A 72,089-nucleotide genomic window follows, 5' to 3' on the forward strand; every position below is an offset into this window, starting at 1 on the left:
TTAGCAGAGCTGTATATGTGGTGGGTCAGCATCAATGCTGGTGGAAGAGAGAAATAGATGTAGCAGAGCTGAATATGAAGCTTTTCAGACACAGTGCTAGTTGGGCAGTAGAATAAAGATGTAGCAGAGCTGTATAGGAAGCCATTCAGCCAAAGTGATGTTAGGGGACTGGAGAAGACACATGTAGCTGAGCTGCAAAGATACATAGTGTAAGATTTATACACAACTGGAGTACAGCTGTAATGGAAACAAATCTGCATCAGTGCTGGTGGGTGGTGGATGGTCAAGCTTTTGAGCTAATGTATAATATGGAATTATAGTTTTTGATGCACAGAATGGGTTAATAAAAGATCAGACAGAGATTTTGTGTATAAAACTGCATGACAGCCACGTGTTACTGTACACTGAGCTCACTTCCCATGGCTCTCTGATAATTCCCCAGCAGGGGGAGGGGCATCACAGACACTGCAGGCTGCCAGACTGAGGAGTCATTCTCTTGACATGAACTAGCATGCAAGGACTGAGCTCTCAGAGTGATGTCATAAGGAGGCGTGGCCGGCCTTCACTCAAACTGCCTAAGCCCACCCAGCCTTAGCAGCAGGAAACCAGGAAGTGAACAGCTAGCTGGCAGCAATTGAGGATGAAGTATTAAGATGGGAATACCCCTTCAAAGGGTTTTTCCAAGACCATAGATCACACATTTTAATATAGCTAAGCAATTATACTTATATTTATACAAATATACATCTAAGGCTACTTTCACACTAGCGTTTCTATTTTCCGATATTGAGATCCGTCATAAGGTCTCAATACCGGAAATCAACGCTTCTGTTTTGTCCCCATTCATTGTCAATAGGGACAAAACGTAACCGAGCAGAACGTAATGCTCCACAATTCATTTCTTCCGTCCTCATACTGGTGAGCAAACTGCAGCATGCTGTGGTTTGCTTTCCGTCCCAGGATGCGGAGCAAAATGGATCCATCATGACCCACAATGCAAGTCAATGGGGACAGATCCGGTTTGCCTGATACAATAGAAAACTGATCCGTCCCTCATTGACTTTCAATGTAGTTCATGATGGATCCGTCTTAGCTAGGTTAAAGATAATACAACCGGATCCGTTCATAACGGATGCAGATGGCTGTATTATCAGTAACGGAATAGATTTTGCTGAACCCTGCCGGATCCAGCAAAAACGCTAGTGTAAAAGTAGCCCACCTTAATTTTTTTCACTGTTCTGCATATCCAATAGTATGAACATTTTCTTCCACCCTCTTATTTTAGCCATGCCGCACTTCCGTTTCCACTTTCTAATGGAAATACTACTCTTTCACTAGAGGATCAGCCAGATCTGCTAAGACCTACCTATCATCTTATTGAGCAAAATGCCCACTATACCATTCTGATTTTCCACAATGCGTGTTCTATCGGAGCTGGTCTGAATCACTGGTGTCTGTTCCCACCATCTCTCCTAGTAATAATCTGAAATGGGTAATAAACAGCCGTTTCTATCCCTCTCATGTCATCTCTCTGACATTTTCATGTGTACGAGGCTGCAGTGGCCGGGTGGGCCAGGACCTCATTGTCCGGCCTTGTTGTCCACAGCAGCAGGCTTGATGCAGTAACATCATCAGCCTGCTGCTGGGAAGAGTGGTATGTTCGGAGGAATGTGTCTAGCTGAGCATAATGTTTTTTTTAAATTTTATTTACACCACAAGGCCTTCAGTAATCTAAGAGGGCACTAAGGGGGAGTATTGTTGTCTGGGGACACTAATGGGGGAGCATTACTGTGTACAGCTTCTAATGGGGGGCAATTACTGTGTGGGAGCGCTAATGGAGGAGCATTACTGTGTGGGGCCACTACGAGGGAGCATTACTGTAGTGGGTCACTAAGAGGGGAGTATTACTGTGTGGGTTTACTAATGAGGAACACTACTGTATGTGGGCACTAATAGGGGCGCATTACTGTGTGGGAACACTAATGCATTCCCGTGTGAAGCCACTAATGCAGGCAACACAGTTACAGACAACACACTTGCAATTTTGCTATAACTGTTCCATACTTTATGTAACTGTGTACTACCTTTAGAAAAATTGTGAGTTTACATTAGGTTTTTCATAATAAAATGTCTGAAATATGGAAAGGTTCAAAATCAATACGAGGACCCAGGCCTTATCTTCTGAGAGGCCTTATCCTCATAGCATTCCTCCTGCTCCGTGGTGTCCTCTCTGTCTTCACTGCCCCCTCCTAGTGGGGCACCTTCTATTTTCACTACACCCTCTGGCAGATAAGAGAGTCTCCCTGTTGATGACTTGATTGAGAGCAGTCAGTGGTTGGACTGCACTGAGAAGGAGGAGGGGGACCCCATGCATAGCTGTATTAGTGGTGGTGGGGCTAATAATGGCAGCTGTAGTCACAGTATTGGGGACAGTGGTAGCAACAGTGGCAGTCCAGGCAGGCAATACAGAGCAGGGAATCAAGGAGCCCACTATGACATATCACTACTCCTCGCTGCAAATCCTCTACTGGCACCACTAGTATCGCTACACAGCCACCACTACTACCACTATCCCTAAGCAGCCAATCTACTGACTTCCATGCTATGTGTGTACTGCTGCTGCTACTGTTTCAGCCATATGCCCGATTACACTACCCATTCTACATCCACAGTATACATCCACATCTGTTACTCCCAATTAATAGGGAGGATTTTTCTAGGCTCATTCAGAATGAACTACTCTTTCTTCTGACAATTATCCGCACCGATAATGCAAATGCTTGTATCTGTTCAGAATGGATCCGTTTGCATTATTCTTTAAAAAAAAAAAGTCGGATCCGTCCTGACTTACATTGAAAGTCAATGGGGGATGGATCAGTTTTCAATTGCACCATATTGTGTCAGTGAAAACGGATCTGTCCCCATTGACTTACAGTACATTGTAAGTCAGGGCGGATCCGTTTGGCTCCGCATCGCCAGTAAAGCTGTTTTCAACTTCACCACAAGGTCTGCACTCAATTTAATCTTCATCCCACAATTCAACTACCCCCCTTTGTCTGCTTCGGATCCAACGCCTGGGGTTCTAGTGTATCCAGGTAGGAGCACCGTGACACATGCACAACACTGCAAGCAGCGTTTTGGTGTCCACATCCAGAGCGGAATGGAGGCGGAACGGAACCAAACTGATGCATTCTGAACGGATCCTTATCCATTCAGAATGCATTGGGGCTGAACTGATCCATTTTCAACCGTTTCTGAGATCCCTGAAACGGATCTCACAAATGGAATTCAAAACGCCAGTGTGAAAGTAGCCTTACTTCAACTAGAACTCCACCCTCCCTGCAGCAAGCGGGACACGTCCACCACACCACAGAGGGGGGTTAGAATGGAAAGAAAAGCTAAATTTTATGTACCAGTAGCTCTGCTATTCATGCTGCCACCTGCTGTTGAACCAGGCACATTACATGTTAACAGTTACATAACAGGATTATGAATACACATTTAGCAGGATCTGGAAATAAATACATGGAATGACATTAAGTTAACCATAGGAGATAGTAGCGGGGTGCAAAGGTGGTAATGCCTCTCTGGGGCTTTACATAAGCAGAATTAGCTATTCATATCCTGTAGGTCTCTTTACATTGTTCAGATCATGATTTACAATGCTGCAGGCATGATCCCCAAACACTGTCAAACGCTTAGGACATAACAGGGTTTCAGATCAGATGCCAGCTCTCATTTGCCCGACAGTGATCTCTTCTCACTCCTTTGTGCATTGGCTTGCTTGGCTCGGCTGAACTTGCATGTGACCTCAACAGGAAGAGAGTAGAAAGCTGCTGTTAGAAGGCCCTCACACGAGACAGACTTTGCAAATATTTGTAACTGAAAATCATTCATCTGAATAGGGTTGGGGATTTCTGCAACCCTCCTTCCGGTGAATGGAACTGATTTTCATTTTTATCTGCCGCATGTGAAGACGCCCTCAGCTGAAATCCAACATGCCTGATCTTTATGTCCCTCGACACTTGCCATTAGTGGAAAGTTGGGATTTCTCTTATACACAAGATGGTTGGTAGAGTTGAGCGAAGCGAGCTTCGGATGTTTATGCCGAAGTTGCTATGTTCAAATCTTCGGAATAATACTGTACGGAGATCCGTCTCCATACAGTATTAGAATGTATGGGCTCCGATTAGCCAGAGTTAGTTATTCACAAAGTCGCGAGTGACTTCGTTGAAAAACTTCGGTAGTTGATTTTACAGTGGAAAACCACTTTACAACTTTAAAGCAAACTCTGCATTGGTTCTGAGGTACTAGTCGGAACCAAAGCCGAGTTCAGTCTCAAGTTTTAAAGTGGTTTTCCACTTAAAAAATCAACTACCGAAGTTATTCGACGAAGTCCCGCTGCGACTGCGTGAATAACTAACTTCGGCTAATCGGAGCCCATACATTCTAATACTGTACGGAGATTAATCTCTGTACAGTATTATTCCGAAAGTTTGAACGAAGCGACTTCGGATTAAACATCCCAAGCTCTGCTTCGCTCAAATCTAACGGTCGGGTAGTGACGCCCAAATTGTCAAGGCTCGGACATCATTCATCTAATGTGTATGGCCAGATTTAGAGCATGTCCTTTGCTATTTGTATTCATAATCAAATGCGACCATCCTGTTTCTTGTAGATATTTTTTCTTATATAATGTTTTTCTGTCCAAACGTTTTACTTCAGCGCTACATTTTATAATCACCAGGCATTTCTCGCTTGACAAATCTGTTTCCTGTTTGAACTGTCATGCTTCAGTAACTAAGCTGTACATTTAACAAAAGTGACGGTATCATCGGGGAAACAGAAAAGAACAAAGATTAGGAGCGACCTGCACGGCACTGCGGTTAAAGGAACAGAACTGCAGTATAATTGCTGGGAAATCTTACATAATGTAGAGCCATAGAAATTTACAGCATTATTTCTTTTATTATGTCATAATTATGGTAAGGAGATAAGTATCGTGGATCAATGTATTATGAAACAATTAGCAATTTACAGAGTACAGCTAACCTTCATCCCACAGAAAATGTCAGTTCACTGGATGGGTAAAGGTAATGGGGCCATGGAGTAATTGCAAAGCTTTGATCTTCCCTAGCCTAGGTGGAAGCACCAAGCAAGTGTCAGATATTCAGCAAAACCCAGATTTCTACACAAATTCAGAAAAGTAAACTAAATGTACAGTAAAGCTTGAACTGTTATGGGATTAATCTCACACTGTGTCTGAATCTGATATGGCGGCACTCTGTGTTATTCTGCTATAAGGTGCTACATCTGGCTGTGTTATGCAAGGCTAGTTGGCACTGTTATGAGGGCACTGTCACAATAACCATTATAAAAGCACTGTAGTGATAACACACCCAGGAAACCATAAAAAAAGATTTGTTCTACTTACACTCAGGTTCAAAAAATAATGACTCAAATGGGTTATGCCATGATTGATTGAATAGAATTAAAATCATATAGTACATGACCTTTCTAACAAATCTCTGGTAGATGGGTCTGACACAATTGTGATAAAAACTGTGTGCAAAGAGCCTCTCATTTTCATATAGAAGGTATAGCAGTAAAATATTATTTGCATTTCCAGTGTTTGCATATGTCTTTGCGCATGGCAGTGTGCTTCTACCTGTAGTCTTTGTTTGCTTATTCTATGGATATTATTCTGATATATTTTAAATAATAAGCTATCCGCAATATTAGATCGGCGGGGGTTCTACACCTGGCACCCCCACCAATCAGCTGGTTGAAGAGAAGGCTGTGCGCCATGCCAGCGCAGTCTTTCTTTCATTGTTTACCTGCCCGCCATTGACATCACAGTGGTGAGCAGGTGTAACTACAAGAAGCCTTCCCAATCACTTAAATGGTTCAATGGGACAAATGGTTCCTATACACTTGTATAGCAACAAGTCATCCCATTGAATGTGAATGTGTAATTACACCTGCTCACCGATGTGATGCCGATGGCGATCAGGTAAACAATGAAAGGAAGGCTGCGCTGGCATGGTGCGTGGCTTTCTCTTCAGCCAGCTGATCGACAGGGGTGCCAGGTGTCGGACCGCTGACGATTTGATATTGATAACCTATCCTGAGGATAGGTCATCAATAAAAATATATTGGAAAACCACTTTAAGTCCTGGAAAACCTCTTTAATAGAATGTGTATGGTCACCTTTAAACTAGAATATAAAGTACACAAGGAAATAAATAGAGTTCTTGTAAAGTTTATTTATTCACTAACTGGAAATGAACATATATTGACATGAAATGTCATATTTGCCGTCATACCGGTATGTTTTAAAACCAGCATGTCTTCATGTACTGTATAAACATATCAACATATATATCACTGCGGGCATCAGTGGCAAGCACTAAGCAACTAGTCACCTTGGAAAGGAAAAAATAAATCATATCACTTTCATATAATGTAAATGTATTAGTTTTCAAATTGCCATTTTGCTGTGGACCATGTTCTTCCCAGCTCTCACGATCCCAAAATTTGTGATAACTTATTTGTCTGTAAGGTTAAATTATTGATTACCTCTGTATGTTGATATAATTTCTATTTTATCTGTGTGCTGAGTGTATGTATGTATGTACGCTAAAGGAATCTGCACCGTCACATTCACAATCACGAAATTTAGCACACAGGTACATCAGGTGTCCGGGAAGGTTTTAGATTGGGTCTCAGCTCTCTAGCATGTACCGTTCCTGAGATATTCCTAAAAAATGCAAACATGGCACATCACATGACCTACATTAGCCAATAGAAGCCTGAAGGTCTTTTTTCTCATAGCCCAACTGCCATACACATGGTCACATGACCCTTATCAGCCAATAGAAGCTCGCAGGTCCTTCAGTTTCGACATGCCAGTGATTTTTCTTCACTGCTGTACGTCAGTTATAAGGGGCAGGGCATTGTGGATGACACTGTTAAGAGATTGTAGTGCTGTGAAGGTCACAGTTAAGGGGGCAGCTAGTGTGACCATTCAGGCCACCCTAAAAAGACAGACTCAAAAACCCCGCCCCTAGGTCCCACAAAGCCACGCAATGACTCAGTTAGGCAACTCTTTCTCCCACTTCGCAGCCGACAGGTATTGAAAAAATGAAGGTAAAAATAAACTTCTGGCAGCTGCAGAGGTGGGATGGAGGGTGACTTTCTCTCTGCAGTTCACGCTCAGACAGCACAGTGCTACTATCTGAGAGTGAGCTGTTTAAATGGACATCCCTGTGTCCATCCAGGCCCTGCACTGGACGGAGGACAGGGAGTCTGAAAGCCGGACTGTACAGCCTAAAACCAGACCTCTGGCCACCCTAGGGGCAGGCTGCTGTGGAGGTCACAGATAAGGGGGACAGTCCGCTATGGAGGTCAGTGTTAAGGGGCAGATTGCTGTAGAGGCCACTGTTAAGGGGGCAGTGTGTTGTGGAAATCACTGTTTAGGAGATGGGGTACTGTGTAAGTCAATAATAAAGGGGCAGACACTGTGGAGGTCACTGTTAAAGGGGCGGGATGCTGTGGAAGTCACTGTTAAAGGGTTGGGCACTGTGGAGGACTCTGTTAAGGGGGCAGGGAACTGTGGAGGTCAGAGTTAAGGGGATGGTCCGCTATGAAGGTCAGTGTTAAGGGGCTGAGTGCTGTAGAGGTCACTGCTAAGGGGGATGTTGTCAAGGTCCCATTTTAAGGAAGAGCTCTGTGGAGGTCACTGTTAGGGGGGCGGGTTATTGTGAAAATGACTATTAACAAGACCGAGTACTGTGGAGATCACTAATAAAGGGGTGGCATCTGTGGAGGTTACCTAAAGGGGCGGGCACTGTGAAGGTCACTGTTAAGGGAGTAGGGGACTGTGGAGGCCACTATTAAAGCGGCAGCGGGATACAGTGAGGTCACTTTTAAGGCAGCAGGGTCAGGGCAGTTTCTAGGAAAATTTCCCAACAGGGTGAACATTAAAAAAACAACTACCCCCCCCCCCCCCAGATTGTGGCCAGATCTCTAGCATACCCCATTGTAGTTAACGGGGGCAGTGGGCATTCAGTCTGCATCCAGCAGTGCCGGATCCAGAAAATTCCAGCAGGCTGTTCTCTGCTGGATCAGCCTGCAGAATCACAACGAAGTAGCCTAATACAGTGCCACATACCTCTTACATCAGTGACGTCGATGTTCTCTTTCTTTATCTTCTTCATTCAGACCAGACCGCCATGATGATTTCTTTCAGCCATCTATTCTTTCTGCAGAATTTGACAAACATCTTAGTTTCCTACTTTTCCATCATCCTCCCACCTTCTCAACATCCCATCATGCACCCCCAAAACTATACTGCAGAAACAGATAAACCCCCTGAAAATACTAGTTACACACAGATAGCACCCCCTTCAATAATTATTGGAACACAATGCTCTAAAAAATGACTGCACCCAGCAAATAATGTCCCTGACACTAATAGTGTAACCATAATGTCCCCCAAAATTTACTGTGCTAAGCTGATACTGTGCCAGGGTGCCCCCACAGTAATAGTGCTCCCCAAAATCCCAACAATAGTAATAATTATGTGCCAGAATGCACTTAGTAGTAATAGTACTCCTACAGTGCCCCAACAGTAATTGTGTCCCAGAAGTACGGTAATTATGCTCCCAAAGTGCCCCAGTTGTAATAAAGCCCACCATAATGCCCTGGTAGTAATAATTCTCTTTATAATGTGTGACAGTAGGAAAAAAAAAATTATAATGTGCGCCAGTACAAAAAATGCCCCGTTGTGTGTCAGTAAAAAACTAAAAGAAATATCTCTTAGTGCCCCCAGTAGATCCAATTTCCCCAGAATTCCCTCATGTGTTCCAATGACCCGTACTGTGTGCCACTAGAAAAAAACACTTAATGCCCCCAGTTGAGCTTAGGTGCCCATAGTGCCCCTATAATTTGTGAAAGTATAAAATACTCCTATATAGTGCCCCCAGAAGATGCCTCATAGTGCTCCTCCCCCATCCCCATTGTGTCCTTCATAATGTGCCAGTATAAAATGCCCATATAAACTGCCCCACATAGATACCCCCATAATACTCCTCTCCTCCCCTTCCCCATAGTGGCACCGAAATGGGTGCCAGTAATAAATGCCCCTATATAATGCCCCCATAGTGCTCTTCTCTCCCACTTCTCCATAGTGCCCCCCCATAAGGCGTGCCAGTAAATAGGGCCCCCAGTAAATTCCCCCATAGTGCTCCTTTACCCCCACTTCTCCATCGAGCACCCCATAATGAGTGCCAGTATATAGTTCCCCAGAGTAGATGCCCCATAGTGCTCCTTACCCCCCACTTCTCCATAGAGCCCCCCAATAATGCGTGTCAGTACATAGGGCCACCAGTAGATGCTCCCATAGTGATCCTTCCCCTCTTCTCCATAGTGCCCCCCATAATATGCCAGTATATAGGGCCTCCATAGTGCTTCCCCCTCTTCTCCATAGTGCCCTCCCATATTTTGGCAGTTTATAGGACCCCCATAGTGCTTCCTCTCTTCTCCATAGTGCCCCCCATATTGTGCCAGTATATAGGGCCTCCATAGTGCTTCCCTTCTCTTCCCCACTTCTCCATAGTGGCCCCCATAGTGCTTCCGCCTCTTCTGCATAGTGCCCCACATATTTTGGGAGTATATAGGGCCCCCATAGTGCTTCCCCTCTTCTCTATAGTGCCCCCCATATTGTGGCAGTATATAGGGCCCCCATAGTGCTTCCGCTTTTCTCCATAGAGGCCCACATAGTGCTTCCCCTCTTCTCCATAGTACCCTTCCATATTGTGCCAGTATATAGGACCTCCATCTCCCTTCTTGCCACAGTTTACTATAAATAATAAAAACAATAAACACATATACTTACCTTATGCTGCTGTCAGTGATGCGACTTGTGTCCCACGCTGTACGATTTAGGCGGCGTGATGACGTCATCACGCTGCCTCCATCGGCCTCTCATAGGCTGCAGGCACTAGGCCTGTAGCCTATCAGAGGAACGGGCAAGGAAGACGCCTCTCACAGTTCATCTGTAGATAACGGCCAAGAGGATAGAGAAGGTGCTCATAGGGTAAGTAAATTCAGCAAATCAGATTTCTAATGAAAGAAATGGTTTGCTCACCTATTGTGGTTGCATCAATTGGATGCAACTGCAATGGAGAACGAGTGTAGATAAATGACGGTTGGTGCAGCCTAGATTCGTCTGATCGCCTTGGGCAGGAGCCACCCTGCCACTTGGGTAACGGTATGAAGAAGAGTACGCTAGACCTTAGGTAGAGCGTGTGGACCACAGAGGGCGCACGAAACAACCGGTCAAAGACAATATTTTGGTTTCAGCAATATTCCATTTTATTCGTAAGACAACGTGTTTTGGGGTGCTAGGGTCCCCTTTATCAAATCTAAAATAAAGATTAGGTGAAAAACGGAGAAAACAAGTTTTGGGAAAACACTAAATTTGTGCTCCCCTATATAACAAACAAATAGATTATGAGGATAAATATATAAATAAATAGATAAATAAAATACGCATGAATCTAATTACCAAGGCATACAAAAATAATAAATATTCACCTGTATAAAGGGAGGGTGTATCTTATGTATATATATATATATATATATATATATAAAACATGGCATCAAATTGATGGTATAAAAAAAAATATATATATATATATACACATAGGAAAAATACATAGAGGATAAAAAAATGTATATAAAAATAAATAAATTGATAATAGTCATAATAAATGAGATAAGTACCAGAACAAAAACCATAGCAATAATGTTTCTACCATGAGAGTGATCTATATGTCATATATAAATAATTAGCACCAATGTGAGCCACTAGCATAAAAGTCCATATAGTCAGTCTATTTGATGTGGTTGCTGGTAAACCATAGTAGAAGAGCTAGGCTGATATTTCCATACATTTGAAAATATAATGTAATGTGTCCACTGGCGAACAGGGGATCTTGTATCCACTGACAGGCAGGGGGTATTTATGTCCCTGAGGGGATCATAACCTATTGATGTCTATTGTATATATAACGCCGTGTCCTGGCAGCTCAGACCAAAGATAATAGTAATAATTGTTAAAGCCCCGCATAATGTAGTGAAGAGAATATATATATATATTCTAATAGCGCTTTAATATGGATCATATTACCTGAGCCGGAAGGCTGGAGGGGTGTCGCGGCTCGTCTACAGAGGCACGTGTACAACGCTGACCTCTTCGGTAACCGCGCTGCAGAAGAAGAAGAGGAGTGAGTGGGAGGGCTTGCCGAGGTCCATGGGAGGGGCGTCCGTGGGGGGGCGTGGTTAGGGAGAACGCACGGTGGCCTGAAGGGGCGGTGAATCGGAGGGTATGTCCGAATTGGTAGGCGGGGATCCGTACGGGGCATGGTTGTTGGGAGCGCATAGAGAGCAGAGTGGGGACGGCTAAATGAGTTGAAAGCAGAATTGCATCGCAAGGTGGAGAGGCGGGGCTAAGGCCGGCATGTAGGGGATGGATTAGGAGTGAAAGAGATGTGTATATATATATATATATATATGTAAATAGAAATAACCCATAAAAGTGTGATTTAAATGGTTATGAGTGGTGATGTGGTAAAATGAACATAAAATGATTACACCAGGGGAATGGATTGCCCCCGGGAATAAAGCATTGAGGTGTAATTGAAAAGCTTATTTCATTTTGTGCTTAGCGGAGGGGTGGTCAAAAGCACTTGCTCTCCAAGGATTCATTGAGTCCATAGGGTTCGAGGGTTTGTAATTTGAATATCCAAAACATCTCTCTCTTCTGTAGAGTCCTAAATCTATCCAAAATTGTTTCTATAATGGTTTCGATGGGTGTGATTGTCAATCCGGATGGGTCTTTATTGTGGGAGGTCAGGAAATGACGGGACACACTATGTTTGAGGTAGCCCCGTGAGATGTTCCAGCAGTGTTTATTTAGTCTTTCTCTTAGTGACTGGATGGTGCGGCCTACGTACTGTAGCCCACACTCGCACTCCATCACATATATAACATAGGAAGAAAAGCAATTTAGAAGACTTTTAATTGGGTATTCCTCCCCCGTCACATTGCTCTTAAATGACTGTCTACGATTTGTAATATTGCTACAACATTTGCATAGTTTGTGATTGCATTTGTAAGTGCCTGTAAGTTTCAAATGGCTCGTTGCACCAACTGAGGTTGTGGTAGGACTCTTCTTCTTCAGTTTACTCGGTTTGACCTCTCTGCAGCACCGATGTCAGTCCTCCAGAGGGGCTTATCGTTCTGTCCTGCAGAAAAGTACAATGAATTTGACCTTTTTGTGGACCTCAATGCATTCATCAGGAAGGTCACACTCCAAAGGCACTTTGCCATTAAATCCAAATTACCTGTGACAAACAGGGATAAGGAAACTGCGGCAAGTAAAGATGAAGAAAAAGAAGAAATAAACACTCCCCATACTGACCTGAAACCAAAATCGACATTTAATCCTACATACCATAGAGGAAATCACATTAACACCTTTTACTCTTTGGTTTCCAAAGAAGCAAGAGAAATTAATAAAGCTATTAAGGTCAAGAGCAACCTATCGAAAGGAGAAAAAGACGCACTAATAGAATTAAACAATAATGACCTTCTTGTCATTAGGAGCGCGGATAAGGGAGGTGGAATAATTTTACAAAACAAGGAGGATTACATAATGGAAGCCAACAGGATACTGGATGACGCCCTATATTACGAACGACTTACATCCAATCCACTTATAGAGGATCAAAAGACATTGAACATTATGCTGAAGCAGGCCGAAGAGTGCAAAGTTATCACTAAGAAAGAAAGTGAGTACATAGTGGTTGAACATCCAAATATGGCATTATTTTATCACCTGCCAAAAATCCATAAAAACCCTTTGAATCCACCAGGTAGACCGATTATCGCGGGAATTAACTCTCTTACCAGTAATCTCTCTCATTATGTCGATATATTCCTCCAAAGCCATGTCAGAAACCTTCGATCCTATCTGAGAGACTCTACGCAACTAATTAGTCTACTAACAGATATTGAATGGGAACCCCACTTCTGTTGGCTGACATTGGATGTTGCAGCCCTTTATTCCAACATCCCACATACAGCGGGCATTGAAACTACAAAACGCTTTTTAGAAACAGATGACCATCTTTCTGGCAAACATAGGGATTTTATATTGGATGCAATTCACTTTATTTTAATGCATAACGTTTTTACATTTGAGGACAAGATCTACAGGCAACGAAACGGGACCAGCAATGGGGACGCGTTTCGCGCCGAGCTTTGCCAATTTATATATGGGCTGCTTTGAAGAAGAGTTTATTCACTTGAGTCAATATTGGAAGAAAAACATCATATTCTATAAGCGTTATATAGATGACCTTATAGTGATCTGGAATGGCCCCAAGGAAGAAGTCGAATCATTTGTTAGCTACCTCAATAAAAATACGTGAAATCTCTTGTTTACATCCAACCTAACTACCTCATCTATCGAATATCTAGACCTACTACTCTATTCAGAGAATAAGACCATCATGTCCAAGACACATTTCAAAACAGTCGATGGTAATAGTTACCTTGACTATAGGAGTGCCCACCACAAAAAGTGGAAAAATAACATACCGTACAGTCAATTCAAACGGATCAGGAGGAATTGTACTGATGATGGCGACTTCCTCACTCAGAGTGAGTTACTACGATCTAGATTCATGAAGAAGAGATACCCGAAAAGAATTGTAGATAACGCGTTCGTGCGGGCAAAAAATCAGAGCCAAGAAGAATGCCTGAACATAAAAAAGAATGAGCCGGACGAAACATCAAAAACCATGGACTATAAGACCTCTTTTATTACAACTTTTAACCCTAACCATGAAGTTTTAAGAACCATTTTATCTAAACACTGGCACATACTCAAATGTGATCCATATCTAAAAGGGGCCATACCGCAAAACCGCACATTATCTTCAGGAAGGCTAAATCTCTGAAGAATGTACTTGCACCGAGTAAACTGAAGAAGAAGAGTCCTACCACAACCTCAGCTGGTGGCAACGAGCCATTTGAAACTTACAGGCACTTACAAATGCAATCACAAACTATGCAAATGTTGTAGCAATATTGCAAATCGTAGACAGTCATTTAAGAGCAATGTGACGGGGGAGGAATACCCAATTAAAAGTCTTCTAAATTGCTCTTCTTCCTATGTTATATATGTGATGGAGTGCGAGTGTGGGCTACAGTATGTAGGCCGCACCATTCAGTCACTAAGAGAAAGACTAAATAAACACTGCTGGAACATCTCACGGGGCTACCTCAAACATAGTGTGTCCCGTCATTTCCTGACCTCCCACAATAAAGACCCATCCGGATTGACAATCACACCCATCGAAACCATTATAGAAACAATTTCGGATAGATTTAGGACTCTACAGAAGAGAGAGATGTTTTGGATATTCAAATTACAAACCCTCGAACCCTATGGACTCAATGAATCCTTGGAGAGCAAGTGCTTTTGACCACCCCTCCGCTAAGCACAAAATGAAATAAGCTTTTCAGTTACACCTCAATGCTTTATTCCCGGGGGCAATCCATTCCCCTGGTGTAATCATTTTATGTTCATTTTACCACATCACCACTCATACCCATTTAAATCACACTTTTATGGGTTATTTCAATTTACATATATATATATATATACACATCTCTTTCACTCCTAATCCATCCCCTACATGCCGGCCTTAGCCCCGCCTCTCCACCTTGCGATGCAATTCTGCTTTCAACTCATTTAGCCGTCCCCACTCTGCTCTCTATGCGCTCCCAACAACCATGCCCCCGTACGGATCCCCGCCTACCAATTCGGACATACCCTCCGATTCACCGCCCCTTCAGGCCACCGTGCGTTCTCCCTAACCACGCCCCCCCCACGGACGCCCCTCCCATGGACCTCGGCAAGCCCTCCCACTCACTCCTCTTCTTCTTCTGCAGCGCGGTTACCGAAGAGGTCAGCGTTCTACACGTGCCTCTGTAGACGAGCCGCAACACCCCTCCAGCCTTCCGGCTCAGGTAATATGATCCATATTAAAGCGCTATTAGAATATATATATATATTCTCTTCACTACATCATGTGGGGCTTTAACAATTATTACTATTATCTTTGGTCTGAGCTGCCAGGACACAGCGTTATATATACAATAGACATCAATAGGTTATGATCCCCTCAGGGACATAAATACCCCCTGCCTGTCAGTGGATACAAGATCCCCTGTTCGCCAGTGGACACATTACATTATATTTGCCATAGCTACCTTTCATATTTTATACTGTTTTTTCAAATGTATGGAAATATCAGCCTAGCTCTTCTACTATGGTTTACCAGCAACCACATCAAATAGACTGACTATATGGACTTTTATGCTAGTGGCTCACATTGGTGCTAATTATTTATATATGACATATAGATCACTCTCATGGTAGAAACATTATTGCTATGGTTTTTGTTCTGGTACTTATCTCATTTATTATGATTATTATCAATTTATTTATTTTTATATACATTTTTTATCCTCTATGTATTTTTTCTATGTGTATATATATATATATTTTTTTTATGCTATCAATTTGATGCCATGTTTTTTACATACATATATATATATATATATAAATATATATATACATAAGATACACCCTCCCTTTATACAGGTGAATATTTATTATTTTTGTATGCCTTGGTAATTAGATTCACGCGTATTTTATTTATCTATTTATTTATATATTTATCCTCATAATCTATTTGTTTGTTATATAGGGGAGCACAAATTTAGTGTTTTCCCAAAACATGTTTTCTCTGTTTTTCACCTAATCTTTATTTTAGACTTGATAAAGGGGACCCTAGCACCCCGAAACGCGTTGTCTTACGAATAAAATGGAATATTGCTGAAACCAAAATATTGTCTTTGACCGGTTGTTTCGTGCGCCCTCTGTGGTCCACACGCTCTACCTAAGGTCTAGCGTACTCTTCTTCATACAGTTCATCTGTGGAAGTGCTCATCTCCACTCCTGCTGACTCCGGACAGAAAGGGCCCCCCTCCGGTGCTAGGCCCTGCTGACGGCGCCCCCCTCTTCTGTCTTGAGTGATGCGCCCTGTGTGGTCGCATCTCTCGCCTGGCTGTAGAAACGGCCCTGAGCAGGGTACTGTGAGGTCACTGTTAAGGGAGCGGGGTACTGTGGCAGTTACAGTTAAAGGGGCAGTCTCTGTGGAGGTCTCTGTTAAGGGGGCCGGGAATGGTGGAGGTCAGTTAAGGGGACTATAATGTATGCTCAGTGTTAAGGGGTGGGTGATGTACAAGCCCCTATGGAGGTCACTGTCAAGGGAGTGGGGTGCTGTGGAACTTACTGTTAAAGGGTCAGGCTGCTGTGAAGGTCAAAGTTAAGGGGGTAGGCTGCTGTGGAGGTTCCTTTTTAAGGAGACTTGGCACTGTGGGGGGGGGGGGTCAGTGTTAAGGAGGAGGGGCTGTGGAGGTCACTGTTAAGGGGCGGGGTTCTGTAGGAGTCACCGTTATAGTGGATACTGTTGATATCTTTTAACGAACACACACAAACATTAAATTAAATAGATGAAATATACTCGTGGTCCTTCTGCTAATAAATAATAAATGATAATTATTTCTAAAAAGTGTAAGGGAGGCATTGCTTTTGTCACCGAGCCACAGTACTTGCACATAGTTTATGGTGTTCTTGTAAAGCCTTGATTGAAGAGGACCACAAAGAAAATTAATAAAAAGAACTTATATGAATATAAATTGAATGGTGTTTTCCAGGAGTAGGATAGGTCATCAATATCTCTTTGGTTGGCGTCCAACTCCCAGCATTCCTGCCAATCAGCTGTTTTGAAGAGGCTCTCCGGTTAGTGCTACCTCTTCCTAAACCAGTGATGTCACGGTCATCGGTCACATGGCCTATCTGCTGCCCAGTTCCATTCAACTATATATGGGCTTGGGCTGTTATACAATGTACAACCATACTCTTGGTATGCTGTGAGGAGGCCATGGCAATGCTCTTCAAACAATTGACTGGTGGCGATGCCGAGAGTCAGACCCCCTCCAATCAGATATTGATGGCCTATCCTGAGGATAGGTCATCAATATTGTACTCCAGGAAAACCCATTTAAAGGGGTTGTCCAGCTGTTAATATTGATGACCTATCGTCCAGATAGGTCATCATTATGCGATCGGCGGGGGTCCGACACATGGAACTACTGTTTGACAAGGAGGCAGCACTCCATGCTAGCACCGCTTGCTCGTCTTTACACTACATGTTGTCTTCTGTGGAGTCGTGGCATAGTGTGATTACAAGTACTTGCTCCATTCTTTTGAATGGAATGGGTACCTGTATCACACTGCACTTCTGAGAAGAAGTACAGTGTAATGAAGAGGAAACGGCACTCGTGTGGAGCGCCTCCTCCTCTTTAAACAGCTGATCGGTGGGGGTGCCGGATGTTGGACCCCTCCTGATCAGAAATTAACGATCTATCCTGACAATAGGTCATCAATATTAACGGCAGGACAACCCCCTTAGGGCTCTTTCACATCTGCGTTATTGTCTTCCGGCATAGAGTTCCGTCGTCGGGGCTCTATGCCGGAAGAATACTGATCAGGATTATCCTAATGCATTCTGAATGGACAGTCCGTCCTTCAGGATGCATCAGGATGTCTTCAGTTCCGGAACGGAACGTTTTTTGGCCGCAGCAAATAGCGCAGCATGCTGCGCTTTTTGCTCCGGCCAAAAATCCGGAACACTTGCCGCAAGGCCGGATCCGGAATGAATGCCCATTGAAAGGCATTGATCCGGATCCGACCTTAAGCTAAACGTCGTTTCGGCGCATTGCCGGATGCAACGTTTAGCTTTTTCTCAATGGTTACCATGGCTGCCGGGATGCTAAGGTCCTGGCAGCCATGGTAAAGTGTAGTGGGGAGCGGGGAGCAGCATACTTACCATCCGTGCAGCTCCCGGGGCGCTCCAGAGTGACGTCAGGGCGCCCCAGGTGCATGGATGACGTGATCGCATGGATCACATGATCCATGCGCATGGGGCGCTCTGACGTCATTCTGGAGCGCCCCGGGAGCCGCGCGGACTGTAAGTATACCGCTCGCCCGCTCCCCACTACTACTATGGCAACCAGGACTTTAATAGCGTCCTGGCTGCCATAGTAACACTGAAAGCATTTTGAAGACGGATCCGTCTTCAAATGCTTTCAGTACACTTGTGTTTTTCCGGATCCAGCGTGTAATTCCGGCAAGTGGAGTACACGCCGGATCCGGACAACGCAAGTGTGAAAGAGGCCTTAATGAAAAATGTTGTAACTTCTTAATATACTTGATGTATCACTTCATCACCAAACTCTCTGGTTGATACAATGAATGGAAACATTCTACAAACTTGTAACCTAATGCTTCTCCCAGCCAAGAGTTTGCTACATTTGTGTGTACTGTAGGCACTCCTCTGTGTGCTAAATACATCGGCAGCACAAATCTTTCCGTCTGCATAGTATACTAGTGTATCAGTGTAGGTTAACTGTATTGTCCTGGAGTCCAATCCTGAGACTGTGATAAATCTGGACATCTATAACATCCCCAAAAGGGTTCAAACAGAGCTTAGGGTTCTGTTCTCTGCTCCCCCTGTGGGCAGCACTTTAGGAGGGGAGCCATGCCACACAGTGGCTCTCCCGCCATCCATATTGTAAAGCAGTTTAGCATCAACACTGATTCCAGAAGATCTGATGACAATTAGGACTGAAGCACTACCCATACATTCATTTCAAAAGGAAGAGCACACCCCAAAAAGATTCGGGATGTCCATTATTTAAATGCCATTATTGAAAGGGCATCTGTCAGCAAATTTGCAGCTATGAAACCTGCTTACCTCTGGTAGTTGAAGGCATCTGTGTTGGCCTCATGTATATATATGCCTGCATTGCTGTGAAAAATGTTTTCTTATATGCAATTGAGCCTGTGGGAGCAACAGGGGCGTTGTCATTACTCCTAGATTCTCTGCTCTCTCTGCAATTGATGCGCCCTCTGCACTTTGACAGGCGGTTAAAACGTGATCACACCCGCCTGGCCCTGTCAGTCAAAGTGCAGAGGGTGTATCAGTTGCAGAGAGAGCAGAGCCTCTCTGTGTAATGGCAATGTCCCCATTGTTTCTGGAGGCTTATTTGCATGTATTATTTCTCAGCAATGCGGGCACATATGAACATGGGACCAGCACAGATGCCTTCAGCTGCCAAGAGCATATGTAACAGGTCAGCCAGTGTCATAGGTACAAATCTGCTGACAAATGCCCGTTAAAGAGAACGATTCCGTTCTCCTGATATGTCTGTTTTAGTACATACTGTAATTGTATTACATATGATATAATTCCAGAGCATTTTTTTCTTATCTTTCACTGTTGTGCTATTTCTCTATTATTCCTGGTAATGCAATTAGTAAATTGACAACTGGGTATTACCAGCTGGGGGGGTTCCCCTACACACTTTGTTCCTGTAATTATAAAACAGCAGTGACCTAACATTACCTTCTGGAAGACCAACCGAACATGCTGTACCTGCTAAAGCTGTTTGCAGTACTAATATGGGCTATGAGGAGGATATGATCTACAGTACACTGGAGATATTATCAGTGCATCGTTTTAAAGGTAAACTAAACGCCTGGAATGAATAGACAAAATAGGCAAAATGACTTCCTTGTAGGAACAAAGCACTACTATTATAGCATTGAGCTATTGATCAAACACATGATGGCTGCTGTTTACTTTTCAAATATAGATTGACATCAAGAAAAACTGATATGTTAAAAGATAGGTATTTAATAAAAATGCAACCTTCATCCAACGTCATGGCTACGAAAGAAAAACACCTGAAAATACATCAGCAGCATGTGTCATTTATCACATTATATAATAGGCATGTTGATACAGACAAGCAGGTGGTAGAAAGATACCGGTAGCTTAAACTATCTGAAGACAGGGAAGGGCAGCTGAATAAAAATATCACTCTATTGCTGATACTTAAATATTACTTTATTATAAATATATTCCCAAATATTTCATTACTTTCATTAGTTATAATTAGGGATGGGCGATTCGACTTCGGATGAAACATACAACTTAGTTCTTATTGAAACAAAGTTTTATGCGAATCGACTTCGGATGTTTCATCCGAAGTCGATTTGCTTATCCCTAGTTATAATGCCTTGTTTTATCTGGGGAGCAATCATTAGAGGAAATAAAATGTCCGTTGTCCTATTGGTGCACACAAAACCTGTCCTAATCACACAGCAGGACAAGTTACTTTACAACATTGAGGTAAAGAGCTGCCTCATCCTCCTCTCTGCTCTGCTTGTCAGGGATTATGATCCTGAAAACTGTTTAATAAGATCTTCAGCTGAATCTATGTGGGAATGGAGTTCATGAGGAGACATGAAGTACAGAGAGAAAGTAGGGGTATAGGTAAGCAGCACTTGTCTTCAGTCTCCAATACCACAGTTCCATATTACCACAGTCTGCCCTGTCCGTCCTTTTTGTATTTCATGTCTCCTCATGAACTTTATTCCTACAGAGATTCAGCTAAAGATCATATTAAACTGTATTAAGGATCATAATCTCTGACAAGCAGAGCAGAGAGGAGGATGAGGCAGCTCTATAGCTCAGTGTCGTGAAGTAACTTGTCCTCTTGTGTGATTAGTAGTGTTGAGCGGAAATATTCGAATCACAAATTTTAATCAGGAATATCGCCACTTCGAGAATTCACAAATATTTATCATATAGCACTATATATTCGTAATTTTGAATTTTTTTTTTTTTTTTACACAGTACACATGATTCCTCCCTGCTTTTAACTTGTATGCCAATTGCCAATGAGAAGGCAGCAATGAGCTTAGCAACATCACTAGCAACCAATAGGAATGTTGCCTACCCCTTACTATATAAGAAACTCCCCAGCAGCCATTTTGTGCTGTTTCATGCAGTTGTGAGAGAGAGAGAGAGAGAGAGAGAGAGAGGAGTGTGATTATTGTGCTTTGCTGAATTACTGTGTCATATTACATCTGATACCTCATATATATAATCCAGATAGTTAGTGGTAGATAGTGTAGGTTAGTTAGTGATTAGGTTAGCTTATAGGTTCCAGTGTAGAGTGTTAGGTACATTAGTTAGTTAGCTCAGTCATATATATAATCCAGATAGTTAGTGTGAGATAGTGTAGGTTAGTGAGTGAATATTGTAGCTGATAGGTTCCAGTGTAGGGTGTTAGGGACATTATATAGTTAGCTCATATATATAATCCAGATAGTTAGTGGTAGATAGTGTAGGTTAGTTAGTGATTAGGTTAGCTTATAGGTTCCAGTGTAGGGTGTTAGGTACATTAGTTAGGTAGCTCAGTCACATATATAATCCAGATAGTTAGTGTGAGATAGTGTAGGTTAGTTAGTGATTAGGTTAGCTTATAGGTTCCAGTGTAGGGTGTTAGGTACATTAGTTAGGTAGCTCAGTCACATATATAATCCAGATAGTTAGTGTGAGATAATGTAGGTTAGTTAGTGATTAGGTTAGCTTATAGGTTCCAGTGTAGGGTGTTAGGTACATTAGTTATTTAGCTCAGTCATATATATAATCCAGATAGTTAGTGTGAGATAGTGTAGGTTAGTGAGTGAATATTGTAGCTGATAGGTTCCAGTGTAGGGTGTTAGGGACATTATATAGTTAGCTCATATATATAATCCAGATAGTTAAATAGTCAGTGTAGGTTAGTGAGTGAATATTGTAGCTGATAGGTTCCAGTGTAGGGTGTTAGGGACATTATATAGTTAGCTCATATATATAATCCAGATAGTTAAATAGTCAGTGTAGGTTAGTGAGTGAATATTGTAGCTGATAGGTTCCAGTGTAGAGTGTTAGGTACATTAGTTAGGTAGCTCATATATATAATCCAGATAGTTAGTGTTAGATAGTCAGTGTAGGTTAGTGAGTGAATAGTGTAGCTGATAGGTTCCAGTGTAGGGTGTTAGGTACATTAGTTAGGTAGCTCATATATATAATCCAGATAGTTAGTGTTAGATAGTCAGTGTAGGTTAGTGAGTGAATAGTGTAGCTGATAGGGTCCAGTGCAGGGTGTAGTGTAGGTTAGATAGAGATATAGTATAGTGCAGCCTTTTGCTGTCTGTTTAGTCTGTGAAAAAAAGTATTTTGCTATGTTTTAGGGTTTTGTGTGCTAGGATTATTGTCAGCGTCTTTTGTCTGTTTAAACAAAAAAGTCTTTTGACGTGTTTTACTGTTTTAGGATTTCGTGTGCTAAGAAGGGATTATTGTCACCGTCTTTTGTCTGTGAAAAAAAAAAAACAACAAAAAAAAGTATTTGCTGTGCTTTAGTGTTATTGTTTTAGCATTTTGTGTCTTTTATATTTTATTTTTGCCTCATTGTCCCCAACCCAATAAAGTTTGCCCAAACTCCCTTATTATGAGAGGACGTGGTCGTGCCGGCAGCCGTGGTAGGGGAGTTGGTTCCAGTGCTGGACTGCTGCCAGCATGGGGGCCGCTCCTCTACCCATGTACCCATGAAGGGGTGGGCATAGGTGGCAGGGGCGTCCGCCTCATCCGTGATTTTTTTGGGCATGGCATCTGTGGATGCCAAGGCAGTTGTGTCATTTGTGACACAAGCCAGTGGCACGGAGTCCTCCGCCTCCTGCAGGACCAGCCCCTAGCCCCCGAGATTCGTCCCTGATGCTGTTTGACAGAGACAGTGAGAGGGTCATCTTGGGGGTGGTAATGCAGGAGTGTAAGCTAGAGCTTGGTCCGGATGCTCAGGACCTTTTGGAAGGGATGGAGGAGGAGGAGGGGGTACCGCCCAATAGTACCTCAGTGACATCCATACCTACTGATGCGGGTGGTTTCAGCCACAGAACCACCTCACCTAGTCAGACCCAGGCGTCAGCGAGAGGGCAGCGGAGCCAGGTCAGGGGCTCCACGTCTGCTATCCACTGTTCGACTTTGGGTCTGACATTACAGGGGAGGAAGAGGAGGGTGACTTAGAATGGGTGCCAACTCCCCTGTCAGGTGACAGCAGCACTGATGAGGAAGGTAGGCACCCAAGGCAAACGGTGCGCCAGGTCACCAGGGAGCCCAGTGGCAGGTGATCCACTGGTAATGGCGGCAGGAGGCGGCAGCAGCAGCAGGTGCCTTCTCCACCTATGTGCACCGAGCCCAAACAGGCGCAAGCCAGCACCACCTCATCTGACTGGAGGTCAGTGCGTAAGTCACCTGTTTGAACTTACCCTGGCAGCAGACGATCAGGCAATTGCCATCTGTTAGTTGTGCCATGCCAGGGTGAGGAGAGGGAGGTGTGTAGCTTGGCTGGGTACCACTGCCCTTACCCAGCACCTTAAAGTCAACCACTGGCGGGAGTGGGACCAGATGCAGGGTGGTCACAGCAGCACCAGCATCAGTGCGCAGGGGACAGCAGCTCCTACCACTGTCCTGCAGCCACCCACCCCCTTCCAAGAATAAATTCCTACTCCCCCACTCCCTCTCCTAGAGGTACTGGTACCGGCAGCTAGACCTCTGCCTCCTCTGCACCCTCCTCTGTCAGCCTCCATTGCCGTCCCGGTGCCAGCCGTTGGTCGCCAACGCATTTGAATGCACCGCGGCCTACGCCCCGGGTACCGACGGGTGCATTCAATCAATGGGTTCCTGGAATGGGTTATCGCTCAACATCTGCTGCCCTTCAATATTGTAGACTGCAATCCATTCCAGCAGATGTTGAAGCAGGCTCAATCCAGATGTCCCAGACGCCATTTCTTTGCCAGGACCGGCGTCTCTGCCCTACACCAGCACATTGTGCAGAATGTATCCCAGTCGCTGGATCATGCTGTCAGTGACAGGGTGCATCTGACAATGGATGTTTGGACCAGCAGACATGGGCAAGGATGATACATCAGCTTTACAGCCCATTGGGTGTCCCTCCAAAGTGCTCAGTTTGGGGTGCCGCCCTGGGGTGTCCAGGGGAGAACTGATGCTCTCCCTCAAGCCACTGTCTCCACCGCTGCTGAGCCCCCCAGCAAGCGTCCCCATAGCTACACAAGTGTGGGGCATGTCTGTTGCCAGGCCGTGCTGCAGCTTGTGAGCTTAGGGGAACGTAGACCTGATGTTCTGGCTACCCTTCAGGCTCAGGTTCACAAGTGGCTGTGGTATTGTTGTCTGTGAAAACGGCAGCAACATCCTAGCTGGTATCCATGCTGGCAGTCTAACACATGTGCCCTGCATGGCACATGTTCTCAACCTTGTGGGACAGAAGTTCCTATGCACATACCCAAGGTTAAGCGACATTGTGCAAAGGGTACGGAGGATTGCCAGCCACTTGTGACGCTTCCCAACTGTCACCGCGTCCCTGTCCAAACTGCAGCAGGACAACAGCCTGTCACCTCACAGGCTGATTGTGGATAGTGTGACACGGTGGAACTCCACCCTCCACGTGCTGGAGAGGTTGTTGGAGCAGCGACAGGCGTTGAAGGAATACCTGCTGGACCAAGGCACTTCCGGGCCATCACACCCACTCCCCTACATCACCAATGTGGAGTGGGGGCCGATACACCAGGTCTGCCATGTGTTGGCCCCATTTGAGCAGGCAACCAAGATGGTCAACGGGGAGCATGTTGGCCTCAATGACGTGCTTCCCATAGTGTTCATGCTGGACAGGACAATAGAATACCTGCTCGATGTTGGGGAGAGTGCATTGGTGGAGCAAGAAGAGGCAAAACTGCTCCTCCAAGACCAGGCCCAGGACGAGGAGGAGGAGGAGGAGGAGGAGAAATATTTTTGGGAGGAGGATGTGGACGTCCAAGAGTCTGGGCCTGGTCAGGAGGGAGAGCCGGTGCTGGGGCACCATTAGTCCGGGGGTGGGACGACTCCCACAGGGAGCAGCAGCAGCAGGAGGACCAAGATGTCATGATCCCGGGCAGCCAAGAAGAGTCACAGCGTGCTGTACTCTTCCCCATAACTGCCCATATGCTGCGATACCTCCGGAGGGACCCCCGGATCAGGAAAATTAAGGAGAGGGATGAGTTTTGGTTCGCCACCCTTTTAGACCCTCGTTGCAAGGGGAAACTGGAGCAGTTCATCCCAGCCAGCCGGAGGGATAACCGTATACAAAACCTGCGGGACATTCTTCTCCGGCTGGAGCAGGCAAACCCTAAGCCTCACGCTCCAGTTCTCCCTGCTTATCTCACCTAGCAGAGGCTGGCACCTGCATTTATAATGACAGCGGGGCCCGTGCAGTGACTGTATTCTACTACATGGGCCCCGCTCACTGTATAATCGTATCTGTATTCTGTAATAGTTAATTGTGTATATACCGGTAATTGCATAATCAGCACTACTTACAACTACAAGCGCTCGGTATTTAGCAGAGAGGAGGGAGGAGGCAGGCCGGAAGGACGGGCGGGCGGCGCGTCACTCACTACGTCACGCGCCTGTGCCGCCCACTTTATGAATGAAGCAGGCGGCGTGGGCGCATGACGTAGTGACTCATGCTGCCAGGCCCATCCTCCCGGCCTGCCTCCTCCCTCCTCTCTGCTACCTACCGAGCGCTTGTAGTTGTAAGTAGCGCTGATTATGCGATTACCGGTATATACACAATTAACTATTACAGAATAAAGATATGATTATACAGTGAGCGGGGCCCGTGTAGTAGAATACAGTCACTGCACGGGCCCCGCTGTCATTATAAATGCAGATGCCGGCCCCCAGCCCTTGTATTGAGGGTCATTCACTACAGGGACACTGTTATGGAGGGGATCTGTGGATGACACATAGCATAAGATGCTATATATGTGTCATCCACAGTTCCCCCCCATAACAGTGTCATACACAGATCCCCATAACAGTGCCATCCAGAGACCCCAATAAGAGCCACCCAGAGATCCCCCATAAGTGTCACCCAGAGATGCCCCATAAGTGTCACCCACAGATCCCCCATAAGTGTCACCCACAGATCCCCCATAACAGTGCATCACCCACAGATCCCCCATAACAGTGAGCCATCCACAGACTACAATTAGTTCAAAACCCACCAAAAGCACACCTATTCAAAATATTTTTTTTCTTATTTTCCTCCTCAAAAACCTCCGTCGGTTCAGGGCGCTGAAGGGTCCCTTGTCAATCCCTCTCCTTCGCTCTCCCTCCCAAACATCATTGTTTTTTAACTTCTGTATATATTTCTGGATTAATTAATTAATTTATTTATTTAGGAATGAATATTTTTATATATTTATTTATTTATGTATCACTTTTAAAATATATTTCTGTATTTATGAATTAATTTATTTAGGGATGAATTTATTTATGAGTTCATTTAATCATGACTTTATTTATATATTTTTGTATTGTTGAATTTCTTTGTGTATTTATTTGCCGAATAATTTATTTTATTTTGATTAATCAATGAGTTTATCAATTTATTCATTAATTGATTAAACCTCTTATTTATTTATTCATGCAATTAACTAATTAAAGAAATATATATATATATATATATATATATATATATATACACACTACACATTAAGCCCGTTAACAACGGCCGCTAGAACAGTAGTGCATAAACATTAGTAGGACCAGTCGATCTTAAATGGCAAGGGAACTTGACCACATTGGCTGTTTGCGTCGAATTACTCTATTCAATTGATTAATCATTTCAGTCATAGTATAGTGTAACCCATAGTCCTCTGTGTGATCTCTGGACACTGCCCTCCATACACAAACCATACTGGAAAATAGACCTCTCAGATACCAATTGGCACACAGCACTCCACACGCTGCCCACACAGGTCTGCTCTCAGTTTCCATATCAGGCACACCGAGTCTAGAGAAGAACAGTGCAGTAATGCAGCCCTGCTACGCCGTGTGCTGATTCCTCCAAGCTGGAGGGCAGAAAGCTGTTGAGGTTTAGCAGCAGCTCTCTCATTCTCCTTTTGTCTGTGAGGGGGCATGGTTACCAGCGCTCGCATGACCCATACATTATCCAGCCATCGGCCGCACCCAGCCGTCCTCTGCCCATCTGAGCACAGAAGCCAGTGAGGAGCCAGCTTGCCTCCACCTGGGTCTGGAAGTGTCCCTGGCTCTGCTGCCAGGATCAGTTCCCCTTCCCTCGGTGATGATTCGGTCATGGTCCCTGCCTGCTGGCGGTGTCCTCATTGGCTGCCTCCAGTGCGCAGCACGGATCATCGATCGCAGGTCAGGTTGCTGAATAAGCCTTTAGCTGTGAGGCTTGGCTACACACGGGGGGTAGAGTCACACAGCCCGGGGCAGACTTCACCAGGAAGAGGCTGACAGGCACCAGGGAGCACCCACACTGTCATTCAGAAGAGCGGAGTTTGTAGTCTGTTTTGAAGGCACCATGTGTTCTCGAGTTACATAGACCTGCAGGTAAACTAACCCCAGAAAACGAATGCAGCTGTGCTTCAACTTTGTGGACCTGACAAAGAAAATTAGATCCTGTATGTTCAAGAAAAAACGTTCTGTAATCTGGTCCTATACAATGCAGATGTCTGGAGGGGGAGCAGATTTCAGTTCTTCCTAGGAGAGATGGGGTTGATAGATAGATTATAGCATGATGGACTACATGTATATATCTATTTACCCCATATCTCCCTGGAAGCCCTGCATTATTCTCCAGTCCAGACATCTGCATTGTATAGGACCAGATTACTGTACGTTTTTCATGAACCGAAAGGATATGAATTTCTATGTCAAGTCCACAAAGACGAAGCACAGCTGCATTCGTTTTCTGGGGTTTGTTTACCTGCAGTTCTATATAACTTGAGAACACATGGTGCCTTCAAAACAGACTACAAAATCCGATTTGCTGGATGACAGTGTTGGTGCTCCCTGGTGCCTGTCAGCCCCTTCCTGGTGAAGTCTGCCCAGGGCTGTGTGACACTACCTCCTGTGTGTAGCTAAGCCTTGCAGCTAAAGGCTTATTCAGCATCCTGACCTGCGATCGATGATCGGGGCTGCGCACTGAAGGCAGCCGTCGTGGACCCCACCAGCAGCCAGGGACCATGACTTAGTCATCACCGAGGGAGGGGAACTGATCCTGGCGGCAGAGCCAGGGACACTTCCAGACCCTGGCCAAGGCAAATTAGCTCCTTACTGGCTTCCTTGCTCAGACGGCCAAAGGACGTCTGGGTGCTGCCAATGGCCAGAGCCCAGCATGTGTGTGGCGCTGATCATGTATGGGTTGTGCGATTGGCAGTAACAATGCCTCTTCATAGTTAAAAGGAGAATAAGAGAGCTTCTGCTAAACCCCGACAGTCCTGCTGCCCTCCAGTTTGGAGAAATCAGCACACGGCGCGGCAGGCTGCGTTACTGCAGTGTTCTTCTCCAGACTCGATGTGCCTGATATGGAACCTGGGAGAAGACCAGTGCGGGCAGCATGTGGAGCTAATATTGTACTTATTAAAATACATTCGAAAAACAATTTTCTCAAAGGAAAATATTGCTGTTTGTATGCATGGGAGCACATTCCTGCTCTAGACAAAGAACCTGCTGTTGTCAGAGGTGTCTATGTTTATTTTTGGTGTTGCCCTGGTCTGGTTGGGGCCCATTCTTGCAAACACATTCCTGCTGCAAACAAAGAACCTGCTGCTGTCAGAGGTGTCTACGTTTACAGTATTTTTGTTGTTGCCCTGGTCTGGTAGTTGCCCAATCCTGGGAACACATTCCTGCTGCAACCAAAAAACCTGCTGCTGTCAGAGGTGTCTACATTTATTTTTGGTGTTTCCCTGGTCTGGTGGGGGCCTATTCCTGGGAACATATTCCTGCTGCAAACAAAGAACCTGCTGCTGTCAGAGGTGTCTATGTTTATTTTTGGTGTTGCCCTGGTCTGGTGGGGGCCCATTTCTGGGAACACATTCCTGCTGCAAACAAAGAACTTGTTGCTGTCAGAGGTGTCTACGTTTATTTTTGATGTTGCCCTGGTCTGGTGGAGGCCCATTCCTGGGAACACATTCCTGCTGCAAACAAATAACCTGCTGCTGTCTGTTCCTGCTGAGTTAGGCCGAGCTATGTGTACACTTGACCATTACCATGTACCTGCTGCTGCTGTCTGTCCTGATTATGCTGAGTTATGTGTAGGCCTTATACTCCACCGTTACCTTTACCTGCTGCTGCTGTCTGTCCTGATCTTGATGAGTTATGTGTTGGCCATATACAACATTATCATTTTCCTGCTGCTTTCTGTTCTGTTCCTGCTGAGTTAGGCCCAGCTATGTGTAGGCCTTATACTATACCCTTAACAATTACCTGCTGCTGCTGTCTGTCCTGATTCTACTGAGGACAACTAGTATGGACCACTTATTTGCCCTTGAACTTTATCAACTATCAAGTATTATAATTCTCTTAAACTTGTGTGCATGCTTCATTTTTGCGCATGTGTTCTGTTCATCATATATTATATTTAATCATGCTGTGTTATGCTTTATTCACCCAAAAACATTTTTTTTTACTTTACTTTATTTCATTTCATATGTTATAATTTTGCTTTACTTGGGTTTTGGGTGGCCCTGGTTTGGTTCATACTAGAACTAGGTGGGGACCGTATGTGGGCTTCCCTTGTGAAAAGGTCTTGTGCAGTTAACATTGTACAAGACTGATTGCAGCACCTAATAAAATATTATTTTATTATTTTCCTGTTTGTTTTAATAAGATTTTAGGTTAGAAAATGGTGTTGTCTGTCGTCCTGAACAGGATGCATGACTTTCATGTTGACCTCTTCAGGTCAACAGGCGTTATACTTATCCGTGTGGTAATCCGGTTTTGGGAATGGAGCGTTATTGCCACATGTATATTATATACATTTACATTTTATATGACTTCTTGACAACTATGTAATGATAATTTGCACATGTGATTTTTATGTAATCACAGCTTTTCCCTTTGCAATATAAACTGTGGCATATATAATATTCTTGAAGCCATGTCACAATTTTTGGGAGTTATTCTTCACATTTCCATGGTTGGTAACATGTGACAGGATGTGTTTGTGGCTAGCTTGCATTAATTTCAGTACAGGTGAGAACAGGTGATTTGTTATCATTTGTTAAAATTATGTCCAGAACCAATTGTGTCATTGCAATATCAGGTGTTCCGATTAAAAACATAATGGAGGGGGCCAAGAACTAACCAGCATGGATCCAATATAGCGTCCCGTTTCTTTAACAGCCTTCAGCATTAAGGGAGTCTGTGGACACTCGCGGCCTGTGTGTGTGTTCCTCCTTCGATACGATCACATGTTTCTTTATTTAATGCTGAAGTAATGCGCCGACATGGGCTGTTAAAGAAACGGGACGCTATATTGGATCCATGCTGGTTAGTTCTTGGCCCCCTCCATTATGTTTTTAATCGGAACACCTGATATTGCAATGACACAATTGGTTCTGGACATAATTTTTTTTAAATGTCATTGTGATGAATTAAGCACATATTATGAATTCACATAGTTTAATTTAAGTTATTAATCTCTTCATAGTATGTATACTTGTATATTATGTCCATTTTCTTTTTTAAATGGGATTTTTTAATTTTTAGACACAATGCTAATCAAACACATAAATTGTAATTCAATTATTAATAGTTTTCATTAAATAATCAATTGAGTTTGTATTTGTATTTGGCACCATTCAATTTTGACTCTACTTGAGAAAGGTCCATTGTGTGGACCAATACGTTGCGTTGGGGTGAATAAACACACATTTTATGGAGTCTGTGCCATGGCATGTGTTCCATAATAAAAAAATTATAATAATAATTGTGGCCTTTACAATGTTAAAAATCCTTTTAATATAAATTGTCAAATGAATATATTGCAATTTGTGTGCATGGTAACACATCCCTTCTGTAGACAAAGAACCTGCTGCTGTCAGAGCTGTATAACTTGATTTTTGGTGTTGCCCCGGTCTGGTGGGGGCCCATTCCTGTGAACATATTGCTGCTACAAACAAATAACCGACTCCAGTCTGTTCTGACTGAGTTTGGCCCAGCTATTTGTAGGCCTTATACTACTGCGTTACCATTCACATGCTGCTGCTGTTGGTCCTGCTAATTTTGGCCCAGCTATGTGTAATCCTTTTACTACCCCATTACCATTTACATGCTGCTGCTGTCTGTCCTGATGCTTTAGGCCAAGCTATGTGTAGGCATTATACTACCTCGTCACCATATACATACTGCTGCTGCTGCTGTCTGTCCTGATGAGTTTGGCTGAGCTATGTGTATGCCTTATACTACCCCTTTACCATTTACATGCTGCTGCTGCTGTCTGTCCTGGTGAGTTTGGCTGAGCTATGTGTAGGCATTATACTACCCCATTACCATTTACAGTGGATATAAAAAGTCTACACACCCCTGTTAAAATGTCAAGTTTCTGTGCTGTAAAAAAATGAGACAAAGATAATTCATTTTGGAACCCTTTCCACCTTTAATGTAACCTATAAACTGTACCACTCAATTGAAAAACAAACTGAAATTTTTTAGGTGGAGGGAAGAAAATAATAATAATAATAATAATGTGGTTGCATAAGTGTGCACAACCTCTTATAACTGGGGATGTAGCTGTGTTCAGAATTAAGCAATCATGTTCAAAATCATGTTAAATAGGTGTCAGCATACACCTGCCATCATTTAAAGTGCCTCTGATTAACCCCAAATAAAGTTCAACTGCCCTAGTTGGTCTTTCCTGAAACTTTCTTAGTCGCACCCCACAGCAAAAGCCATGGTCTACAGAGAGCTTCCAAAGTATCTGAGGGATCTCATTGTTAAAAGGTATCAGTCAGGAGAAGGGTACAAAAGAATTTCCAAGGCATTAGATATACTATGGAACACAGTGAAGACAGTCATCATCAAGTGGAGAAAATATGGCACAACAGTGACATTACCAAGAACTGATACAAAAAAAGTATTGTGGAGTCGCACTCACCAGAACTTGTGGTCATCCAGAATGCAACAGCCTGCCTGGAGTCCTAGATCCATCAGGGCTCCTGAACGTACAGTCCAATGAATAAAGATGGAGGCAGCGTGTCCGATACAAAAAATCCCTTTATTGGGAGCCGCTACCTTCTGCATGTTTTGTTCACTTAAGCGGCTCCCAATAAAGGGATTTTTTGTACCAGACATGCTGCCTCCATCTTTATTCATTGGACATTACCAAGAACTGGACGTCCCTCCAAAATTGATAAAAAGACGTGATGAAAACTGGTCTGGGAGGCTACCAAGAAGCCTACAGCAACATTAACCCCTTCCCGACAAATGACGTACTATTGCGTCATGGAAACCACTGCGTTCCCGCAATTTGAAAAAATAGTACATCATGGTGATTGGGCGGGCGCCAGAGTGTTGCACGTGCGATCACTGCAGGGGTCTGGCAGTCCCTGGTAGCTGGGCCCCTGCTCTATCTGCCGGCATCGCTGTAAAAGTCATTGCTGGCGGATTAAACCCTTCTATGCCACGGTCCACGTTGACCGTGACATAGAACGGGGTTGTGTTTGGTTAGGGAGCGGATTGAGTCCCTGCGCTGCTGTGGCAGGGACTCAATGCGTCAGAATGCAGCCAGATGCCATGGAGAGGCTTCCCAATGCCTTGCACGGTGCAGAGGAGATCCAGCCTCCAGCCTCAGACCCCCAAAAGTGAACAACAGAAATAAAGTAAAGAAAAAAAAGTTTTTAAAAAGTGTTTTTAATAAAATTAATAAAGTAATAAAATGTATAAAGTAAAAAAATGAAAAAAAGCCCCTTTCCCCTTATTTTATAATAAAAAAATGAAAAAAAAAACCACGAATTAGGTAAAAACGACAACTCTTCCTGCAAAAATCGAACCCCTGCACAAGACGATCATCAGAAAAAGAAGAAAAATAGGGCGTTCAGAAAGTAGAGATACAAAAACCTAATTTTTGTTTTCAAAAATGCTTTATTTAACAAACATAGAAAGTAGACTAATTTGATATCATTGTGTCCGTAACAACCTGCTCTATAAAAATAGCGCATAATATAACTGGTTAGATGAATGTTGTTAGAAAAATTCAAACAATGGTGCCAAAACATCAATTTCTTTGGTTACCTTGCCTCACCAAAAAAATCATATGTAACCCAAAATAGTACCAATAAAACTGGCACCTTATCCCGTAGTTTCCAAAATGTGGTCACTTTTTTGAGTTTCTACTGTAAGGGTGCATCAGGGGGGCTTCAAATAGGACATGGCATCTAAAAACCAGTTCAGCTAAATCTGCCTTCCAAAAAACATATGGCGTTCCTTTCCTACTGCGCCCTGCCGTGTGGCCATACAGAAGTTTACGAACACATGTGGGGTGATTCTGTAAACCGCAGAATCAGGGTAATAAATATTGAGTTTTATTTGGCTGTTAACCCTTGTTTTGCACTGGAGAAAATTGATTAAAATGTAAAATCTGCCAAAAAAGTGAAATTCTGAAATTGAATCTCCATTTTCCATGAATTCTTGTGGAACACCTAAAGGGTTAACAAAGTTTGTAAAATCAGTTTTGAATACCTTGAGGGGTGTGGTTTCTATTATGTAAGCCTCACAAAATGACTTTAGACCTGAACTGGTCTTTAAAAAGTGGGTTTTGAAAATTTGGGGAAAATTTCAAGATTTGCTTCCAAACTTCTAAGCCTTCTAATGTCCCCAAAAAATAAAACTTAATTTTCTAAATGATCCAAACATGAAGTAGAAATGTAAAGTAATAACTGTTATCTGAGGTATTATTATCTATTATAAAAGTAGAGAAATTGAAATTTTAAAATTTGGGATTTTTTCACAAATAAAGGTGAAATATATTGACTCAAATTTATGACTATCATGATGTACGATATGTCATGAGAAAACAATCTCATAATGGCTTGGATAAGTAAAAAGTGTTCCAAAGCTATTACCATGTCACATTAGCAAGAAAAGGCCTGGGCAGAAGGGTGAAGACTGGCCCGGGTAGAAGGGGTTAAAGGAGCTGCAGGAATATCTGGCAAGTACTCGCTGTGTGGTACATGTGATAACAATATCCCGTATTCTTCATATGTCTGGGCTATGGGGAAGAGTAGCAAGACAAAAGCCTTTTCTTACCAAGAAAAACATCCAAGCCAGGCTACATTTTGTAAAAACACATCTGAAGTTTCCCAAAAGCATTTTGGAAAATGTGTTATGATCTGATGAGACCAAGGTTGAACTTTTTGGCCATAATTCAAAAAGATATGTTTTGCCCAAAAACAACACTGAACATCACCAAAAGAACACCATACCCACAGTGAAGCATGGTGGTGGCAACATCTTGCTTTGGGGCTGTTTTTCTTCAGCTGGAACTGGGGCCTTAGTTAAGCTAGAGGGAATTATGATGAACTTCATGTTTCATCATGACAACCACCCAAAGCATCCAAATCAACAAAGGAATGGCTTCACCAGAAGAAGATGAAAGTTTTGGAATGGCCCAGCCAGAGCCCAGACCTAAATCCGATTTAAAATCTGTGTGGTGATCTGAAGAGGGCCGTGCACAGGAGATGCCCTCGTAATCTGACAGATTTGGAGTGTTTTTGCAAAGAAGAGTGGGGAAATATAGACTCATACCCAAAAAGACTGAGTGCTGTAATAAAACCAAAAGGTGCTTGAACAAAGTGTTAGTTTAAGGGTGTGCACACTTTAACAGGGGTGTGTAGACTTTTTATATCCACTGTACGAGCTGCGTCTGTCTGTCCTCAGTGATTTTGGCTAAGCTATGTGTATGCCTTATACTACCCGTTAGCATTTACATGCTGCTGCTGCTGCTGTCTGTCCTGATGATTTTGGCCCGGCTATGTGTAGGCCTTATACTACACTGTTACCATTAACCTGCAGCTGTTACTGTCTGTCCTGATCCTGATGACTTTGACCTTCGACTAAAGGGGATTTACTGCAACCTTATCGTCCTAAATTGCGCGAAAACAAAACAATATAAAAAAACGGAAGCACACGTTACAACAGAAAAACAAATATTTATTTACAAACATGTCTCTATGGCAACTGTCACAGTCACATCCACACACCAAGAGGGGAAGGATAGTGACCACTGTGCTCCACCCTCACCCCTGGCCCTGCCTACTTGCCTCGCAAGTCCTAATGACAGGGAACTATTGGACTGGCAGTCCCTAGCTTAGAGTACATGCTGGGAGGACAGACAAGACAAAAAACGGATAGTGAACGGACCAAGTCTATACCAAGAGGGCGACGAAGTACAAATAGAGAAGGCAGAGAATAGTTAGGAGAAGCCGGGGTCAAATACCAGGAGAGCAATTAAGTACCACAGGAAGGAACAATAACAGGTCAGGTCACAAGCCGAAGGTCAAGCTAAGAGGTCACATCAGGAACTTAGGAGCAAGCAGTAGTGTGTAAAAAAAAAATGTCACGGGTCAAATCCAGATAGCACGAGGAACTTAGTAACAAATAGCCTTGGACAATTAATCACAGGCAACCTGTGGTTAGCAGATTGCCTGTTTCTATACTGAAGAGCAGAGGTCATGTGACGTGGCCGGCGTCACATGACCTCCCACCCTTGTCTGTAGCCGAGCGCCGAGTGGCCAGCTCGGCGCTCAGCCCCTTAAAAGTAGCTATGGGAACGCACAGAGAGGAAGTGCCCCCCCCATTACCCCGGCAACCAAGACGCCGAGAGGGGAGCCGTCTTGTCATCCCAGGGCACCAGCGGCACAGGAGAGGAGAAGCACGCCGCCGGCGCCCTTTGACAGAAACGTTGTCGTTGATCATGATGTTCCAACATCTCCTTGATCCGTTTGAGGTGCAGCGCCTTCATCTTCCGGATCTTCTGGAACATCATCCTCGGCATCTTTTGCATGCCGGATTCATGCTCCTGCTGCATCAGCCTAATTTTTTTTTTAATTAATCAGTACTGTTACGATTAAGTGCCATGGATACAGAATTATATTGCTATGCGCACATATTTGCCCTCCTGGCGGGGCCTGGTGACATCCTCCTCCTCTTCATCATCATCAGGACCGGGAGGGGTAATTTGTCTGATGAGAGGGTCCAGACTCTTCCACTTCTACCTCTTCGCCAACATCAGATGGGGCTGGCGCCTTATGCTGCTGCTGCAGGGAGGGTCCAGCGTGCTCTCCCTTCTCGGTGGATAACACCAACACCTCCAGTTCCTCTGTCGAAGGCCTGCGGCGGACGGAGGGAACGGGAACCCCTGTAATCACAAAAGGTTCAGAATTTAGACAAACAACTCATTCATAACAAATGCAAATTAAGAGTGGGATGTTTCTAATCTAATGATGGACAGGGCCTTTTAATGGAATACAGAATGATTATTGCAGTTTATCTATACACACACACATACATATATATATATATATATATATATATATCCATAGAAAGGTTCAGGCAGCACTCCCTTAAGTGCAGATATAGCTGTATGGGTGCCCGCGGTGGTCCCTCGATATGGGACAAATTCAGTAGAAGAAGAAAGTCCACAGCACTCCTTCAAGTAAAAAAGTGTAATTTATTCACACATGTCAGACAACGTTTCGGTCCTCTCACAGGACCTTTTTCAAGTCAAAATTATATAAAATATTTTAAAAAAAAGGCAGAACTCCATGTAAAACACACAAAATCAGCTTGTTCCATCATATATCTGTACCTCGCTATATGTATAAGTATATATATATATATATATATATATACTCATGGCGAGGTAGAGATGTATGGTGTAACCTGATAATTTGCTACGTGTCACACAAGGTACTAAGTAATCATTTGTAAAGGGATTAAATACTTATTTTCATAACTGTATATATACATTACAGAGTGTTGGAGAGAGATACAAAAGTAATGTAAGCATTGCACCTGGGTATTTTCTATCACGGATCTCTCTGATCAGTTCCGAATTCCTTCTCTTCAAATCCGACCATTTTTTTTAATATGGCCATCCTATGGTACATGCCATTAAACTTTCTTATGAGCTTGAAATGGATCTCCCGGACAATCCACTGTCGCTCTGCCTGGACGCGGGTCCTATCATAGTACCGCTCCAACATGTGCTGCAGGATAAAGACAGAAGCATATAATCCCAATTTTTTTCATACAAGTATTGAAAATAATGTCCTCAACAAAACATCAAAACGTATTTTAGTCTTTGAATCGGCAATATTACAGGGAGTGCAGAATTATTAGGCAAGTTGTATTTTTGAGGATTAATTTTATTATTGAACAACAACCATGTTCTCAATGAACCCAAAAAACTCATTAATATCAAAGCTGAATATTTTTGGAAGTAGTTTTTAGTTTGTTTTTAGTTTTAGCTATTTTAGGGGGATATCTGTGTGTGCAGGTGACTATTACTGTACATAGTTATTAGGCAACTTAACAAAAAACAAATATATACCCATTTCAATTTTTTATTTTTACCAGTGAAACCAATATAACATCTCAACATTCACAAATATACATTTCTGACATTCAAAAACAAAACAAAAACAAATAATTGACCAATATAGCCACCTTTCTTTGCAAGGACACTCAAAAGCCTGCCATCCATGGATTCTGTCAGTGTTTTGATCTGTTCACCATCAACATTGCGTGCAGCAGCAACCACAGCCTCCCAGACACTGTTCAGAGAGGTGTACTGTTTTCCCTCCTTGTAAATCTCACATTTGATGATGGACCACAGGTTCTCAATGGGGTTCAGATCAGGTGAACAAGGAGGCCATGTCATTAGATTTTCTTCTTTTATACCCTTTCTTGCCAGCCACGTTGTGGAGTACTTGGACGCGTGTGATGGAGCATTGTCCTGCATGAAAATCATGTTTTTCTTACCTTGCAGACTTCTTCCTGTATCACTGCTTGAAGAAGGTGTCTTCCAGAAACTGGCAGTAGGACTGGGAGTTGAGCTTGACTCCATCCTCAACCCAAAAAGGCCCCACAAGCTCATCTTTGATGATACCAGCCCAAACCAGTACTCCACCTCCACCTTGCTGGCGTCTGAGTCGGACTGGAGCTCTCTGCCCTTTACCAATCCAGCCATCTGGCCCATCAAGACTCACTCTCATTTCATCAGTCCATAAAACCTTAGAAAAATCAGTCTTGAGATATTTCTTGGCCCAGTCTTGACGTTTCAGCTTGTGTGTCTTGTTCAGTGGTGGTCGTCTTTCAGCCTTTCTTACCTTGGCCATGTCTCTGAGTATTGCACAGCTTGTGCTTTTGGGCACTCCAGTGATGTTGCAGCTCTGAAATATGGCCAAACTGGTGGCAAGTGGCATCTTGGCAGCTGCACGCTTGACTTTTCTCAGTTCATGGGCAGTTATTTTGCGCCTTGGTTTTTCCACACGCTTCTTGCGACCCTGTTGACTATTTTTTTGAATGAAATGCTTGATTGTTCGATGATCACGCTTCAGAAGCTTTGCAATTTTAAGAGTGCTGCATCCCTCTGCAAGATATCTCACTATTTTTGACTTTTCTGAGCCTGTCAAGTCCTTCTTTTGACCCATTTTGCCAAAGGAAAGGAAGTTGCCTAATAATTATGCACACCTGATATAGGGTGTTGATGTCATTAGACCACACCCTTTCTCATTACAGAGATGCACATCACCTAATATGCTTAATTGGTAGTAGGCTTTCGAGCCTATACAGCTTGGAGTAAGACAACATGCATAAAGAGGATGATGTGGTCAAAATACTCATTTGCCTAATAATTCTGCACGTAGTGTAGAGTTGATGTTACCGTTATAAGATCGGATTATATTGCGATTGTATGTGTGTGGGGTCTGAACAATCGGATATTGGCCAGCTGAGTAGTGTTGAGCGTGAATATTCGAATTACGAATATTTATCTCGAACATTGCAACTTCGAGAATTTGTGAATATTTCGAATACAGTGCTATATAATCACTATATTGAATATTCATCATTTTTTAACATCAGAAAACATGATTCCTCCCTGCCTCTTGCTTGTGGGCCAATGAGTAACTGGCCCACAAGCAACTTAAGCAGGGAGGAATCATGACTTTAGATGGGAAAAATGACGAATATTCTAAAAAACTAATATATAGCACTATATTGAATATATTGGTTTTTTCGAATATACGTAATATTAAAAAAGAATATATAGCAATATAGAGAATATTCAAAAAAACTAAACAAATATAGAGCAATTTAGCTTATATAGTGCTATAATCTTTTTTTTTAGACAAAGAAGATTATAGCACTATATTAGCTAAATTGCTCTATATTAGTTTTTTTCGAATATTCGCTATGTTGCTATATATTCTTGTTTTAGAATATTACGAATATTCGAAAAATGCAAATATATTAGCTTTTTAAAAACAAGCTAAAACAAGAATATGTAGCATTATAGCGAATATTGGAAAAAAAAAAACGAATATAGAGCAATTTAGCTAATATAGTACTGTAATCTTCTTTGTCTAATATAAAACTATTAAAAAAAAGGTTATAGCACTATATTAGCTAAATTGCTCTACATTCAATTTTTTTTTCAAATATTCGCTATATTGTTATATATTCTTGTTTTATATTCTTGTTTTAGAATATTGCGTATATTCTAAAAAATGAATATATAGCACTATATTGAATTTATTTGTTTTTTAGAATATTCGTCTTTTTTTCCATCTGAAGTCATGATTCCTTCCTGCTTAAGTTACTTAAGCAGGGAGGAATCATGACTTCAGATGGAAAAAAATGACAAATATTCTAAAAAACTAATATATAGCACTAAATTCTATACTGATCTATATTCGTTTTTGACCCACGCCTTTAATGATCGCGTAATATTCGCATATTATGCAATCATTACCTTGGCAATTTTTCTAGTAATTATTTTTTTTTGAATATTACGAATATTCGAATTCGCGAATAATCGACAAATATTCAACAAAATATCGCGAATTCGAATATGACCCCTGCCGCTCATCACTACAGCTGTGCAGAGATGTGTCTAGTGAAGTGATGGTACGGTATGGGGAGTACAGCTGGTTCGCCTCCCTGTGATGCACCCTGGATAACTCTAAATGAACCAGCAAATACTGGCGGTAAGACAAAGAAAGCTTCTCCTGAGTCCTGAGCAACAGGACACAAACTCTAATCCATAGACTGTGTTTGTGTGTGTGGTGGGGTGGGATATATAGTGTGCAGCAGGAAAATGGATGTGCAATGTGCATGTGATAGATATTTCTATGCTGTCCATAAATACATGCTACAGACATAGTGCTGTGTGATGTCACATCAATACTTAGTGCACCAATCAGTAATATCTACTTAGACCTGATAAAATGTGAAGTTGTATGCATTGCAAAAAACAACATTCGCATCATATATGGCTATTTTTGCAATCATGAATATTTTATAACACTCCATCTGCATATAAAGCGATTGTTCTGACAGACATGTGACATGTAATCAAATACAGTGCTGTAATGTCAAATTACTTACAGCGATCAGGAGTTCTTCCTCACTGTCGCAGAAATTGCTTCCCACCATGTTTTCCAATCTCCTCAAACTTTGGGTAGTTTGAAAACTGGACTCCCCCATTTTTCACACTCGCAGTAAACAAATTTTACATTGTGATTTTTGCATTGAGAAAAAAAAAAATGAACGAAGACATCAAATTATAATATATGACGAATATTCACCCAAATATTTGTGAAATATTGTGAATTCGAATATAGCCCCTGTCGCTCATCACTAGTGATTTGGACTGGTTTTGTGTGTACTAACAGGACAGTGGCCATTTTATTTCTCCTAATGATTGCTACCTAGACAAAACGAGCCATTATAACTAATGAAAGGTATTTGGGGATATATTTTTTATAAAGTTATATTTAAATATTTTCATTTTCTTAGTTCCCCGGGAACCCCTTTTAGGAAAGGACATCAATATCTCATCGGTGAGGGTTCAACTTTGAAAGCATTTTCTTGTTCTTTTTAATGATAAGCGCATATTTGATTGAAGCCAATATAAATGCATGTCTTCAATTACTTGCATATATGTTAACCCCTTAGTGACCGCCTATATTCATTTTTACGGAAATCACTAGGGGGCCTTAGGCTGGGCCGCCGCTCCTGCTCTAACAGCCTGGACTGACAGGAGCACCGATCCGGGCTGTTTAACCCCTTATATGCCACTGGCAATGGCGCCTGCCACATGTAAGGGGTGACTCCCTCTGTCTCCCATTAACCCTTTGAGGACCATAAGATTACCGTCATCAATATAAAAATAATTATATTTTTTTCCATTTAAGTATGTATTTGAACAATAAATAAAACCATTTCCACACTTGTGTCATTTTTGGGGGATGAGTTATGACACTTCAGTTGCTGTAACTTAGCCATTTCATGAAATAACTGGCAAAAAGCTAGATCTATTTGTTGATAAGAACTAATATTTTGACTCAAACAAGTATTTTAAGTTAATAATCAGACGATACAGGCAATTAAAAACATGGGACAAATACGTCCCTTGGTCCTCAAAGGGTTAACACCCGTTAAATGTGATGGCGGGGTGCTGATGTGTGTATAGGCTGGCTGGGACCTGATGTAGGATCCAAGCCTGCCTTGAGTGTTCCCCACCAGGCTGCGCCCCACTTTGCCTGTTATAGTCCCCCTATTAAGTGGTTAAAAAAAAATATTAAATAAAAAATTCCAAAAAAACACACTTTCTTCCATTGAAAATATGCTTTTCAATGAAAAAAATAGCAAAAATAAAATCCCCCCCACATGTTTGGTATTGTCACGTCCTTAATTATCTGCACTACACAAATATCATGTAAATTGTCCCCTACAGTGAATACCGTAAAAAAAAAATAAAAAAAAATAGGGCAGAATTGCTAATTTACTCTTAGTCGGCACCGGAAAAACTTAACAACAAGCAATCAGAAATATAGTTCTTTATATCTAAATGATACCAATGAAAACTACAAGTTGTCCTACAAAAATCAAGCCCTCATACAACTCCATAGAAAGAAAAAGAAAAATGTTATGGGTCTTGGGATGCAGTGATGCAAAAAGATTTTCTTATTTTTCAAAAAGGGGTTTATTGCACAAAAGTAGTAAAACGTAAAAAAAAAAAAAATGTATTGGTATTGCTGTAATCATACTGACCCAGAGAATAAATATATTATGTTATTTATGCCGAAAAATGAACTCAGTGGCAGTATTGATGTTTTTTCCCATCCCCCTCCCAGAAAGAGTTAATAAGAGTTAATAAAAATGTATTAGAAAGCTTTGTGTAACACAAAATGGCCACATTAAAAACTCCAACATGTCCCGCAGAAAACAAGCCCTCATACAGCTACATAGACGGAAAAATAAAAATGTTATCGCTCTTGGAACGCGACGATGAAAAAAGGAAGAAAAATGCTAGGTCAGTAAGACCCAAGTGAGATTTCAAGAAACCTGTCCAACAGAAAAACTGTCCTTATTACCTTTAGCAACCTGTGACAAACGAACCTCAGGACTATCAGATTCGGCCAATAACTTAACTGGTGGCTTAAGTCTAAAGGATTTTTGCACCTTCATCATAAAACGCTGATAGCAATTGCTGGTGACAAAGTATAGAATCGTATGGCAGACTTGTGGTTGTTCAATCTGAAGTCAGAATAGGAATAGGAAGTCAGCGTTCAATCAGGGGATACTTAGTCATAACAATTTTTGAGTGCTGGCACTTTAAGAGAGCAGTCATATAAGCAGGCAATGTCCTCTTTCAAAATCATTCAGATCTCAGTTTTCATTTTACTAAAACTGCATTGGTTGGTAACAGCCACAAGGCAAGTTTTCTCATGAAAAACCAACCTAGTCTTTCATAGAAATTCTTTTACGTAAAAAGAGAAAAAAACTAAACACGAAAAGGAACAGTGATATTGTCCAGTAAAATACCTGCCTCCCTTTTACCATTGAAAGAGCTTTATTTATTTTTTGCTTTTTCTGCTTGTGTGTATTATTATATTGTACATTTTAGTGGTGATATTTCCTTGTGCGACATTCCACCCAACTTGAAAAGGTTTCTGTGTAAAAGAATGTACTATAAATGGCAAGATATTGCCAGGGAAACAGAGTTCTCGTTTATATATATTTTAGGCACTCAGGGTGTTTAAGGTGTTTTTCTGTCAATTTTAAGTCTGGCTTTGCTTTGTGTGCCTGCATCAAATTTATGAACTGGCGCACCTTATTATACCGTGGATATAAAATGTCTACACACCCCTGTTAAAATGTCAGGTTTCTGTGATGTAAAAAAATGAGATAAAGAAAAATAATTTCAGAACTTTTTCCACCTTTAATGTGACCTATAAACTGTACAACTCAATTGAAAAACAAACTGAAATCTTTTAGGGAGAGGGAAGAAAAAATATAAAAGTAAAATAATATGGTTGCATAAGTAAACCATAATATGGTTGCATAATATGGTTGCACACCCTTAAACTAATACTTTGTTCAAGCACCTTTTTTTTTTTTTTACAGCACTCATTCTTTTTGACTATGAGTCTATCAGCATGGCACATTTTTACTTGGCAAAATTTCCCTACTCTTTTTTGCAAAAACGCTCCAAATCTGTCAGATTGCGAGGGCATCTCCTGTGCACAGCCCTCTTCAGATCACCCCACATATTTTCAATAGGATTCAGGTCTGGGCTCTGGCTGGGCTATTTCAAAACTTTCATCTTCTTCTGGTGAAGCCATTCCTTTGTTGATTTGGGTATATGCTTTGGGTCATTGTCATGCTGAAAGATGAAGTTCCTCTTCATGTTCAGCTTTCTAGCAGAAGCCTGAAGGTTTTTTACCAATATTGACTGGTATTTGGAACTGTCCATAATTCCCTCTAGCTTAACTAAGGCCCCAGTTCCAGCTGAAGAAAAACAGCCCCAAAGCAAGATGCCGCCACCACCATGCTTCACTGTGGGTATGGTGTTCTTTTGGTGATGTGCAGTGTTGTTTTTGGGCCAAACATATCTTTTGGAATTATGGCCACAAAGTTCAACCTTGGTTTTATCAGACCATAAGACTAGGGATGAGCGAACTCGAACTGTATAGTTCGGGTTCGTACCGAATTTTGGGGTGTCCGTGACACGGACCCGAACCCGGACATTTTCGTAAAAGTCCGGGTTCGGGTTTGGTGTTCGTCGCTTTCTTCGCGCTTTTGTGACGCTTTCTTGGCGCTTTTTGAAAGGCTGCAAAGCAGCCAATCAACAAGCGTCATACTACTTGCCCCAAGAGGCCATCACAGCCATGCCTACTATTGGCATGGCTGTGATTGGCCAGAGCACCATGTGACCCAGCCTCTATTTAAGCTGGAGTCACATAGCGCCGCCCGTCACTCTGCTCTGATTAGCGTAGGGAGAGGTTGCGGCTGCGACAGTAGGGCGAGATTAGGCAGATTAACTCCTCCAAAGGACTTGATTAACTGATCGATCTGCAGCTGTGGATCATTGAGCTGCTGATCCTCAATTGCTCACTGTTTTTAGGCTGCACAGACCGTTTGTCAGTCTCATTTTTCTGGGGTGATCGGCGGCCATTTTGTGTCTTGTGGTGCGCCAGCACAAGCTGCGACCAAGTGCATTTAACCCTCAATGGTGTGGTTGTTTTTTGGCTAAAGCCTACATCAGGGTGAAGCTGTCACACCAAGTGCATTTAACCAGCAATAGTCTGTTCATTTTTTGGCCATATACAAAATCAGGGGCAAGCTGCGCCTGTCACCAAGTGCATTTAACCCTCAATGGTGTGGTTGTTTTTTGGCTAAAGCCTACATCAGGGTGAAGCTGTCACACCAAGTGCATTTAACCAGCAATAGTCTGTTCATTTTTTGGCCATATACAAAATCAGGGGCAAGCTGCGCCTGTCACCAAGTGCATTTAACCCTCAATGGTGTGGTTGTTTTTTGGCTAAAGCCTACATCAGGGTGAAGCTGTCACACCAAGTGCATTTAACCAGCAATAGTCTGTTCATTTTTTGGCCATATACAAAATCAGGGGCAAGCTGCGCCTGTCACCAAGTGCATTTAACCCTCAATGGTGTGGTTGTTTTTTGGCTAAAGCCTACATCAGGGTGAAGCTGTCACACCAAGTGCATTTAACCAGCAATAGTCTGTTCATTTTTTGGCCATATCCCAGTCTAATTCTGTCACTAAATCCATACCGGTCACCCAGCGCCTAAATACTAAATAATATCCAGCTAAATCTGTCCCTAGTGCTGTAGCTGGGCGAGTTATTTAGTGTCCGTTCAAGCACATTTCTTGTTCTGGGTTGAAATACAATTCCCAATTTAGCAATTTCATAATTTAGTGGTTCCTGCTATATCAGAGCTATTTGAAATCTATCCCAAAAAGGGTATATAATATTGAAGGTGCACATTGGGTCATTCAGAATAACTTCACACACACCCGCTACTGTGTATTTCCAAGTCTAATTCTGTCACTAAACCCATACCTGTCACCCAGCGCCTAAATACTAGGCCTCAAATTTAAATCCCTCTAAATCTCTCGTTACCCACCGCTGTACTGTTGTTGCTGGGCAAGATATTTAGTGTCCGTCAAAGCACATTTTTTGTTCTGGGTTGAAGTACAATTCCCAATTTAGCAATTTCATAATTTAGTGGTTTCTGCTATATCAGAGCTATTTGAAATCTATCCCTAAAAGGGTATATAATATTGAAGGTGCACATAGGGTCATTCAGAATAACTTCACACACACGCTTCTGTGCATTTCCAAGTCTAATTCTGTCACTAAATCCATACCGGTGACCCAGCGCCTAAATACTAGGCCTCAAATTTAAATCCCTCTAAATCTCTCGTTACCCACCACTGTACTGTTGTTGCTGGGCAAGATATTTAGTGTCCGTCAAAGCACATTTTTTGTTCTGGGTTGAAGTACAATTCCCAATTTAGCAATTTCATAATTTAGTGGTTTCTGCTATATCAGAGCTATTTGAAATCTATCCCTAAAAGGGTATATAATATTGAAGGTGCACATAGGGTCATTCAGAATAACTTCACACACACGCTTCTGTGCATTTCCAAGTCTAATTCTGTCACTAAATCCATACCGGTGACCCAGCGCCTAAATACTAGGCCTCAAATTTAAATCCCTCTAAATCTCTCGTTACCCACCGCTGTACTGTTGTTGCTGGGCAAGATATTTAGTGTCCGTCAAAGCACATTTTTTGTTCTGGGTTGAAGTACAATTCCCAATTTAGCAATTTCATAATTTAGTGGTTTCTGCTATATCAGAGCTATTTGAAATCTATCCCTAAAAGGGTATATAATATTGAAGGTGCACATAGGGTCATTCAGAATAACTTCACACACACGCTTCTGTGCATTTCCAAGTCTAATTCTGTCACTAAATCCATACCGGTGACCCAGCGCCTAAATACTAGGCCTCAAATTTAAATCCCTCTAAATCTCTCGTTACCCACCGCTGTACTGTTGTTGCTGGGCAAGATATTTAGTGTCCGTCAAAGCACATTTTTTGTTCTGGGTTGAAGTACAATTCCCAATTTAGCAATTTCATAATTTAGTGGTTCCTGCTATATCAGAGCTATTTGAAATCTATCCCAAAAAGGGTATATAATATTGAAGGTGCACATTGGGTCATTCAGAATAACTTCACACACACCCGCTACTGTGTATTTCCAAGTCTAATTCTGTCACTAAACCCATACCTGTCACCCAGCGCCTAAATACTAGGCCTCAAATTTAAATCCCTCTAAATCTCTCGTTACCGCTGTACTGTTGTAGCTGGGAAAGTTATTTAGTGCCCGTCAAAGCACATTTTTTGTTCTGGGTTGAAGTACAATTCCCAATTTAGCAATTTCATAATTTAGTGGTTCCTGCTATATCAGAGCTATTTGAAATCTATCCCAAAAAGGGTATATAATATTCAAGGTGCACATTGGGTCATTCAGAATAACTTCACACACACGCTTCTGTGCATTTCCAAGTCTAATTCTGTCACTAAATCCATACCGGTCACCCAGCGCCTAAATACTAGGCCTCAAATTTATATCCCGCTGAATTTGAATACAATACATTGGGCCAAATAATATATTTGTTGTTGTGGTGAACCATAACAATGAGAAAAACATCTAGTAAGGGACGCGGACGTGGACATGGTCGTGGTGGTGTTAGTGGACCCTCTGGTGCTGGGAGAGGACGTGGCCGTTCTGCCACATCCACACGTCCTAGTGTACCAACTACCTCAGGTCCCAGTAGCCGCCAGAATTTACAGCGATATATGGTGGGGCCCAATGCCGTTCTAAGGATGGTAAGGCCTGAGCAGGTACAGGCATTAGTCAATTGGGTGGCCGACAGTGGATCCAGCACGTTCACATTATCTCCCACCCAGTCTTCTGCAGAAAGCGCACAGATGGCGCCTGAAAACCAACCCCATCAGTCTGTCACATCACCCCCATGCATACCAGGGAAACTGTCTCAGCCTCAAGTTATGCAGCAGTCTCTTATGCTGTTTGAAGACTCCGCTGGCAGGGTTTCCCAAGGGCATCCACCTAGCCCTTCCCCAGCGGTGAAAGACATAGAATGCACTGACGCACAACCACTTATGTTTCCTGATGATGAGGACATGGGAATACCACCTCAGCATGTCTCTGATGATGACGAAACACAGGTGCCAACTGCTGCGTCTTTCTGCAGTGTGCAGACTGAACAGGAGGTCAGGGATCAAGACTGGGTGGAAGACGATGCAGGGGACGATGAGGTCCTAGACCCCACATGGAATGAAGGTCGTGCCACTGACTTTCACAGTTCGGAGGAAGAGGCAGTGGTGAGACCGAGCCAACAGCGTAGCAAAAGAGGGAGCAGTGGGCAAAAGCAGAACACCCGCCGCCAAGAGACTCCGCCTGCTACTGACCGCCGCCATCTGGGACCGAGCACCCCAAAGGCAGCTTCAAGGAGTTCCCTGGCATGGCACTTCTTCAAACAATGTGCTGACGACAAGACCCGAGTGGTTTGCACGCTGTGCCATCAGAGCCTGAAGCGAGGCATTAACGTTCTGAACCTGAGCACAACCTGCATGACCAGGCACCTGCATGCAAAGCATGAACTGCAGTGGAGTAAACACCTTAAAACCAAGGAAGTCACTCAGGCTCCCCCTGCTACCTCTTCTGCTGCTGCCGCCTCGGCCTATTCTGCTGCTGCCGCCTCGGCCTCTTCCTCCGCCTCTGGAGGAACGTTGGCACCTGCCGCCCAGCAAACAGGGGATGTACCACCAACACCACCACCACCACCTCCGTCACCAAGCGTCTCAACCATGTCACACGCCAGCGTTCAGCTCTCCATCTCACAAACATTTGATAGAAAGCGTAAATTCCCACCTAGCCACCCTCGATCCCTGGCCCTGAATGCCAGCATTTCTAAACTACTGGCCTATGAAATGCTGTCATTTAGGCTGGTGGACACAGACAGCTTCAAACAGCTCATGTCGCTTGCTGTCCCACAGTATGTTGTTCCCAGCCGGCACTACTTCTCCAAGAGAGCCGTGCCTTCCCTGCACAACCAAGTATCCGATAAAATCAAGTGTGCACTGCGCAACGCCATCTGTAGCAAGGTCCACCTAACCACAGATACGTGGACCAGTAAGCACGGCCAGGGACGCTATATCTCCCTAACTGCACACTGGGTAAATGTAGTGGCAGCTGGGCCCCAGGCGGAGAGCTGTTTGGCGCACGTCCTGCCGCCGCCAAGGATCGCAGGGCAACATTCTTTGCCTCCTGTTGCCACCTCCTCCTTCTCGGCTTCCTCCTCCTCTTCTTCCACCTGCTCATCCAGTCAGCCACACACCTTCACCACCAACTTCAGCACAGCCCGGGGTAAACGTCAGCAGGCCATTCTGAAACTCATATGTTTGGGGGACAGGCCCCACACCGCACAGGAGTTGTGGCGGGGTATTGAACAACAGACCGACGAGTGGTTGCTGCCGGTGAGCCTCAAGCCCGGCCTGGTGGTGTGTGATAATGGGCGAAATCTCGTTGCAGCTCTGGGACTAGCCAATTTGACGCACATCCCTTGCTTGGCGCATGTGCTGAATTTGGTGGTGCAGAAGTTCATTCACAACTACCCCGACATGTCAGAGCTGCTGCATAAAGTGCGGGCCGTCTGTTCGCGCTTCCGGCGTTCACATCCTGCCGCTGCTCGCCTGTCTGCGCTACAGCGTAACTTCGGCCTTCCCGCTCACCGCCTCATATGCGACGTGCCCACCAGGTGGAACTCCACCTTGCACATGCTGGACAGACTGTGCGAGCAGCAGCAGGCCATAGTGGAGTTTCAGCTGCAGCACGCACGGGTCAGTCGCACTACAGAACAGCACCACTTCACCACCAATGACTGGGCCTCCATGCGAGACCTGTGTGCCCTGTTGCGCTGTTTCGAGTACTCCACCAACATGGCCAGTGGCGATGACACCGTTATCAGCGTTACAATACCACTTCTATGTCTCCTTGAGAAAACACTTAGGGCGATGATGGAACAGGAGGTGGCCCAGGAGGAGGAGGAGGAGGATGAGGAAGAGGGGTCATTTTTAGCACTTTCAGGCCAGTCTCTTCGAAGTGACTCAGAGGGAGCTTTTTTGCAACAGCAGAGGCCAGGTACAAATGTGGCCAGCCAGGGCCCACTACTGGAGGACGAGGAGGACGAGGATGAGGAGGAGGTGGAGGAGGATGAGGATGAAGCATGGTCACAGCGGGGTGGCACCCAACGCAGCTCGGGTCCATCACTGGTGCGTGGCTGGGGGGAAAGGCAGGACGATGACGATACGCCTCCCACAGAGGACAGCTTGTCCTTACCCCTGGGCAGCCTGGCACACATGAGCGACTACATGCTGCAGTGCCTGCGCAACGACAGCAGAGTTGCCCACATTTTAACCTGTGCGGACTACTGGGTTGCCACCCTGCTGGATCCACGCTACAAAGACAATGTGCCCACCTTACTTCCTGCACTGGAGCGTGATAGGAAGATGCGCGAGTACAAGCGCACGTTGGTAGACGCGCTACTGAGAGCATTCCCAAATGTCACAGGGGAACAAGTGGAAGCCCAAGGCCAAGGCAGAGGAGGAGCAAGAGGTCGCCAAGGCAGCTGTGTCACGGCCAGCTCCTCTGAGGGCAGGGTTAGCATGGCAGAGATGTGGAAAACTTTTGTCAACACGCCACAGCTAACTGCACCACCACCTGATACGCAACGTGTTAGCAGGAGGCAACATTTCACTAACATGGTGGAACAGTACGTGTGCACACCCCTCCACGTACTGACTGATGGTTCGGCCCCATTCAACTTCTGGGTCTCTAAATTGTCCACGTGGCCAGAGCTAGCCTTTTATGCCTTGGAGGTGCTGGCCTGCCCGGCAGCCAGCGTTTTGTCTGAACGTGTATTCAGCACGGCAGGGGGCGTCATTACAGACAAACGCAGCCGCCTGTCTACAGCCAATGTGGACAAGCTGACGTTCATAAAAATGAACCAGGCATGGATCCCACAGGACCTGTCCGTCCCTTGTCCAGATTAGACATTAACTACCTCCCCATAACCATATATTATTGGACTCCAGGGCACTTCCTCATTCAATCCTATTTTTATTTTCATTTTACCATTATATTGCGATGCTACCCAAAGTTGAATGAACCTCTCCTCTGCCTGTGTGCTAGGCCTAAATATATGCCAATGGACTGTTGCAGTGGTGGCTGACATGAAGCCTGATTCTCTGCTATGACATGCAGACTAATTCTCTGCTGACATGAAGCCAGATTGTCTGTTACGGGACCTCTCTCCTCTGCCTGGGTGCTGGGCCTAAATTTATGACAATGGACTGTTGCAGTGGTGGCTGACGTGAAGCCTGATTCTCTGCTATGACATGCAGACTGATTCTCTGCTGACATGAAGCCAGATCGTCTGTTACGGGACCTCTCTGCTCTGCCTGTGTGCTAGGCCTAAATATATGCCAATGGACTGTTGCAGTGGTGGGTGACGTGAAGCCTCATTCTCTGCTATGACATGCAGACTGATTCTCTGCTGACATGAAGCCAGATTGTCTGTTACGGGACCTCTCTGCTCTGCCTGTGTGCTAGGCCTAAATATATGCCAATGGACTGTTGCAGTGGTGGGTGACGTGAAGCCTCATTCTCTGCTATGACATGCAGACTGATTCTCTGCTGTCATGAAGCCAGATTGTCTGTTACGGGACCTCTCTGCTCTGCCTGTGTGCTAGGCCTAAATATATGCCAATGGACTGTTGCAGTGGTGGGTGACGTGAAGCCTCATTCTCTGCTATGACATGCAGACTGATTCTCTGCTGACATGAAGCCAGATTGTCTGTTACGGGACCTCTCTGCTCTGCCTGTGTGCTAGGCCTAAATATATGCCAATGGACTGTTGCAGTGGTGGGTGACGTGAAGCCTCATTCTCTGCTATGACATGCAGACTGATTCTCTGCTGTCATGAAGCCAGATTGTCTGTTACGGGACCTCTCTGCTCTGCCTGTGTGCTAGGCCTAAATATATGCCAATGGACTGTTGCAGTGGTGGGTGACGTGAAGCCTCATTCTCTGCTATGACATGCAGACTGATTCTCTGCTGACATGAAGCCAGATTGTCTGTTACGGGACCTCTCTGCTCTGCCTGTGTGCTAGGCCTAAATATATGCCAATGGACTGTTGCAGTGGTGGGTGACGTGAAGCCTCATTCTCTGCTATGACATGCAGACTGATTCTCTGCTGTCATGAAGCCAGATTGTCTGTTACGGGACCTCTCTGCTCTGCCTGTGTGCTAGGCCTAAATATATGCCAATGGACTGTTGCAGTGGTGGGTGACGTGAAGCCTCATTCTCTGCTATGACATGCAGACTAATTCTCTGCTGACATGAAGACAGATTCTCTGTTACGGGACCTCTCTCCTCTGCCTGTGTGTGTGCTGGGCCTAAATATATGCCAATGGACTGTTGCAGTGGTGGCTGACGTGAAGCCTCATTCTCTGCTATGACATGCAGACTGATTCTCTGCTGACATGAAGCCAGATTCTCTGTTACGGGACCTCTCTCCTCTGCCTGTGTGTGTGCTGGGCCTAAATATATGCCAATGGACTGTTGCAGTGGTGGCTGACGTGAAGCCTCATTCTCTGCTATGACATGCAGACTGATTCTCTGCTGACATGAAGCCAGATTCTCTGTTACGGGACCTCTCTCCTCTGCCTGTGTGTGTGCTGGGCCTAAATATATGCCAATGGACTGTTGCAGTGGTGGCTGACGTGAAGCCTCATTCTCTGCTATGACATGCAGACTGATTCTCTGCTGACATGAAGCCAGATTCTCTGTTACGGGACCTCTCTCCTCTGCCTGTGTGTGTGCTGGGCCTAAATATATGCCAATGGACTGTTGCAGTGGTGGCTGACGTGAAGCCTCATTCTCTGCTATGACATGCAGACTAATTCTCTGCTGACATGAAGACAGATTCTCTGTTACGGGACCTCCCTCCTCTGCCTGGGTGCTGGGCCTAAATATATGCCAATGGACTGTTGCAGTGGTGGCTGACGTGAAGCCTCATTCTCTGCTATGACATGCAGACTGATTCTCTGCTGACATGAAGCCAGATTCTCTGTTACGGGACCTCTCTCCTCTGCCTGTGTGTGTGCTGGGCCTAAATATATGCCAATGGACTGTTGCAGTGGTGGCTGACGTGAAGCCTCATTCTCTGCTATGACATGCAGACTGATTCTCTGCTGACATGAAGCCAGATTCTCTGTTACGGGACCTCTCTCCTCTGCCTGTGTGTGTGCTGGGCCTAAATATATGCCAATGGACTGTTGCAGTGGTGGCTGACGTGAAGCCTCATTCTCTGCTATGACATGCAGACTGATTCTCTGCTGACATGAAGCCAGATTCTCTGTTACGGGACCTCTCTCCTCTGCCTGTGTGTGTGCTGGGCCTAAATATATGCCAATGGACTGTTGCAGTGGTGGCTGACGTGAAGCCTCATTCTCTGCTATGACATGCAGACTGATTCTCTGCTGACATGAAGCCAGATTCTCTGTTACGGGACCTCTCTCCTCTGCCTGTGTGTGTGCTGGGCCTAAATATATGCCAATGGACTGTTGCAGTGGTGGCTGACGTGAAGCCTCATTCTCTGCTATGACATGCAGACTGATTCTCTGCTGACATGAAGCCAGATTCTCTGTTACGGGACCTCTCTCCTCTGCCTGTGTGCTAGGCCTAAATATATGCCAATGGACTGTTGCAGTGGTGGCTGACGTGAAGCCTCATTCTCTGCTATGACATGCAGACTAATTCTCTGCTGACATGAAGACAGATTCTCTGTTACGGGACCTCTCTCCTCTGCCTGGGTGCCGGGGCCTAAATATCTGAGAATGGACTGTTCCAGTGGTGGGTGACGGGAAGCCAGATTCTCTGCTATGGAACCTCTCTCCAATTGATTTTGGTTAATTTTTATTTATTTAATTTTTATTTTAATTAATTTCCCTATCCACATTTGTTTGCAGGGGATTTACCTACATGTTGCTGCCTTTTGCAGCCCTCTAGCCCTTTCCTGGGCTGTTTTACAGCCGTTTTAGTGCCGAAAATTTCGGGTCCCCATTGACTTCAATGGGGTTCGGGTTCGGGACGAAGTTCGGATCGGGTTCGGATCCCGAACCCGAACATTTCCGGGATGTTCGGCCGAACTTCTCGAACCCGAACATCCAGGTGTTCGCTCAACTCTACATAAGACCATTTCCCACATGCTTTTGGGAGACTTCAGATGTGTTTTTGCAAAATGTACCTGGCTTGGATGTTTTTCTTCGTAAGAAAATGCTTTCATCTTGCCACTCTACCCCATAGCCCAGACATATGAAGAATACGGGAGATTGTTGTCACATGTACCACACAGCCTGTACTTGCAAGATATTCCTACAGCTCCTTTAATATTGCTGTAGGCCTGTTGGTAGCTTCCCAAGCCAGTTTTCTGCTCGTCTTTTCATCAATTTTGGAGGGACGTCCAGTTCTTGGTAATGTCACTGTTGTGCTATATTTTCTCCACTTGATGACTGTCCTCACTGTGTTCCATGGTATATCTAATACCTTGGAAATTCTTTTGTTCTCTTCTCTTGACTTTTAACAATGAGATCCCTCTAATGCTTTGGAAGCTCTCTGTGGACCATGGTTTTTTCTGTGGGATGTGACGAAGAAAATTTCAGGAAAGACCAACTAGAGCAGCTGAATTTGGGGTTAATCAGAGGCACTTTAAATGATGGCAGGCTTATGCTGACTCCTATTTAACATGATTTTGAATGCGATTGCTTAATTCTGAACACAGCTACATCCCCAGTTATAAAAGGGTGTGCACACATAGGTCACATTAAAGGTGGAAAAAGTTCAGAAATGATTTGTCTTTGTCTCATTTTTTTACAGCACAGAAACCTGACATTTTAACAGGGGTGTGTAGACTTTTTATATCCACTGAATATTGTGTGACTGCAATGTGGGTTACACCTTTAGGTGTAAAAGCAGACCAGTGTCCATGCCTCAAACTCGTAGGGGATAATTTATGAAATTTGATATGTCAGTTGAGTGACATAAAAATGCACAAGTGATGGCAACTGTGACATTTCCATGGCAACTGCAATAGTTTTGCAACATTTTGTGATCCTCGTTACTTTTTATAGTGGTCTATGTTTAAGCACTAAAAGTGATATTAGACCTAGGTTATAGCCCACTTTTGCAAAAGTCGAAAAAAAATCGCAATCCACGCAAGTAAGCCCCCTGCCTCTACTGTCACAAGTAAAGGTGTAAACCACATTACACTGAAGCCACATAAATTATTAAGGTGCACCAGTTCATAAATTTGGTGCAGGAACACAAAGCAAAGCCAGACTCAAAGGGGTTGTCCGGTTTTATTTATATTGATAACCTATCCTCAGATTAGGTCATCAATATCAGATCAGCGGGGGTCCGACTTCTGGCTGCACAAGCACAGATAAAAGCTTTTTGCAACTCCTGGAAGCACTGTTGGACAGGTCTCATCACATATGCCTCCATCAGTGACCATTTTTAGGATGGCAGAGGCATGCAGTCAGGAAAGCAGCAGAACTAACTTGCCCATATTTAAGTTTTAAACATATTTGACTAGATTATAAGTAATGTGGACAAATAAAAGTCACATTAACTAGAAAATGAACAGAAAATGTATATGGTTACTTGCTTTTCATCTTTTCAGCTGCAGTTCCCGTGCTCCTCTTCTGCCGTCCAAGATGGTCATAACACTTCTCAGACTACTTGATGCATACTGTTGTTGCAGTCCTGAGCAGGCGCCATTTTTGAAGAGCCGATATACGTCATACATATACAACAGGGGTTGGCAATCGGTTAAGCTCTGTAGTGCATAAGCATTCACCGAAAAGTGATTTACAGTTCAACTTTGTAGATCACCTCACAATGTTTTCATTTATACAGGGGCAGACTGGGAACAAAGTGGCCCTGGAAAAAAACAAAACTAAAAGTGGCCCCATGTTGTAGGTGGTCCAACTTAGCTGAAGGATAGGTAATAAATGTAGGCGCGGCCAACAATACCATAGTGCAAAATGCCATCCTAGCAGAACCAAATACAAAAGTGCAGCACAATATACTGCCCCAGAAGTTGTCCTTCTGGGATGGCCATGAATATCTGTCATTTTCTGTCCTCCTCCTCCAGTTGTCTTTGATTAAGATATGGAACATGGGCATGTGCAGTCACTGGCCAGATCCGATGAGTACCTGTTTCTCACAGCATTAATTACTGTTGAGAGCTCATTATGTACCCGACCAGTGGCAGAGAAGAGGGCTGGGTGGCCCTCTAGGGCATCGGCCCACCGAAAAATTTCCCTGTGGCCAATACTACTCTGAATTTATATTTAGCTCTAAATTACAGATTTGGCATTTCTAAAGTATAGCCATTAAAGGGAACCTGTCACACTGAACACTGTTTCAGAGCTGTGGGCAGCATGTTATAGACCTGGAGGATCTGACAGATTGATATATAGTTTTGCGGAAAAAGATTAGTATAACTTGTATTTTATTCAATTACATTCCTGCTCATTCTGGGATTTGAAGTCAAGGAGACGGTCCTATCAGTGATTGACAGTCTTACCTCTATACATACAAAACCCAAAATGAAATAAATAAAATACAGGTTTTTACTGAATCTTTTCCCACAAAATCTAAATATCAATCTACTTATCTCCTCCTGTTCTGTAATATGCATACTGACATATTCCCTTTAAGTATGAATACATTATAGATCAAATTGAGTGATATCTAGTAAGGGAAAACAAAACTACAAAAAGCTTAAAATGGGTAGGGGCTGCACAATTACCTTTTATGGAATTAACCCTTTCTACTCCACATCAGTTTTCACCTTCCTGCCCAGGCCAATTTTTCCAAATCTGGCATGTGTCACTTTATGTGGTAATAACTCTGAAACGCTTTTACTTATTCAAGCTATTCTAACATTGTTTTCTCGTGACACATTTTACTTAATAAATGTGGTAAATTTGAGTCAATATAATTCTCCTTTATTTATAAAAAAAGTCCCAAATTTACCCAAAAAATTGAAAAATTCTAAATTTTCTAAATTTGAATTTCTCAACTTTTAAGACATATATTAATGCCTCATAAAATAGTTATTAGTTATCATTCCCCATATGTCTACTTTATGTTGGCATCATTTTGTAAATGTAATTATATTTTTTTAGAACATTAGAAGGCTTAGAAGTTTAGAAGCCATTTTTAAGAAAATTTCCCAAACCAATTTTATAAGCACTAATTCAGTTATAAAGTGATTTTGAGGGGCTTACATAATAGAAACCACACATACAGTGCCTTGCAAAATTATTCACCCCCCTTGACTTATTTTATATTTTGTTACATTACAGTGCTTAAGTTCAATGTTTTGTTAATCTGAATTTTATTTAATGGATCAGAACACAATAGTCTAAGTTGGTGAAGTGAAATGAGAAAAATATATAAATAAAACTATTGTTTAGAAATAGAAAACAGAAAATTGGCACATGCGTATGTATTCACCCCCTTTGTTAGGAAGCCCATAAAAAGCTTGGGTGCAACCAATTACCTTCAGAAGTCACATAATTAGTGAAAGGATGTCCACCTGTGTGCAATCTAAGTGTCACATGATCTGTCATACATATACACACCTATTTTGAAAGGCCCCAGAGGCTGCAACTCCTAAGCAAGAGGCATCACTAACCAAAAACTGCCACGAAGACCAAGGAACTCTCCAAACAAGTAAGGGACAATTTTGTTGAGAAGTACAAGTCAGGGTTAGATTATAAAAAAATATCCAAATCTTTGATGATCCCCAGGAGCAAATGGAAAGAACATGGCCCAACAGCAAATTTGCCAAGAGACAGCCGTCCATCAAAACTCACGGACCGGGCAAGGAGGGCATTAATCTGAGAGGCAGCATAGAGACCTAAGGTGACCCTGGAGGAGCTGAAGAGTTCCACAGCAGAGACTGGAGTATCTGTACATAGGACGACAATAAGCCGTACACTCCATTGAGTTGGGCTTTATGGCAGAGTGGCCAGAAGAAAGCCATTACTTTAAGCTAAAAACTAAAAGGCACTTTGTGAGTTTGCGAAAAGGTATGTGGAAGACTCCCAAAATGTATGAAGGAAGGTGCTCTGGTCTGATGAGACTAAAATTTAATTTTCAGCCTTTAAAGAAAATGCTATGTCTGGTACAAACCCAACACATCACATCACCCAAAGAACACCACCCCCACAGTGAAACATGGTGGTGGCAGCATCATGCTGTGGGGATGTTTTTCAGCTGCCGGGACTGGGAAACTGGTCAGAGGCAAAAATGGGTGGTGCTAAATACAGGGATATTCTTGAGCTAAACCTGTACCACTCTGTGCGTGATTTGAGGCTAGGACGGAGGTTCACCTTCCAGTAGGACAATGACCCCAAACACACTGCTAAAGCAACACTTGAGTGGTTTAAGGGGAAACATGTAAATGTGTTGGAATGGCCTAGTCAAGGACCAGAACTCAATCCAATAAAAAATCTGAGATCAGACTTAAAGATTGCTGTTCACAAGCGCAAAACTTTCAACTTGAAGGAGCTGGAGCAGTTTTACAAGGATGAATGGGCAAAAATCCCAGTGGTAAGATGTGGCAAGCTCATAGAGACTTATAGTTATGCACATTGACTTTTTCTGTTATTTTGTCCTATTTGTTGTTTGCTTCACAATAAAAAAAATAATAATCTTCAAAGTTGTGGGCATGTTCTGTAAATTCAAAAACACAAATGCAATCGCACTCTGCAACCAGCACTCTGCCCTGCCTCTATGCTGGATGTTGAATGAGGCATTAGTGTACATTTTGGCCAAAGCGTAATAAGCCACTCACCACATCAAGGTCGCCTCTATGAGTGGTCCCTAAAACTAGTTCCTACCTGTTATGGGCCATGACAGCCACACAAAGTCCAGGGAGCGCAGGTACAGCATGCACGCCAGGCACACTCTGCTTTTAACCCCGTCCGGTGCCATAACAACTTCCATCGGATCCAGGGATGCAAGTACCAACATGCATGCTGAACCCACTATATACTTTTGCTGTAGCCAAATGGCTACTGGTAGGCGCTATAAAAGCAGACTCAGTTTTATACTGACTTTAAAACCAGCCTCCAGGGCAGACTAACTGGTCAGTTGTGCATCACTTCATAGAGATCGCCACGCCTCCAATATATACTACAAATAAAAACATGTGGGGGGTTCAGTCAGCACAACCATGTATGCAGGTGCCCATTGTTATGGCGAAATACACGTACAAACGCAAAAACACAAATGCAATCGCACTCTGTTCTGTAAACTAAATGATGCAAATCCTCAAACAATTCATGTTAATTCCAGGTTGTGAGGCACCAAAATATGAAAACTGTCTAGGGGGTGAATACTTTTGCAAGGCACTGTAAATGACCCCATTTTGGAAACTATACCCCTCAAATTATTCAAAACTGATCTTACAAACTTTGTTAACCCTTTAGGTGTTACACAAGAATGAAAGGAAATTTGAGGCAAAATTGCAAAATTTCATTTTTTTTGCAGATTTTTCATGTCAATCAATTTTTTATGGCAAGCTTTAACAGCAAAATAAACCTCAATATGCATTCCTCTACAGTTTACAGAAATACCGAATATGTGGTGGTAAACTGCTCTATGGGCACGTGGCAGTGGTCAGATGGAAAGGAATTCCAAATGTATTTTGGAGGCAGATTTTGCTAGAATGGTTTTTGGGCACCATTTTGTTTTTGAAAAGACCCTGATGTACCCCTACAGTGGAAACTCTCAAAAAGTGACCCCATTTTGGAGACTACACCCCTCAAAGAATTTATCAAGAGGTGTACTGGGCACTTTGACCCCATAAGCATTTTACGGAATTTGGAGACACTTGGCTATGAAAATGAAAAGTTCAATTTCTTCCAATAACATGTTGCTTTAGCCCCAATTTTTTTCATTTTCACAAGGAGCAACAGGAGAAAAAGCACCCCCATAATTTATTACCCATGTTCTCCTGAATACAGCAACACCCCATATGTGGTGGTAAACTGCTGTGGAGACACATGGCAGGACTCAGAACAGAAGGAGTGCCACATGGCTTTTGCAACACAGATTTTAATAGCTTGGGATGCCATTGGTTTATTTTTTAAGCGATTGTCTTATGTGGGGGTTTATTTTTTGCAGGATAAGATGATGTTTTATTCGGAACCATTTTGGGGTACATATGACTTTATGTTCACTTGATATTACGCATTTTGTAAGCCGAGGTGACAAAAAAATTACTGTTCTGCCACAGTTTTAATTTTTTTATTTTTACAGTGTTGATCTGACCAGGTAAGTCATGTGATATTTTTTTAAAGCAGGTTGTTTCGGACACGGCCATACCTAATATGCCTATTCATTTTTATTTTCATCAAGTTTTACACAGTAAAAGCAGTTTTTACAAGAAAAATTCCTAATAAAAATACAAAATTATTGTGGGAGCTCACCGAAATATAACTTAGCCCGCTAAAACCATCTAGCTGCAACAGAAGTGTTATTTAATTAATGGCTGGCCTCAAATCAAGAAACAACATATTAAAAACACATAGCCATTTATTAAGATAAATGTACTTTACATAAATCACATATATATATGTGATTTCATACAAAACGTTAAAAAGATTTAAAAAAATAACCAATATAATGATTGTACTAATAAGGCTCCTTTCACACTAGCGTTCGTCGGTCCGCTCGTGAGCTCCGTTTGAAGGAGCTCACGAGCGGACCCGAACGCCTCCGTCCAGCCCTGATGCAGTCTGAATGGAGCGGATCCGCTCAGACTGCATCAGTCTGGCGGCGTTCAGCCTCCGCTCCGCTCGCCTCCGCACGGCCAGGCGGACAGCTGAACGCTGCTTGCAGCGTTCAGCTGTCCGCCTGGCCGTGCGGAGGCGAGCGGATCCGTTCAGACTTACAATGTAAGTCAATGGGAACGGATCCGCTTGAAGATGACACCATATGGCTCAATCTTCAAGCGGATCCGTCCCCCATTGACTTTACATTGAAAGTCTGAACGGATCCGCTCAGGCATCTTGCGCACTTAGAAATTTTTCTAAGTTATTAATGCAGACGGATCCGTACTGAACGGAGCCTCCGTCTGCATTAATATGATCGGATCCGTTCAGAACGGATCCGATCAAGCGCTAGTGTGAAAGTAGCCTAACTCTAATTAAAATAATATATAATCATGGTCCCTCCTATGCTGGCATGCACGGAGAAAGTAAATGCCAGCATTAGCGAGCGGATAAGGTGTGGGAACCAGCGGTGCGAGAGACGAGCGGCTAACACGTATGTATATCAGCTACCAGCCATATCAAGAATCATTCAGAAGTCTGGTAAGCGGAGAAAAACTACAGTACATTGAATTCAAAGGCTGATTTAAACATTGAACAAGTGTACCATCTATGGAACTGTGATATCAAGTGGCAATTATATTATACAAAGTAGCAACAATAAGACTACTAGGCAACAACTAACCATATTATATATAGCAGGATAATAACATTAGGATATCTTGCAGATATATATTATATCGCTGTGGAATATAAAATTACTCGAACTAGTGCGTGAGGTCCGCACTAAGAAATAACAGAGTGATTATATATTATTTTAATAACAGTTATTAGTACAATCATTATATTGTTAATTTTTTAATCTTTTTAACATTTTGAAATATATAGCGGTATATGTGATTTATGTAAAGTACAATTATTTTTTGAAGGGATAATAATAATAAATGGCAGGGGCGTTGCTAGGTCAAAACATTCGGGGCCTGGGCCCCTGATGTTTTGTCCCAGGCCCAGAATGTACTGTCTGCCTGTTAGATTTAACGGTATTGCTGTCCTCAGGACAGCAATACAATTGAATCTAATGCCCTGCAAGAGCTGAAGGACCTGTGATGACATCACAGGTCATATCATCAGTTCTAAATGCAGTAGTTGAAAAGGACCTGGAATGATGTCACCATCATGTGACCAGTGCCGGAGAAGACGGCTCATTAGTTATGAGAAGTCCTGGAAAGAAGCTGTAGTAAGGTCTGCTACATGAGGAGAGGTAAGTGAAGATTACTCAGTGTGAGAGGCAGAACAATGTTGGGAGTTGTAGTTATTTAACCGGGACTGTATGTTAGGGCTGAAGGGAGGGAAGTCATTTTCATGGGACAGTGAGGTGGAGTGATGTTAATTACATGGGACTAGTGATGGACGAACATCTGCCGGGACGGCTCACGAATGTGATCAACTGTTCGCGAACCGCAAGTTCGTGGCGGGTCCTCTTCATTTTAATGGCAGGCAAACCTGAAAAACCTTCAGCTCATATTTGCAGCCAAGAAATACTTACTAGAAGTGCACAAATAGTCCCACAACATGGACAGTGACATACCAGATGTATTATTCGAATTTGCGATCTCCATTCATTATTTTTTTCAATGCAAAATATCGACAATATAATTTTTACGTATGCACATGTGCAAATGTACTATACAGTACCCAAATGCACTATAAAGAAAGTATATTGGCATATAACACCCCACTTCAATCAGTTTTTTTGGGGGGGACTGGTATATCACACCAGTAGAAATTATTTGTTCCAATAACGCTTGTGCCTCTATATACCTGCAGTATCGCAGCAGAACCGCACACAACTGCCGCACAATACAAATGCACAATAATAAACTTTCTAACATAGAAAATATATTATAACATTGTACAAACCGGATTCCAAAAAAGTTGGGATACTAAACAAATTGTGAATAAAAACTGAATGCAATGATGTGGAGATGGCAAATGTCAATATTTTATTTGTAATAGAATGTAGATGACAGATCAAACGTTTAATCCGAGTAAATGTATAATTTTAAAGGAAAAATATGTTGATTAAAATTTTCACGGTGTCAACAAATCCCCAAAAAGTTGGGACAAGTAGCAATAAGAGGCTGGAAAAAGTAAATTTGAGCATAACGAAGAGCTGGAAGACCAATTAACACTAATTAGGTTAATTGGCAACATGATTGGGTATAAAAAGAGCTTCTCAGAGTGGCAGTGTCTCTCAGAAGCCAAGATGGGTAGAGGATCACCAATTCCCACTATGTTGCGCAGAAAGATAGTGGAGCAATATCAGAAAGGTGTTACCCAGCGAAAAATTGCAAAGACTTTGCATCTATCATCATCAACTGTGCATAACATCATCCGAAGATTCAGAGAATCTGGAACAATCTCTGTGCGTAAGGGTCAAGGCCAAAAAACCATACTGGATGCCCGTGATCTCCGGGCCCTTAAACGACACTGCACCACAAACAGGACAAGGACAACCCAAGTTGTTATCAACGCTCAGTTCAGAAGCCTGCATCTCTGATGGTATGGGGTTGCATGAGTGCGTGTGGCATGGACAGCTTGTATGTCTGGAAAGGCACCATCAATGCAGAAAAATATATTCAGGTTCTAGAACAACATATGCTCCCATCCAGACGTCATCTCTTTCAGGGAAGACCCTGCATTTTTCAACAAGATAATGCCAGACCACATTCTGCATCAATCACAACATCATGGCTGCGTAGGAGAAGGATCCGGGTACTGAAATGGCCAGTCTGCAGTCCAGATCTTTCACCTATAGAGAACATTTGGCGCATCATAAAGAGGAAGGTGCAACAAAGAAGGCCCAAGACGATTGAACAGTTAGAGGCCTGTATTAGACAAGAATGGGAGAGCATTCCTATTTCTAAACTTGAGAAACTGGTCTCCTCGGTCCCCAGACGTCTGTTGAGTGTTGTAAGAAGAAGGGGAGATGCCACACAGTGGTGAAAATGGCCTTGTCCCGATTTTTTGGGGATTTGTTGACACCATGAAATTCTGTTCAACATATTTTTCCCTTAAAATAGTACATTTTCTCAGTTCAAACTTTTGTTCGGTGATTTATGTTCTATTCTGAATAAAATATTAGAAGTTGGCACCTCCACATCATTGCATTCAGTTTTTATTCACGATTTGTATAGTGTCCCAACTTTTTTGGAATCCGGTTTGTACAAGGAAGGCAATCCAATAGAATATACATAAAGATAAAGGAAAATGAATGTGTCTGCACCTGTTTCGCAAAATTGCGGAACGGATGCGGACCCATTTTGCGGACGTGTGAATGGAAAAGATATCCCTCAAAATGAAAATAAATTAAATTATTAAAGTTAAAGAGGACCTTTCACCGATTATGACACTGTGAACTAAGAATACAGACATGCAGAGCGGTGCCCGGGGATCTCACTGCACTTACTATTATCCCTGGGCACCGCTTCGTTCTCCTGCTATGCCCTCCAGTATCTCCGGTCACAAAGTTATAGTAGGTGGAGTCTGCCCTTGTTCTTCTGTAGCGCTGGCCAATCGCATTGCAGAGCTCACAGCCTGGGAGAAAATAACCTCCCAGGCTGTGAGCTCTGCGCTGCGATTGGCCAGCGCTAGAGCAGAACAAGGGCAGACTCCGCCTACCATAACTTAGTGACTGAAATCTCCGCCTACTATAACTTAGTGGCCGGAGATATCGGAGGGAATAGCGGGAGAACGGAGCGGCGCCCAGGGATGTCTGTATTCTTAGTTCACAGTGTCATAATCGGTGAAAGGTCCTCTTTAATCAAAAAGCATAGATGTGGTAGGCAATAACAAGTGCTCGGTGGCACAAAATCTGAAACCATATGTCCTACCACAATCCTGGAAGGAAAGCAAAAAACATCTATCCCTGGGCTAGATGATGATGTGGTATTGAAGGACAGGGTGGACAAAGAACTGTTCCTGATATTGCCCTACAGGGAGGTGCTATTCTGGCCCTGATAGCCTAACCACAGACCACCCGCTCTGATAAGAGCGACCCCGTCCAGAACCTTACCCTATATAAAAATGGCCCTAGTAAGCCCTAGCCCCTAGGTCCCTGACTTCCAGGTGATCACTAGTATATTATAAGTATATCACACCCCTCTGTGTATCACACCTATTGATAGCTCATCTATACCAGTCCTTAAAAGGACTTCTATGGCCCTATTAGCTTGCGTTTGGTGTCCCTAACAGCCTGTTCGTGCTCCACACAGCAACCTCTCCCTACACTGGCAAAGCACTGAATGTAAAATGGCGGCCAGATCAGGTTTATTTATAAGGTAGGGGGTTTGTCCATGTGCTGCAACGTCTCAAATGGCTGTCTTGTACCACGTGATGGATGTTTCATGGGTCAAAGTTCTTCACAATGTAAAAGAATATGGTGGGCGCGAATATCTCCATATGTTCGCATGTTCGGCGAATCGCGAACATGCAAAGTTCGCCGTGAAATGACCGCCAGGCGAACCGAAAGGCCATTTCTACATGGGACTGAAATTTGGAAGTGGCTGGGGTAGGGTGATGTTATTTACATGGGACTGTATAGTATATTGGAAGGGGCATTAGAGATGGTGTAATGTTATTTACATCGGACTGTATTTTGGAGGGGGCTGTAGATAGAGAGGGATGTTATTTACATGGGACTGTATATTGGAGGTAGCTAGAGAGATGGTGTGATGGTATTTATATGGGACTCTATGGCGGAGAGATGGAAATAGTGTTATTTTCATGGGACTGTATGGCGGAGATGCTGAGGAATTATAATTTCTGAGGATACTAAACAGAGGAATATAACTACAGGGCGGCATTGCAGGCGGCATTATAAATACTTGGGGCGCTTCAGGGCGAGCATTATAACAGTAGGGGGTCGATATAAATACTGGGACACTTTAGGGACATTATAACAATAGGGGGTGATATAAATACTGGGGCACGTCAGGGTGAGCATTATAACAGTAGGGGAAGATATAAATATCAGGGGCAATGTGGCGGCATTTTAAATCCAGGGGACATGCCAGCCAGAAATGTAAATCTTTTGGTTGCCATTTTTGGAGGGATGAGATGACGGTTTGATTGGTACCATTTACCAGCGACTTTTTGTGAGGGCAGGTGACCAGAAAATCGCTGTTTTGGCACCGTTTTTTTTTTCCAGCGTTCTCCTGATGGGGTGGATCATGTGATATTTTTATAGAGTCGATACAGATGTGGCAAAACCTAATATGTCTACTTTTCTTTTTTTTTTTTTCCTACTTAAATATAGGAAAAGAATGCTTTTTTTAACTTTAAACTTTAAAAAAAAAATATTATGCAAAACTTTAGCACGGGGACCCGATGGGGACAGGGAGGGAGCTCGCTCCCTCCACACACCCCACCCCACACCGCGGCAATGTGGAGGTTAATGCGCTGGCATCAGTGTTTTCACTGCCAGACCCCTGAAGCTCCTGCACCCACCCGATCAGCGCGCCATAGTACTACGGCGCTGGTCGAGAAGGGGTTAATGGAGACTTATTTCCAAACACTGTGTCATGGTTGCACAATATGCAGTGACCTGGTTCAATAAGGGAAAAATGCAAATGACTGAAGCGCAAACTGTTATTATTCATAAGGCTATTTGTTTTTGACGTTTCCTTATTGCGATAACATGGAGATCACCTGCTTTTCCAGGTTATAATCTTTCTTGTAGAGTCATACACAATGCTGATTCTTATTACAGTATACCAGGAACAAGGAATCAAAAGGAACTTTCCCACAGTAGAAATCCCATGATATAAACTGTTGCCACACCTCTTTTAAATCATTTCTTTTTTTTTCTTCACAATTTCACACATGATGAAAACCATTTGAACTATTAACATTTAAAGTTTTTACACGTGTAAGGCTCATACCAATCAAAGTGGATGGCTTTTTTCAATGCAACCCCTAGACAGGGACAAAAGTGGAAATGCAAAAACTCCATTTCACATAGAAGTCTAGAGAAGAAGCCTGCTATGTGTGAATGCTGAGTTATTGATCTATATCTGGTGTTTATATGGGTTTTCTCTGGGTGCTCCGGGTCTCTCCTGTAAGCTCCAGGTGGGATGGTGACAAAGGGACTGACACCCACTGTGTTGTTAACTCCTTCTGTACTGTAAGTGCAGCGACCGGACCGCAGGGGCAATAAGAGTGAGTGTTATGGTGGGCTGATGGGGGAGTAGTATTATTACTCACTGTTCTGTAGCTCCCTAGGCCGGCATGCAGTGAAGGGAAGGACAGCACCAGTGCCTTCAGGGCACACTCTGTTTGTCCAGGGATTCCCAGCCAGATGGAAGTTGAGGTGCCCTTGGTGATATGGATATTTAGGGTGCCTTGGAGGCAGGGTCCCAGGTGTTTGTGACGCCAGCACCGTTAGGTGCATTAAGAGTTGGTGTAGAATAAGGAGAGAGTCATTAGTTGAACCAAGTTGCCAAGTTGCCATTTTGTTTAAACCTTTCCGCCAGTTTTGATCAGAAAGAGGATTGCATAATGTAAAGTTATTCCTCTAGATACTAATAATCCGCATACATCATATACCCTAGGGGATGTAACACTGGGAGAGTCACTTCTAGAGAAGGATTAAGGTTTACTTGTAGATCACAGACTACATAACAGCACGCAATGTTAATCAGCTGCCTTTAAGGCTTGCAGAATACTGTCATGTATTTAAAGAGGCATAGACTTGTGGGACAGGGATGTAATACTACCACGTGACAAAGCTTTGTTTGGAGCAACCTTATCTGGAATATGCAGTTCAGTTAGCAGCATCAATTCATGGATATATTTTTATTATGGAATTAGATATAAATAATAGTGTAGGTGTCCGTTTAAGTGAATATTAGCCTGGAAATTGGACCCTTTTAAAATGTCGCTTTTATTATGTTTACTTTAAAAAGCAGAAATATATATACACCCTCTGATAACCGGGTATCACCGTGAATTGGTGAAAAAAAGTGAATAAACAAGATGAATAAGATACGTATAAATTCCAGGGGCATTAATGACATTTATTGGATGTTGGGGAATGGGTAGAGCCGGGTTGGGCACCTTATTATGGGTATTGGGGATGGTTCTCTCCCTGTACCCGCCCTAAGATAATCCTCTGCCCAGGGATGAACCCTGATGGTGGGATCACCCTGTCCCCATACCTACCCTGTCTAGCCCTGTACAACCCTGTACATTTGGAATTTTTTACACAAATGATGTCAGTTTTTACCCCAAATGATGTCAGTTTTTAACCCGACGCGTTTCCCCACTATGGTTTATCAGGGGGTCGGTTAAGAGATAATGATTGTCATAGATAACATCATAGATCAGATAACAGGATGATAAAACAGATAATGTTAGATATAATTACTGTATCCTGGTAGATGCCATGGGGCAGGCCATGTAGGAGGAAGAAAGGACTCACGCTTGTTCTCCTGATGAAAAGGAGATGTCACCTGAGGGAAAAATATCATAAATTAACCCACTGTTGGTATTTACCTATATGGTTATCTCGCTCTTTATGTCCCAAGTTCAGGATAACTTACAGGTGAGGTGTCCCCCAGAAGTTTGGACTGCCGCCTGCCGAGCTTGATGGGGCATCGGGGCATCCCTGTGTTTGTCCAGTTTTAAATGAAAGTGCAGGCGCGCCTTTCACTGTCGGGAGCCGCGTATCCAGTAGGTGGAACATACACGCACCGCTACTTCCGGTTACCTGGAACGCAAGCCTCACTTCCGGTCTGCTGAACCGCAGACGTCATTTCCGGATTGGCGATGTTTAAGCGCTCCAGGTTCTCCCCTAGTGATTAAGATATGGGTACGGTGCATCAAGGTTTGGCACCAAATTACCCTCGTAGTTATTTTATTTAGACGCTCTTTGGCACAGGGATCATAAACGGAGGGGTGGGTGATAATTTAATCTGATGTATTTGATTTGGACAGATTAAAATGTATCATATAAAGCAGCTACATAGGGTCACTTTCAATATGTGATCCAATTGGAGCCACTTTATTCATCCCCACACTTACCCAGATTAAATAGGCCCTACTTTACTGAAAAACAGCAAAATATTAACAGGACATAATTGCTTCTAGGCTGTAGCTTTTCTGGTCAGTGGGTACGTAAATAAGATAGACGTTATCACCTGATCAGATCAGATAAAAATTATTGAGATAATTTAAGATATCATAACTGGGTGGGGCATGATATAGCTCAGACCCTTATAATATATTTCATTGAGTACATTGTGTACTCATGACCAGTTCGAAACCGTTTTTTATCTGCTCAGGAAATATAGAGGTGGGTACGGAGGGCAGAGATTCCCGATCTGTCGTAATTCCCTATTTAACTTTTCCCAAAAAATGATATTATGAAGTATAAAAACTTTACAAAAAGCAGGTGAAGGTCAATCGTTCATTGAGACCAGCAGGGGCTTGTGAACGGCATCTATAAATCCATTCTGCTTCTTTCCGCAGAATCTTGTTATCCCAGTCCCCTTTTCTCGGGGACATGGGTACAAGTTCCAATGCCGAGAAGCTGAGTGAGCGGGGGTCCCCCGAGTGATATTCGTGTACGTGACTCGCCACTGGTGTAATTATGTTGTTCTTGATGTCATTTACATGCTCGCCCACCCTTTTTCTTAGTTCCCTAAAGGTCTTTCCGATATAGTCCTTGGGACAGGGGCAATGACATATGTAAATTACCCCTTTGCTCTTACAATTAATAAAATCCCGGATGGTGAACACCTTTTGGGTGGCCGAGCATGTAATCGTCTTGCCTGTAGAGATAAACAGGCATATTTTACAGGATCCGCATTTAAACATGCCGATGGGACGATGATCAAGCCACGTTCCCGGTGGAGATGGGGGCGTGTAGTGGCTGTGTACCAATCTGTCTCTGAGGCTCTGACCCCTTCGATAAGTTATGCTTGGGTGAGGTGAGATGTTCTTGGCGACACTCGTGTCCATCTGTAGGATTGGCCAATATTTATTTAAAATGGCTCTTATTTCAGTGTTGGCCTTATCAAATGTGGAAATAAGACGTGTCTCTGCCCTACTATCATCCCCGCGTGTTTTGGGGATAAGTAAAGTTTCCCTGTCTGTTGCTAGGGCCTGCTGGAACGCATTTCTTAGTGTAGTTTAAGGGTACCCCCTATCTGTCATTCTTTTGTAAAGTTTCCTAGATTCACAGTGAAATTCGGTTAAACCTGAACAATTCCTGAGAATCCTCAGGTATTGTCCTCTTGGGATACCTCTTTTTTTGTGGAGTGGGGTGGTGGCTTCCCCAATGTAGAATTGAGTTTGTTGCTGTTGATTTTCAGATAATTGTACTGACCAGTTTTTCACCCTGTTTACGTATTGTCACATTCAGGAAATTGATGCAATCTTCCTGTATCTCAGACGTGAATTTGAGACCTATGTCATTGATATTCAAGACATTTATAAAGTCAGCGAATTCCCTCCTGCTCCCATTCCAAAGCACAAAAATGTCATCAATTTACCTCATCCAGAAGGCTACCTTCTCACTCCACCAAGTCTGGTGGCCTGGAAAGACGATATTGTCTTCCCACCAGCCCAGGAAGAGGTTGGCGTATGTGGGGGCACAGGCTCATCCCATGGCCGTCCCCCTGAGCTGGTGGTAAAACCGCCCGCTGAACAGGAAAAAATTGTGCCTTAGAATGAAGTCAAGTAGGGTTAAGATCAAATGGTTGTGGTCCTGGAAGTGATTCCCTCTTGTGCCTTGATAATAAGTAACCGCGAGAAGGCCCTTATCATGCGGGATACTGCTATACAGGGACTCGACATCAATGCTGGCTAGTAAGCAGGAAGGTTCAATACCCAGGGACTCAGTTTTTTTCAGAAAATCCATGGTGTCCCTTGTGTATGATGCAAGGGACACCACAAAATCTTTCAATACCTGGTCGAGGTAAAGACCGCAGTTTTGTGTGATGGATTTTACACCGGATACCATCGGTCGACCCTTTAAGGGGGTCGTCCCTTTATGGACTTTGGGAAGTCCATAAAAGGTTGCAATCTGCCGACTACTTGATAATAAAAAGTGGTATTCTGATTTTCCGATGACCCTATGCTCCAATCCTGTCTCTAGGATTTGTTGGAGTTCTGTTAGATAAACATCAGTCGGGTCACCGGGCAAAATTCGATATCCACTTTTGTCCCTCAAAAGATCCATACACATTTTTTTTATATATATCATGATTCATGATTACCAGGTTACCCCCTTTGTCAGAGGGCTTTATGACAATGGAATTGTCTTTTTCCAGTGTCCTCAAGGCCTCAAATTCACCTCTAGTCAGGTTTCTGCCATGTGAGGGGGACATTTTTATTTTTTCCAGTTCTGTGGTAACCAATCATTCGAAAATGTCGATGTGGTCATAATTAAGTGGTGGGGGCATTTTCCTACTTTTTGGGCGAAGTTTTGTGAAGGGACCTACTCCTGGTTTTTTAGAACCCTCCTCCCATAGGTCCATTAGGATTGCAAGATCTGCCAGATCACAGTCCTGTATCCCTAATCTATCATGAGATTGTTGGTTTGAGATATCAAAATATTTCCTCCATCTGAGTTTTCTGCAGAATAGATCAAGGTCTTTTATCCAAGTGAAGATCCTAAACTCGGTCGTGGGGACAAATGAAAGTCCCTTTTTCAGTACCGAGATCTCGGCGGTGTTTAGGTTCCGTACGGACAAGTTGATAATCTGCAAGTCTTCACTATTTTGGATCATACTATTTACTTGGTTCTGTCCCGCAGTTGGTAGGGTGGTTGACCCTGCCCTAAAAAAGGAAGCAGTGTGGATGTTGTGAGAACAGCAGGGGGAGGGAGATGTGTAGGTACAGTCGTCAAACCAGATGCCCCAGAGGAGGATGATGCTGTTGAGGACATAGTAGTCTCCCGATAGCCACCGCCTCTTGGGTTGTTTGTTTCCCTTCCCCATCTTCTCCATTTGTTCCTTTGTTTTTTATTTTGGGATACAGGGCCCTTTTTATTACCACCCTTATCTCCTTTCCCAGTGGACTCGTTTTCGGAGAATTCGATATCCGAGGAGGAGACTTCAGATGCAGACGGTTAGTTTCCCTTCTTTACCACTTGATAGGCTCTATTCTCCCGGAAATCACTTAAATCTTTCACAAACTGTCTGTGTTTACGTTCCTTGATGAGATTTTGGAACCATTCCACAGAGGTTTGAAGTGAGGATTCTCTTCTTTTAAAGTCGGGGTCTGTTTCAAACCTAAGGACAGATTCCTTAAGGTTTTTGAGTTTTTCAGAGGTCCTGTCAAAGAGGCCTTTTTCTTCCTCTAAAATAATTTTCATAAGATTAAGTGAGCTCTTGGTTATTTCTTTTTCCCAGCGAACTTTTAAGCTGAGGGAAGATATGCGTTCAGCTGGAGTAATCGTTATGCGTAGGCCCCTGGGGACTATCTTGTGTAACAGATAGCTCTCTAGGGACCTAATCTCCCACCACGACTTGATGTTATCTTTATAAGCTGTGTATAGGTCATTGAAGGCTAGTTTACAGGT

This window comes from Bufo gargarizans, chromosome 3, assembly GCF_014858855.1.
Source record: "Bufo gargarizans isolate SCDJY-AF-19 chromosome 3, ASM1485885v1, whole genome shotgun sequence".
NCBI classification, from domain to species: Eukaryota; Metazoa; Chordata; class Amphibia; order Anura; family Bufonidae; genus Bufo; species Bufo gargarizans.